At 40.8% G+C, this 70,379-nt stretch overlaps 4 protein-coding genes across 8 annotated transcripts in view; all 4 read left to right on the top strand.

Annotated features, from left to right (window-relative positions):
* Nucleotides 1-7,877, top strand: part of LOC143322173 (cytochrome P450 2D15-like) — an 8,764-nt gene extending 887 nt beyond the window's left edge. Inside the window, exons 2-11 of one of the 2 annotated variants that reach the window (XM_076733165.1) lie at nucleotides 1-111; nucleotides 642-806; nucleotides 910-1,070; nucleotides 1,456-1,524; nucleotides 2,135-2,239; nucleotides 2,345-2,483; nucleotides 2,919-3,001; nucleotides 3,165-3,266; nucleotides 7,435-7,576; nucleotides 7,685-7,877. The exon at nucleotides 1-111 is cut by the window's left edge and continues 52 nt beyond it. In XM_076733165.1, coding sequence (XP_076589280.1) covers nucleotides 1-111; nucleotides 642-806; nucleotides 910-1,070; nucleotides 1,456-1,524; nucleotides 2,135-2,239; nucleotides 2,345-2,483; nucleotides 2,919-3,001; nucleotides 3,165-3,266; nucleotides 7,435-7,576; nucleotides 7,685-7,863 — 1,256 coding nt within the window. In that variant the 3' untranslated portion in view covers nucleotides 7,864-7,877. Of the gene's footprint in view, nucleotides 112-641; nucleotides 807-909; nucleotides 1,071-1,455; nucleotides 1,541-2,134; nucleotides 2,240-2,344; nucleotides 2,484-2,918; nucleotides 3,002-3,164; nucleotides 3,267-7,434; nucleotides 7,577-7,684 lie in introns of both variants that reach the window. The other variant, XM_076733167.1, reaches the window with a different exon arrangement.
* Nucleotides 7,878-17,215: 9,338 nt separating this feature from the next.
* Nucleotides 17,216-24,314, top strand: LOC143322169 (cytochrome P450 2D15-like). Of its 4 annotated transcripts, XM_076733160.1 has the most exons (12): nucleotides 17,216-17,377; nucleotides 17,814-17,976; nucleotides 19,662-19,826; nucleotides 19,930-20,090; nucleotides 20,400-20,472; nucleotides 21,129-21,148; nucleotides 21,311-21,391; nucleotides 21,497-21,635; nucleotides 22,071-22,156; nucleotides 22,320-22,421; nucleotides 23,222-23,363; nucleotides 23,472-24,314. In XM_076733160.1, the coding sequence occupies exons 1-12, from the start codon at nucleotides 17,216-17,218 to the stop codon at nucleotides 23,648-23,650; spliced, it is 1,473 nt and encodes a 490-aa protein (XP_076589275.1). In that variant the 3' UTR covers nucleotides 23,651-24,314. The 4 variants fall into 4 exon arrangements, with proteins under 4 accessions (XP_076589275.1, XP_076589276.1, XP_076589273.1 ...); XM_076733161.1 differs by lacking the exon at nucleotides 21,129-21,148 and having other exon boundaries at nucleotides 20,400-20,468; XM_076733158.1 differs by lacking the exon at nucleotides 21,129-21,148 and having other exon boundaries at nucleotides 20,400-20,468; nucleotides 21,287-21,391.
* Nucleotides 24,315-32,135: 7,821 nt separating this feature from the next.
* LOC143322205 (cytochrome P450 2D15-like) lies at nucleotides 32,136-37,392 on the top strand. The gene is made up of 11 exons (XM_076733219.1): nucleotides 32,136-32,297; nucleotides 32,917-33,079; nucleotides 33,610-33,774; nucleotides 33,891-34,051; nucleotides 34,366-34,434; nucleotides 35,092-35,196; nucleotides 35,302-35,440; nucleotides 35,822-35,907; nucleotides 36,071-36,172; nucleotides 36,964-37,105; nucleotides 37,214-37,392. Exons 1-11 carry the CDS (start codon nucleotides 32,136-32,138, stop codon nucleotides 37,390-37,392), a joined length of 1,473 nt encoding a protein of 490 aa, XP_076589334.1.
* A 3,010-nt stretch (nucleotides 37,393-40,402) lies between these two features.
* hsf4 (heat shock transcription factor 4) lies at nucleotides 40,403-58,512 on the top strand. Its single transcript, XM_076733944.1, has 12 exons — nucleotides 40,403-40,528; nucleotides 42,217-42,325; nucleotides 42,443-42,570; nucleotides 44,033-44,157; nucleotides 48,668-48,743; nucleotides 49,952-50,019; nucleotides 51,271-51,370; nucleotides 52,167-52,285; nucleotides 52,695-52,925; nucleotides 53,067-53,184; nucleotides 53,419-53,484; nucleotides 58,453-58,512. Exons 1-12 carry the CDS (start codon nucleotides 40,403-40,405, stop codon nucleotides 58,510-58,512), a joined length of 1,326 nt encoding a protein of 441 aa, XP_076590059.1.
* Nucleotides 58,513-70,379: the final 11,867 nt, after the last annotated feature.

Genomic DNA, 70,379 nt, shown 5'->3' with positions numbered 1-70,379 from the left:
CAGTCATCATCAATGGGGTGCAGGCCTTGAAAGAAGCCCTGGTCAACAAAGGTGCTGACTTCTCTGGCAGACCACAAAACCTGATGGTCAATCATGCAATACAAGTGAAAGGTACAGAGGGACCATTTGACTTTCTGTGTGTTTGTCTCTGCAGAGGGATTTCTGATTCATGGTACACGCTGTTCCATTGTAATAAATATGGTGTCCTGCCACTCTGTGCCATTTTGGATTCATGTCAATGGTGTCGTAATCAAGAGAGTCAAATAGTAATTTATTATACTCAGTGGCATATCACCAAAATCTGTGCCCCATACACACATAGCCTCCCCCTTCCCCTTTTAATACATGCATTGTCTTACCTATACATATAACTGTATCAACAAGTAAACACATGCACCTGTAGTGTGTTACATTTACTGACTTTTATTACTAACGACAGAAACAGAATTCATTGGAGTCAACTTTTTATTTGCAGAATTAAGGGGTTTGCTCTTGATGTCATCACATTCCCAGCATCTACTGGAGGCTCAAGCAGTTGTTAATAATAATGTGGACATTAAAACTTTACTGAAACTTCATTCAGTGCATGAAAGTGAGCGTGCCTTTCCTTCTAAGCTCTAAATTCACCCTTTTGCATGCAGCTCATGCTCCTGGAGTGATTCTAGCAGATTATAACAATGTATGGAAAGAGCAACGACGCTTTGGTCTGATGACCCTGAGAAACTTTGGCCTTGGGAAACAGCTCATGGAGCAGAGCATCCTGGACGAGACAGAACGCATCATAAAGATACTGGAGCAGAGTGTCGGTACGTCTACTCTGTGAACACGGTACAAATTTGGCTAAACACTAATATTAAGCAGACATCTTCTAGGATCTAGGATCTATCACTGTTCATGTTGTTCTTCCAGGTAAGACGATGAATCCTAAACAGCTGTTCCACAGTGCAGCCTCCAACATCATCTGCGGAGTTCTGTTTGGAATGCAGTTCGACTATGACGATGACCTCTTGAAGGATTTTGTTAACTTTTTTTATGAAAGCTCCAAAATGATCAACGGGCCCTGGAATATGGTGAGTCTCATTTTTGACAACAAAACCACTGAATAAATATCATCACAACTATAAATCTTGAGTAAATATAATATGTAAACTTGCTCCATAAAACAGTGAGACATAGATGATCGATACTGAACTGTTATGTTTAAGTTGAATGGTCAGCATTAGCTCATTTATAATATGTGCAAGAACAAAAAGAAGTGGATTCAGATCTCAGTACTTCAGAACTTTGTACCTTTTATTAATGTTACATAATTAAGTCATTTCACCGATCAACCAATTTATCAATTGTTACTGAGCACTGCAGGCAAATGTCTTGTCTTTGAATCACATGTGAGATGATTGGGAAAAGTGCGTCTTCATACTTAAAGCTAATTTTTCATTTTTCTTTCCCATACAGATTTATGACACTATTCCCCTGGTACGCAACCTGCCACTGCCCTTCAACAAAGTCTTTCAATTGTTCAAGGTATGTTTTCTGAAACATTTCAAAGTCTGCTACAAGGCACATAATGACTGATGGGTTAAACTTATAGCAAGTGGCTCCATGAGGCTGCTCTGAGCTAAATGCTACTGTCAGCATGCTAACATGCCCACAGTGAAAAACTGTAGGTAGGAAGAAGGAAAAGTTAAGGGAAAAAGACATCAACTAATGAAATGAATAGGAGAGAAAGAATGAATGTACTGTAGTGAAGTTGGCAGCAGGGTGATACATGATTAGTACGTCATGACTGACTGACTGACTCAGGCTCTGCAGTAAAGTGAAGGGACTTTGCAGAATGACACAGTTCTAACTCAATGGAGTTGCAGAGAGATTTGAATAAGGATGACAACATGAGTTTAATTTCATCTTTAAGTGCTTAAAACAGCAAAACTTCACAAGGCTGCTGAATAACACTGATATCATGTTACTGAATATGGAATGCCAGGAAATTATAGACTCATATACTGTAAAATCCCTGTGTCAAGATTTTGACAAAAGTTGTGGCCCCGGAAACCAAAGCATCACGATGTGTCCTTGAGAAACCTTGAATTGTTTATTTAAAACATTTCTAAAATGCAAACTTTCTTCTTGCCAGTCTGCACGTGAAAAACGTTCGGAAATGATGGCTGACAACAGAAAGACCAGAGTTCCTGGTAAACCACGACATTTCATTGACTGCTACCTGGATGAAATTGATAAGGTGTGTGTGTCTAGCATGGTGTTGACCGTTCAGACATTTTAGCTGCAGTGGTGTTGACAGAATGAACAGTGTTCACCCACTCTTTCTCTCTGCCTGCCTTCAAAGAGAGGAAACGATGGCTCGTCATTTTCTGAAGACCAGCTTTGTACATATCTCTTGGATCTTCACTTTGCTGGGACAGACACGACCGCCAACACCGTACTCACTGCCTTCCTCTACCTAATGAATTATCCAGAGGCACAGGGTATGTCTGTCCATCATCTGTCACTCTCCACTTGACGCAGCCCTGCGAGAGGCATGGCTCCCCAGATGACAGAGTCCAGCAATCTGAAATATCAGTCTGAATAATATCAGTGTTTTGAACCTTTTTGTGGTTTGCAGCTTACAGCTAATGTATTCTAATGACTTTGATGATCCCCTTACTTTTTGTCTAATGCCACCGTTGGACAGACATTTGTAGTTTTGAGTGAAATATTTCTTTTTTAATTGTTATTATTTACTTATTTTAATTTGTCCAATACCTTTGGTTTATGACCAAATACCTGAAATACCAATGACATTCCCATTGGCCTCAACAGTTCAGGCTGATATGTAGCACATAAAGACAAATCTTGCAGAGTTCTCTCTTGCTGTCTCACTCTTTGTCTCCCGCGGTCCATGCTGTCTCTGTATTCCTCAGAGCGATGTCAGAAGGAAATCGACGAAGTTCTGGATGGGAGGGACGTCAGCTTTGAATGCAGGAACCAGATGCCATATGTGCAGGTATAAAGATTACTGGGTCATATTCAAATCAATATTTAAGCCTCTATTTTGTGTGTGATATTTTGAATTTTAAAAAGCTATGACGTGTGAAATCAGTTATTTTACATATGTGGGACTTACACTTCTACAGTGTGATGCTCTGACAGCTGTCTCTGTCATGCAGGCCGTCCTTCATGAAGTCCAGAGATTGGCTAACACTGTTCCTCTCAGTGTTTTCCACTGCACCACTAAAGACACAGAGCTAATGGGATACTCCATACCCAGGGTAAGCATAAAATATCAGTTGTCAATGTAATATCCCTCGTAGCGCTAAATGAAAAGAGTTGAAAATTCTCTGACCCAATCTTGAGTGACAACAACTGAAGCTAAATGTCCTTATATACCCAGTGGTGAGTACATCCTTACAGCCATATTTACATGTAATTCTGTGAAGCACAGTTCAAGCTACAGAACCACATATATTTCGGCATCTTGTCTTACCTTTTATCAAGCCGCCATGTGAGCCATGCAAGGGGGATTCAGGACGCAGGTTCAAACGAGGGTGCGTTGCCACCGACTTAAGACAATCATGATGTAAAAGTTGTGTTTGATGGTTCTGCTCACCTCTTCAGCATAGCTATGAGCATGGTCTTCTACAGTCTTGCGCAGATCAAAATTGGCAAATGTTGGAGAGGATATTGCTCCGAATAGATGGACCATCATCCTACTACTACCCCTCCAGGTTCTTAGATGTTTTGCCGGCTGGCCACCACTGGAGTCTCAACAGGTCTCTGTCATCCTCATAGACACGGACCTGGTGAAACATCCCTTCTATATCTGCCATCATAGCATCATCATGCAGTGGAAGTGACAAATAGTAATGTCCATTCTTGAGCATTAGTGAGCTTCTGGCACTATGCATGAACTTGTGATCTTCAGCAGACAACTCTTTCTTGTCGCTGACTTTCTGTTAAGGAAAATCATTATTGTACTGCTGTACGAGTAGATCTTTCAACTCTGTCACAGAGATGTGGTTAGCAGTTAAAGTTGGCAGTCTTGGGGAGTGCTCAGCAGTGAAAGAGTTGAGTGGTCCATTGATCATCCATCCAAACACCGTCTTGACTGCATAAGGGCAGCTGTCTTCGGCATTGATGATCTGCCATGGTTAAGGGGCTCTTGGGACATTTGCTCCTATAAGAAGATCAATGTCCACGTCAATCTCATTCAGCTTCACTTCTTTCAAGTATGGCCAGTTTGAGATGCCCTTCTGAGTTGCATCGTTCTCTTTGGTCACTGGGATGGCATCTTGCGTGTAGACCTTAAGGAGTTCCATGAAGGTGTTCCCTTCCAGGTTGCCTACTTCCAGTCCAGATAGCTCATAACTTGATACATTTTTTATCTGCCCCATCGTCTGTAGGAGAATCTCAGTCTTACGGCCTCTACCGTTCACCTGTCTTCTCAATCTCTCTATACAGAACATCCCTGAACTTCCTGGATCCAGAAAGGCATTGGTCAGCACGGACTTGCTTCCCTTTGTGGCTTTTACTTGCACCGGCACAATTGACAGAGCAGAGTCTTTGCTGGCTTTGGTTACTCCACCAGCTTTGAGGGTGACATGACAGCTGTTGATGGAGGTCTCCTTCTGTTTTACTGGTTCAGTTGGCTTCACTTTGTCTAAATGCAAGATGGTGGGGTGCTTACCTTGACATTTCTCACAGGTCATCTTCCTCTTGCAGTCTTTACTTATGTGTCCTCTCAAAAGGCATCCAAAATCAGAAGCCTTTGGTTTTAAGAAACTCTACTGTGGCCACATGTGGCTGTGTCTTCAACTTCTGGCATTCCTTCAGGTGATGTTTGCCTTCACAGAACGCACGGGCGGCACAGGAATCAGACATGTTTTCAAATGTGGGATCTTTTGAACATGTTCTAATGTTGCACTCATCCGTCAACACTGCTACTGTTGTAGCAAAGCCACTGCCCTTGCTCCTTAGTGTGTTTGGCTGTTTGGAAATGGCTGCGGTCTTAGTCTTGTTGAGGTCTTGAATGTCATCGAATAGAGGGTCCAGCAGAATCTTGGCCTGCTTTTCCATAAAGGCTACAAGGTCATTGAAAAGGGCTCTGCAACCTGTTCTCTCCAAGATATTACATGCAGTGGATCTCCACTTCTCTTTCCATAATCTTTAGGTCTCGCATTGTATTGCAGCAGCCTCAAAAATATAGTGCATAGCTCTGTAGTTCTTTGCCATCATCGAACTTGATATTCGTCCACTTCAGCGCTTTATCCATGTATGCCATTGTAACCTTCAAGTCATCTCCAAAGTTCTCCTGTAGGAGTCTTTTAGCTTCATGATATCCTCTTGATGGATCCATATGGAAGCAGCTTCGGACAAGTTCTCTGGGTTGACCTGTCATATACTGCTCAAGATAGTACAGTCTAAACTCAGTATAAATTGGCTTTTGACCACCATATTTTAGAGGGTTCTTCTCCTGCTTGAGTTTTAAAGGGATTGGTGTCTTTGCAGTTGTGACAGACTGCTTTGGAGTTGAGACTGGGAGCTTTGGGATTGCATGCTGTGGTTTAGTGACTGTAACCACTCTAGCAGGTCTAGGCTGTTGCAGAAATTTTTGCAGTGGTGTTTTAGGAACCATAGATATTCTAGCAAACCTACCCTAGGTTCATACCATTCAACTTTGTCTATTCTCTTTTCCTCTTCTGATAATACATTTTGCACAGCATCATGGGCATTCTTAAATTCTTCACAAAGTGACTGGAAAATGACAAAATGTTGTCTCACAGCATCAATATTGTTTTCTTGCATCGTCCTTTTGAGTTCGTTCATTTTGCATGTACATGTTGCTAATTTGCCTTTTCTGACCTTCTCTAGTTCCATAATATGATCATCCATTTCAGCAGATTGAGTACCATCCATAGCGGCCATTAATAGTCTTAGGCTTGAAGGACACTGTTTAATAGGCCTTTTAAATGCAGCGTGACTCATGCAATTCAAACAAATAAAGAAATCAACATTCCATTGATCAAACGTTCCAAAACTGCAGGCTACTAAATCAACTATTCCTCATTCAGTAACACTGCTATGTTACGCTCACACTCAGATGCGCAAGCTACAAAGGCTATATTTTAGTGCTACAGCCAAGCACTTCATATGTGGTGGACGAGGTGACTAGCACAATGCAATAACGTTGCACTCTCAGCATTCAAACCTTTCAATCCAAAGCACACTACACTGTATCAAACCTTCCTGATGTTTATCAAGCACGCAATCAAATAAAACAGTCAGAGTTCGGGTGGGTTATCTCGTTTCTCACGACCTGACAAATGTTTTCACCATCAGCAGCTTTCTCCAATGCAGCAGGTGTCCTGATAACAGCGTTGAATCCGCGTGGTTGTGTCAACAATCCAAAATAGAATGCTTTCCAAGTCCTTGACGGACTTTTTTGACTTTATTTTGTTAACTTGTCTTACTTTCTATCAAGCTGCCGCGCGAGCCAGGCGAGGGGGATTTTGGACGTGCATTCAAACAAACTTAAACTTAATTCCAACGAAATTAGGATCTGCTATCCTTCTAAATGGGTGTAGGCGTGTGTCAGTGTAAATGTAAACGAAAAGCTTCAATCTTATTTTGTAAGTGGTAAATTCGTGATTTCTCGGTTCCTGGTCAAAAACCTACATCCCTCCTGACTGTGGCTAGTGTTTCTTCTCAAATATGGTCACCTGCCAGGCCTCACTTCCTGTCTACCTATAAAGAGTTCTGGGTGGGGTCAAAAGGCAAAGTAAAATTGCCAGCAGGGGGAGGTAATTTTCAATAAAATAAAACCAAGAATAAATTGGCCCTAACAACATATTAACATTAAGTTCAGGTTCATTTCATCAGTTCATCTTGTTTTTGCTTCAGTGATGTGTTAGAAGAAGCAGATACTGAGTATACTGCACAAAATACCACGATGCATTACATTTGAGGGTGTAATCAAGAGTATAAGAAGTTAAATGAATTGTGTAAGAAATGCTCACCTCCCCGTGGTTTGTTCTGTGCTTGAGTCTCCACTTCTGTCACCACTTGCTGAGAAATAAACCACCTCTGAAAAATAAGTATCTGCAAGGACAATTTTTCTGCAAGAATATATATTTTGAACATTAAATCTAGCTTCTAGAATTTTGTACAAACACTGTGAAATCCAGTGCCGTTACAGTAGAACAGTTCATAGCACAGTCCAGTACTAACAACAGTTCAATTAATACTGTGTTGAAGAGTGTAAATAGGCAAACCCAACGCAATATTACATGCTGGAAGTGCCATCAGCTGCTTATGATAAAGAAGAAGAATGTGTGTGAATGAAAGGATGAAGGGAAAGTGTCTGATTTTCATATCCAGTGGAATCAGTTATGTGTTTACATTTTAATAGCCTTCGTCTCCTCTTTGTTTATTGCTCTTCAGGGAACCGTTGTCATCCCCAACCTGCACTCAGTGCTGAATGAGGAGGGACAGTGGAAATCCCCCCACGGATTCCACCCTGAAAACTTCCTCAATGAGAAGGGCGAGTTTGTGAAGCCAGAGGCTTTCACGCCTTTCTCTGTCGGTGAGTGAAAATGAGTCCATGAGATAGACTGAAAGATTAATTGGAGGTTTGACTGAGGAAATATCATTAGGTCATAGAAAATATATATGTGAGTATCTCTACCTGCAGGTCCTCGTATGTGTCTTGGAGAAGGTCTGGCTCGAATGGAACTCTTCCTCATCGTTGTGACTCTGCTGAGGAGGTTTAAGTTCATCTGGCCTGAGGATGCAGGAGAGCCAGACTACACTCCTATTTTTGGAGGGACCCAGACCCCCAAACCGTATTCCATGAAGCTCCAACTCAGATAGACTACTGAGAGAAACAATTCAGACAGAGATCAGCCTAATACGACAATTTACTGAATCACTGAACAAAATTCAACTTTTCAACATAAAACCAGTCTTGATTAAAGTTACATTCATCAATATTTTTCTGAGTAATGGATCAAACTGACTTCGAGAACATGAGGGGGCTCACTGGCAGAGACCAATCTACAGAGAATCTTCACCAACGTTGCAGTTTCCTTCAGCTTTGCCGAGCTTCATTTTGTCTTCCAGCTTGTTGCTTTGGTTTTACAGCACACGGCTTTGGTTCACAAACTAAGATTCAGCATTGGACTTACATTTACCAGGATACCAGAAACAGCACCAATTGACGCAACAGTTGTGTCAATAAGCAACTGCTCGAATGTAGCACATCAACTAAAAGTTATTGTCAACTTACTGTTCAGTGATTCAGTAAGATAATTACACTGATAATATGTCAAGATTGTGAGTAAACTCTTTTCTGCCATCCACAATAGAGGATTAATGTAGCTTTAAATATCACAGAGAGAAAAAAAAAAATGCTAACTGTTCTGTGTCTGTGACCTTTTCTTTCAGTGTGATAAAGCTGCTAATTGACTTAATAGTGCAGTTTACAGTTTGTCATTTATAGGCGAGATTTGATTTCATCAGATGAAACTCTAATCTGAGACAGACTTTAAGCCAGATGTTATGTTATGTATGTTATTATTAGTATAACCCTATTACTCAATGTTTCCTTGCTGCCAGTACAAAATTGAAATTGCAAAATGATGTCACTTTTTATCAAATAAATAAGTTGTGCAACTTCAAATCATGTGTAACCCTGTCATCTGTTCAGATAGATGTTATGATAATCAGAAAATAAATGACTCAATAGTCCCTCTATACCCATATACAATCTAAATGGTAACATTATGCAACATTTTGTCAAATGAATGAGTCATGTACGGAAGCTCTGAAAGGCAAGGTGGAAAAAAAAAAATAAAACGGCCAATGTTTAAGTTTATCTCGACATAAACTTAAACATTGGCCGTTTTATTTTTTTAGTCTTAGTTTTTCAGAGCTTCCGTAGTCATGCAACATCAACTAGATAACAAAAATCAAGTTTAACTGAATACAGGACACATGTGCCACACTTGAAGCAGAGAGGACAGAGACTGGGAAAAGGTTCAATGTCTTTTAATTTCCCTTATTGTCAAAAACAGACTGAAAGAGTCAAGACATTTCAGAGTTTGTGTTGATCTTGAAGAGGAGGAGGCTGATCCAGTTTCCTCACAGGACGCAGACTGACAGGGCAGGGATAAGGACACGTGAGAGCAAGGCACCTGAGCACATACAAAAAGCAGTCAGGAGGTCTGGCAAGCAAGCAAGGCAAACTGATCAAAAGGTACTTAACAGATTCTGCTGGGTCTCTGTTGTTACCACAGAGATGAACGGAAACTTAGACGAATATTGAGTGGAGAGCTTATGTACTGTGAAGGCTGGTGAGTTTGGATAGAATGATTGAATGCAGCTGCACTCCGGGAGGAGTCAGCCTTGTTCACTGTATTCTTCTCAAAAGCACTGCGTTCAGCAAAGTTTTCCAACTGACTTTATATCACCAGCGAAACTAAGAGCAAGCAGACACTAAAAAAAAAAAAAAACCCTGACAGTGGAGGAGGCAGTGACCGACACGACACAAGCCGTTTTCAGCTCTGTCTTGTCAAATGCACCGCGTATGTTATGAAACAAGTTTACCAAGTAACTTTTAATATCATACACCCGAAATAGAGTCGAGCTGAAGAAAACCTAAGGAGTACTGAAGAGAGCAACGTGAGCTAGAGACATGTTTGTGGGGCAGGCGCTCTGTGTGACTGGCCAATCACAGAGCGTGAAGACAGTCAGATACCCAATGAGGATTTTCCTTCAGCACGAGCACGGATATTGACGAGTTTTACTTGCATCATGCTCGTACTCGTCAAAACTGCTTTATCCGTAACGGATACTCGTCTGAAACGAGTATCCGGCTCAACCCTAGTCTAGATGATTGCAAATAGAGACCATATGTGGCCTTCTGTGTTTATCTCTGTTCAGGAATGACTTGTGCACAGGATCGGGGCTTGTGGACAGGCAAGCCAGGCAGTTGCTTGGAGCCCCAAGAGACCCTAGCAACGCCACTGACCATTCAATGAGTGCGCTCATTTGCTCAGATGTTCCTTAATTTAAGGAACTCTACAAGGTTCATTTCTCTCTTCAAAAATTGTCGGAGTTGATGAAATAACATATGAAAAAAAAGTCCATTATTTGCCACCTCGCTGCTTTCCACTCTTCACTCGAATGCTGAAATGAATGCTGGAATATTTGTTCCAGCCGACACAGCCTCACTGCAATGGGCATGTCGAGAACATTTCTAGGAATGGTAACTGTTCTTCTTAGATGCATCAATAATAATAATCCAATATATAATAGAAATGATTATGAAATGGTCCACTCTGCATAATGAGCACTTTTAATGTTGATATTGTGAATCAGGTTTTGAATGCAAGATTTTTACACTATGGTATTTGTACTTTTCAGGAAGTAAAAGATATCAGTACTTCACTGAATGCTTCATCATCAGAGATATGAAGTTCAGGAGAAGTTTTCTATTTTTGTTTCATTGTGTAAGAAGAAAAAACTCATAGAGGGGCTCATTTTGTGTTCACCCTCCATACCAGTTGGTGGCAGTAATGCACCATGTCTTCATTTTCCAAGCCCATAAAAAAACAGCCACAAAGAAGAGGAAGTAGCTGCCGTTGCTGTGGCTGTACCGACCGACGTAACTGTCCAGACGGTCTTGGAGGACTGCGGCTCCCCCACAGCTTTGAGCACATCAGAATGGGAAATGTGCTGCTCTCCACAGGGTAACACAGAGATTTGCTGCTGTGATATTGCTTGTGTGTGACCCTCTCTTGCCTGAAAATAAAACACTTGTGGTCTGATGCTGAGCTGCATCCGCTCAACTGCAACAACTACTCAACTGCATTTATTTGATAATGAGTCTGTTTGCACATGAATAAAAGATGAATACTAATGTTTTAGGCCTATTATAGGTCAAAACTGAGTCGATATCCAACAGAATTTCTCTGGAATACAGAGGCAAAGTGAGTAATGTGATGTAATGACAACATGGAGCACTGCGGGAGTGACAGTTGACTTCTCTGCTGCAGTTTTTTTGTATGTCCACAGGCTTCTTGAACCTTCAACTTTTTATCAAAGACATTCTCTAAAACTGTTGTTTGTCTCTTGTTCTGATGTTTCAGGGTACAAGGTTCATTTATTTATCATTGTACAACACAGGTACAACACAGTGAAAAGCTGTATTCCTTTCATGCTCCTCACATAACAAAAACGACAAAAATGGATGAATGAATAAAAGGTCCAAAAATGAAAACAGTTTTTATGGTGAGTTGCACAGGATGAGTTCAGGAATCTCATAGCCTGAGGGAATAAGTGGCTTTGATGTCACACCAATAAATTCAGCCACGAACAACAACAGAGTAGTATTGACTTATATTTACACAACAAGTGACATACGCATTCCACAGTAGAGACAATTACAGTCTGCTACCGCCAAACACGTTGTACCACAACAATTGTCTACTACAGATGACTACACTCTGCTGGAAAACTACTGTCTACTACAGACAACTACGGTCGACTAGACAGTCCGGTGGTGCAAAGAGGCAACCCCAGAAGCTACCCAAGGAAACCACCAAAGGAACAGGGGTCCATTGGTTGGGCCCGCTTGTCAGGACAATCCAATCCATCCTGCAGAATTCTTCCATCTGTAAAAATGCTTTTTAACACAGTCAGCACCAGATCAACCAACTGAAGATCCAGTTGAGTCAGGCATGGAATCAAAGGGATCAACTGCTGATTGAAAAGAAGAGACTCAGCTACTGTATCACCAAGGAGGAGAAGGAGAAATTTGCAGACTGAATGAGCTTGTGGAAGTCGGCTCTCAAGAGACAAACAGCAGTCAGACCTTGACATCAAGTGAAGCAGACAAGTCCCCAGTCCCAGGTGGAACAGGCCGAAACCATCCAGCACCGGGAGATGAGCAAGATGGCAGAGAACCAAGAGAGACTGCACATGACTGTGAACCATCTGGAGCAGCAGCTCCAACAGAGGGACACCGAAATCATGGATCTCAAAAAGGAGAAAGACCATCTCTCTGACATGCCACAGACGGCATGGAACTTCTCACAGAGAAGTTTGCAGAGCATCTGGCCAAGAAGGAACAGACCTGGGAGATGAGAATCAAGTGGCTCGAGGACAGAAACCATTGACTGTCCGACAATGGAAAGAAGTGGAAGATGATCATCGAGCAGATGGAGAACCTGGAAAAGCTCTGCGAAACAACAAAGAAGGCAGCGGCAAAGAAGAAGCATAGCTTCTGGTCTCACCTGAACTGTTTTAAGGCTGGACAAACAGAGGAAGACAAGGTAGAGATGAAGGAAAGGAAAGGGAAAGAAAAACAAGAGAGGGAGGACAAGAAAAACAACAAAACTGAGGGAAAGACAGAGGAGAAGAACAAGCCTTTCATAGGCTTCGTTAGTGAGAAGAAGAATGATGGTGAGGTGGAGGAAGCTGCAGGTTGCTCAACTTGTGTAACAGCAGGTCCCTCTTCCTCCTTCCTTCACGCCCTCAAGCCTCTCCTCTTCACCCCTCCATATCCTCACCTACCCTCCAATCTGCCCCCAACTCTGACTTAACCCCTTCCAACTCCCCTTCCATCCCTTCTTCCCCAGTCACCAGCCTCACCCTTCCCCTTTTGTTCTCTTCTTCCTCACTCTCCACCCTATCCTCACTCTCCAGCCTAACCCCTCCCCCCCTGCAGCTTAAATATACATATGGGTATATGGAATAACTGTGACCAATGAACCTGTTTACCTGTGGAATGTTTCAGACAGGTTTGGGCAGTTTCTCCTTTGCAGGCAGCTGTTGCTCCACCGTAGCTTTCACTAACCTCCTGACGCCATTCACAGAGCTGTTTGATTGAGTGGCAGCCGGCAACATGAGCGGAAGGAGGGGGCGGTTTGCAGCGTGTGTGAGTAGTGATTGACAGATGTCAGACACTCCCTCAGGCACTCTGCTGGCTCTGATTGGTTGTTTTGTGTCAGGCGCGGTGGATTCTTGCAAATCGCAGTAGGAGCAGTAGGTGGGACCAATAGAGCCATTTTTTTTTTCACAGATTACATGTTTCAAGTCCTGCTGTATGGGCATAGGGACAGTTTTAGCAAATATGACAAAAAAGTACTTTTATACAAGTTACCTACCTTTAATACATGAATGATCAAATAATATAGTCATAATTGATATTGTAACTACACCAAGCTTTCTGGATTTGTAGATTTTAGTGAGCACTGACATTTAATCTTTCTTAATATCTACCAGTGTACTGAGGTGAAGAGGGTCTCCTTAATGGCTCACCATTCACTGGCTTGTGGACAGGCAAGCCAGGCAGTTGCTTGGAGCCCCCGGCTACTTATTTGCAACAATGATTACTGATAGATCCTGGGCTGGCACCATCATCAGAAGCACTGATGTTTGGCTTCAAGATCATGATAATCCCTGTGAATGTTGTTGTTCTGTGTCTAAACACTGCAGCTCCCAACCATGAGAAGAGCCGTGAAGAGTAGCTAATTAAACCCAACAGGAGTGATTTCTGTCATCAAACTCCTTCATTTATTGCATTATAATCAGACCAAATGTGCCATCTAACAAAAAAAAGATGGAACACATAATCTATAAATGTGTAGTTTCAGACAAAATATAAGAATACCAAGCTAGCAAGAGAGATGCAGGGAAGCAGCTCACCATAGACCCCACATAGGCAGAAGACTTTGTCTATAATGGTCCCTGATCATTCCCTTATTGGCAAGCTGAATGGTACATGATTGAACCATGAGGATTTCATGATTTCAGAGGATTCAGAGGATTTTCACTCCACAAATGTCAGCCTCTTGGTGGCACTCAAGGTTGTTGGTTCAACAGTTTGGCCTATCTAGCCACCAGTTGTTGAGAGGTCTCAGCTCACAAACACAGCAGCTGTACCTGAGTAAATTACTGAATCAGTCTGTGGAGAGATCTGAAGACTAATTGGTCCATCTGAAGACTTATCCATGACAACAGATCACTAGGGTGGCCCCTGTGTTGCTCATCACAGTTCTTGACACGCAGTTCCTCAGTTTTACAAACTGTGGCCTGCTGGTCAGCAAACTAAAACTGTTTAAACTGTTCAAAACATCTTATGACTCTGTGGTGTCATCTGCAGTTTTAGATGCTGTGGTCTGCTGGGGCTGTGGAAGCTCAGAGAGGGACAGGAAAAGACTTAACAAGCTGATCAGGAGAGCTGGCTCTGCCCTGGACGGTTCCTCTTCTTAGAAACAATCTCTCCAGCTCACCCTTTCACATGGAACAGAAGATACAGGACAACATAAAAACACGAGAGCCAACTGGTAAAGGTGGGGATGTTGGTGTTTCTGTCTATTCCAGTAGATGAGGAGATCTTCTGTTCTTGCCAGGTTCACCTCTGCAATGATCCACTTCCACTGTGGCATCTGCTGTGGCACTTGAGGGTCTTCTGTTTTGATCCAGTGTTGTGTCCAGCAGATGCCAAAGGTCATCTAATAAATGTTAAAAGAAAAAAATCATTAACAATGGCTAACAATTAATGTTAATTTTGACAAAACAAAGAAACAGACTACTTACTGTTGTTCATGGATGTTGCTGAAGTTGATGCTGTTGCTGAAGAGGCTGCTACCTGAGCTGGGGTTGTGCCACTAGCAGGATTTCCTGCAAAGTTCCTGATAATATTTGCACATTCATACTTCAGCCTTGTAACAGCCTCTTGAAGTCTTCCCTGACTTAAGAAGCCCAGTTTTTTAAAACCTTGGGTCCAGTAAGGTGGGCAATATCATCACACTTTGTGATTCGCAAAGGAGACAGGACAGGGTGAGTGCTACAGGAGGAACAGGCACCATCTGCAATTCACACCCCTCAGTGAAAGCCCTGACCAGTTGACTCCTGATGTCAGTAACACTGAGGACACACGGACACAACACACTCCTACACCCACACAAGGGACTGTGACCATCACTCGATCTGGCAAAGTGAGCAAGCCTCCAAACAAACTGAACTGGTGAGGACTGTGGTGTTTTGGGGGAAATAACGAAAAAAGGAGGAGAAATGTTTGATTGATTACTGATCTGTATTTGCAGAAACTGCTGATTTATGATTTATTGCTGATTTGTATTTGAGGAAAATGCACTTTGTTCTGAAAAGACAAGGTGGGAAGAATGGTTATTTTCATTAGACGCCATTGAGGTCTGAAGTTTAGTATACAGTTGTGTTTACAACAAGGAATATTGTAAACATAAAGAAGTGTTAAATGTTTACAATAAGAGTTCAGGTTCACTGAGAAGGGCAACATCTTTGAGGGCGGAGATGTAATGACAGGTAGCAAACTGAACATTTCACTGTACGAGCCTAGGGCATCGTTCTGCCCAGTTGTGTAGAAGAAGCCAGAGAGATACAGGATGTTGTTGTCATTCACACTGGCAGTTAATAAACCAGGAACAGAGAGAACTCACGTGTGTTAGTCATGTCAATATTAATATATGCCTGTAAGAGATACCTACAGACATTACACTTATCATATCTTATATGGGTGGTGAGAGTTTTACTATATTGTGTGAGTTTTAAGGGGTTTCGATACATTATTCAAAGCTACAATACCAGAGGTCGTCTTGAAACTAGGCATGACTCTTCCTTTGGTTTACAGGATAAGATTAGAGGTCCAATGAGGCTATGTCATGTGGTCGTGTTGCATCTCTTTGAGGATGTTTTGTGTCCCTTTGTGGCCATTCCGTCTCTGTGGACATTTATGTCTCTTTTTTGGACATTTGTGTTGCTTTGTGGTTGTTCTATGTCTCATTTGAGTTGTTCTGAATCTAAAAAGCAGGACCAAACCAGTAAGTTCTCTTCAGCTCAAAATTCAAGGAATCCGTATTTTTGTATGAGTATGAGATTAAGTTTAAATGATCCATCAAAGTAAAAACTTAGTCAATACCTGAACCTTTCAGAAACTTGGGAAGTTCTTCACAACTGAAACTGAACAATATTTTTATGGCAATGCAAGTGTGCTGGGTATTGATGGTAAATTCAACATTAGGAGCCTGGAAAGTTGTTCATATTCAAGAGGACTGAGGATTGAGGCATGTCCAATCAGGAACAAAAATATCTCTAAAAGTTTTATTGCTTTATTTGTTGTGTCTCTGATAACTGTTGTGATCAGACTCTTATCTGCTTGCTGCTGCAGATATTTATATTTAAATTCTTTTTTTTTTTTTTCCTTCTTTTTTTGATAAAGCTTATAGTTAGTGCTGGCTGAGGCTTGTCCTCGACCAGCCCCTAGTTATGCTGCTATAGCATACAGACTGTCAGGGGACCTCCAAGATACACCGAGCTCTTCTGTCCTTCTCTCCCTCTTCATCTGCATGTTTTCATGTCCTACCACAGCGTGTTACTAACTTAGCTCCTTCCTCGAAGTCTCTGTGCTTTGTTGTCTCGCAGGTTCCTATGGATACTGGCTGAATCTGGATTGTGGATTACAGCTGCGTCTCCTACCATGGCCCTGCCTGACATCCACTGCAACAGCTACTACTGTTATTACATCCACTGTCATTGTTACTGTGATTGCATTTCTGTCTGTCTCTCTCTGTCTGTCTGTCTTTCACTCTCTCTCTCTCACCCAACTGGTCGAGGCAGATGGCCGCCCACCCAGAGCCTGGTTCTGCCTGTTAAAAGGAAGTTTTTCCTCGCCACTGTCGCCAAGTGCTTGCTCATGAGGGAATTGTTGGGTCTCTGTAGATAAAAGACCTCGGCCTGTACCAGCTCTATATGGAAAGTGTCCTGAGACAACTTTTGTTATGATTTGGCGCTATATAAATAAAATTGAATTGAATTGAATTGAACTGAATTGAATTGAATTGAATTGAATTGAATTGAATTGAATTGAATTGAATTGAATTGAATCAGACTCTTATCTGCTTGCTGCTGCAGATATTTATGGTGGCTCTGAGGGTCAAAACACATTCACATTTCACAAAATGCAATGTTACACAAAACAACATTTCACAAATCACAACACACAAAATTTCATTGAGTTTTGATCCTTGTGCCCAACGTAGGTATTCAGGTCAAATAAGGTTGTCCAGTAAACTTGATGCAATCCTCTCTGTAGGTCACATGACCGTGCAAAGGTTGTGTGTTTATAAAGTTAAAATACTGGCAGAGGAGAGAGTAGGATCATTAGAATCACAGCTTCATCATGTTTGCATCTGTGGCTCTGCTCTTGGCGGTTGTTCTGCTCTTGCTGCTCCTGGGTCAGAACCGCAGGCCCAAAAATTTCCCTCCAGGCCCCCGGCCCATCCCCATCATTGGAAACCTGCTGGACCTCAATCTGGAGAACCCCATTGCAGATCTGAACAGGGTAACGCTGAACGATTGTTACCATCACAATTATTTGAGATTTAATAACCTAAATTGCAAAAATCAACAGAGCATCATATTGAAAAAGTGGTGATTATTTCTGACTCTGTGCTTTTGCTATGTGTTCATACTGTATGTGTCCTAATTTACACGATCTCTGTTTTTATAGATTTAGCTAGAGATTGGGAAAATTGTTGATCTTACTCACTGCATAGTTTTAATGTAATAGCCTTTGTTTCACACCAGTGGTAGAAAATGCTATGCTGCTGTTGTTCTGAACCCAAAATGACCCAAGACACTCATCTTGGGTGACTTGGGTCATGGTGACTTGATAACATGTTAATAATTCACTCATTTATAGGGACTGATGATGGTGCTGAATAAAGGTCAATCACCTATGCCCCTGTAATTATAATCTCCTGTGCCTTTGTCCCCAGTTGGCCAAATGCTATGGTAATGTCTACAGCATGTTCATTGGTCCCAGGCCTGCAGTCATCATCAATGGAGTGCAGGCCTTGAAAGAAGCCCTGGTCAACAAAGGTGCTGACTTCTCTGGCAGACCACAAAACCTGATGGTCAATCATATATCACAAGTTAAAGGTACAGAGGGACCATTTGACTTTCTGTGTGTTTGTCTCTGCAGAGGGATTTCTGATTCATGGTACACGCCGTTCCATTGTAATAAATATGGTGTCCTGCCACTCAGTGCCAGTTTGGATTAATGTCAATGGTGTCGTAATCAAGAGAGTCAAATGGTAATTTATTATACTCAGTGACGTATCACCAAAATCTGTGCCCCATGCACACATAGCCTCCCCCTTCCCCTTTTAATACATGCATTGTCTTACCTATATATATAACTGTATCAACAAAGTAAACACATGCACCTGTAGTGTGTTACATTTACTGACTTTTACTTGTAACGACGGAAACAGAATTCATTGGAGTCAACTTTTTATGTGCAGAATTAAGGTGTATTAGTTTCAAAGAAGTGCTACAGTTTCTTAAGTGTTGCATGGTCCTAGATTTTATACTGAGTCCAGCAAGATCCACAAACCAAACGGGCATGTTTAATTCAACAGGGCAGATAGTTCAGGTTCACCTAAAGACAGCAAGGTCAGTGATCAAGTCCAATTCTGCTCTGATGCTTGATCAGTTTTGACAAACACCTTATTTTGACTCTCAGATTAAACACAGTCAAAAAGTGACTCATCATATTCTCCTGAGACCCAGCCTATTCATTTGTGTCCTCTGTAGTGGACATTTGGTTTTGGTCTATATCTTTTGACTCATTTCAGCTACCCTACTAAGTCCTGGTGTGCACAGTAGAGGACATCCTGGCCTTTCCAATGATATCTCATGTTTTTGGGTGGGATGAGGGGAACTTTGTTTTCATGCTGAGACAAAATGGAGACTGCAGCAAAATGCAAATGCCAGGAAAAGAGAAAAGATAAGTCAAATATTGTTAAGATAGTGTTTTTTTTAACTATGGTAATCATATATATTCTTGTTTATGAACATGTCAGTAATCATAAATTGGAGTCAGAGTTCAGTTAAACTTTTGTTAGGAACAATAATAGCAATGTTATGAATGTTTAATAATGTCAATTTTGTTCAGTAGTTCAGTAAAAGATACAGGCCAAATGTTCAGTTTCATTTAAAAAATGGATTGACATTCTTATTGTCTTTTCAGCCTATTATGATTTCATTGTGTTATGGTAAAATTGTTCTGGACATGCTGTAAAATCTAAACTAAAAATATTTTTACAAAATTCTAAATTGTGAGTTGTTGTTTTAGCTCCAAAGAGGCAAGAAATCACAAAACAAACATTAAATTGAAAGATACGTTTTTTTCCTTGGCTCTCAGGAGAATATCAACGAGTGGAGGAAAAGTTTTATGGTCCTATTATAGAGTTAAACTATAAATACTGCAATGTAAAAATGCTCTTTTACCTGCACTCCTGCATAGAAGAAGTATGAACAGAAAACTGTATTTGAGTAGCAAAATACTAGGGGGGTAAATGTACAAAATTTCTATCTGAAAGGTAGCAGAGCAGAAGTTTTTAAGTATTACGTGCAAATACTCATCACGTACACAAAAACCGTCTTAAGTACAGTAAGACAGGCCATTTGCTCTTGATGTCATCATATTCCCAGCATCTACTGGAGGCTCAAGCAGTTGTTAATAAAAATGTGGACATTAAAACTTCACTGAAACTTCATTCAGTGCATGAAAGTGAGCGTACCTTTCCTTCTAAGCTCTAAATTCACCCTTTTGCATGCAGCTCATGCTCCTGGAGTGGTTCTAGCAGATTATAACAATGTATGGAAAGAGCAACGACGCTTTGGTCTGATGACCCTGAGAAACTTTGGCCTTGGGAAACAGCTCATGGAGCAGAGCATCCTGGACGAGACAGAACGCATCATGAAGATACTGGAGCAGAGTGTCGGTACGTCTACTCTGTGAACACGGTACAAATTTGGCTAAACACTAATATTAAGCAGACGTCTTCTAGGATCTAGGATCTATCACTGTTCATGTTGTTCTTCCAGGTAAGACGATGAGTCCTAAACACCTGTTCCACAGTGCAGCCTCCAACATCATCTGCGGAGTTCTGTTTGGAATGCAGTTCGACTATGACGATGACCTCTTGAAGGATTTTGTTAACTTTTTTTATGACAGCTCCAAAATGATCAATGGGCCCTGGAGTATGGTGAGTCGCATTTTTGACAACAAAACCACTGAATAAAACTTAAACTGAACTGTTATGTTTAAATTGAATGGTCAGCATTAGCTCATTTATAATATGTGCAAGAACAAAAAGAAGTGGATTCAGATCTCAGTCCTTCAGAACTTTATACCTTTTATTAATGATACATAATTAAGTCATTTCACTAATCAACCAATTTATCAATTGTTACTGAGCACTGCAGGAAAATGTCTTTGAATCAGATGTGAGATGCTTGGGAAAAGTGCGTCTATAATACTTAAAGCTAATTTTTCATTTTTCTCTCCCATACAGATTTATGACGCTATTCCCCTGGTACGCAACCTGCCACTGCCCTTCAACAAAGTCTTTCAATTGTTCAGGGTATGTTTTCTGAAACACTTCAAAGTCTGCTACAAGGCACATAATGACTGATGGGTTAAACTTATAGCAAGTGGCTCTATGAGGCTGCTCTGAGCTAAATGCTACTGTCAGCATGCTAAAATGCTCACAGTGAAAAACTTAGTATGGGAAGGAAGGAAGGTAGGAAGAAGGAAAAGTTAAGGGAAAAAGACATCAACTAGTGAAACGAATAGGAGAGAAAGAATGAATGTACTGTAGTGAAGTTGGCAGCAGGGTGATACATGATTAGTACGTCATGACTGACTGACTGACTCAGGCTCTGCAGTAAAGTGAAGGGACTTTGCAGAATGACACAGTTATAACTCAATGGAGTTGCAGAGAGATTTGAATAAGGACGACAACATGAGTTTAATTACATCTTTAAGTGCTTAAAAACAGCAAAACTTCACAAGGCTGCTGTCTCATATACTGTAAAATCCCCATGTCAAGATTTTTTGGCTTCACATTAATCAGTACATTTGTGGCCCTGGGGCCCCCAACCCAACTGTGCACGCCACAAAAATTTGGTTTTTGCACAGATAAATGCACAATTTCCGGGACATTTGAGGTGAATACTGAAAAAATAGATTAGTTGTTCTCAAAGTGAGGACCAAGGACCAACAGAGGTCCCTGAGAGCCCAGGCCGATCAATAATCATTGTTGTAAATAAGTGGCTGAGGCCCCCTAGTGGCTGGGGGCTCCAAGCAACTGCCTGGCTTGCCTGTCCGCACGTCCTGCCCCTGGAAACCTTGTATTGTTTATTTAAAACATTTCTAAAATGCAAACTTTCTTCTTGCCAGTCTGCACGTGAACAACGTTCGGAGTTGATGGCTGAGAGCAAAAAGACCAGAGTTCCTGGTAAACCACGACATTTCATTGACTGCTACCTGGATGAAATTGATAAGGTGTGTGTGTCTAGCATGGTGTTGACCGTTCAGACATTTTAGCTGCAGTGGTGCTGACAGAATGAACAGTGTTCACCCACTCTTTCTCTCTGCCTGCCTTCAAAGAGAGGAAACGATGGCTCGTCATTTTCTGAAGACCAGCTTTGTTCATATCTCATGGATCTTCACTTTGCTGGGACAGACACGACCGCCAACACCGTGCTCACTGCCTTCCTCTACCTAATGAATTATCCAGAGGCACAGGGTATGTCTGTCCATCATCTGTCACTCTCCACTTGATGCAGCCCTGCGAGAGGCATGGCTCTCCAGATGACAGAGTCCAGCAATCTGAAATATCAGTCTGAATAATATCAGTGTTTTGAACATTTTTGTGGTTTGTAGCTTGCAGATAATGTATTCTAATGACTTTGATGATCCCCTTACTTTTTGTCTAATGCCACCGTTGGACTGACATTTGTAGTTCTGAGTGAAATATTTCTTTTTTAATTATTTTTATTTACTTATTTTAATTTGTTCAGTATTTTTGGTTTATGACCAAATACCTGCAATACCACTGACATTTCCATTGGCCTCAACAGTTCAGGCTGATATGTAGCACATAAAGACAAATCTTGCAGAGTTCTCTCTGGCTGTCTCACTCTTTGTCTCCCGCGGTCCATGCTGCCTCTGTATTCCTCAGAGCAATGTCAGAAGGAAATCGACAAAATTCTGGATGGGAAGGATTACGTCAGCTTTGAATGCAGGGACCAGATGCCATATGTGCAGGTATAAAGATTACTGGGTCATATTCAAATCAATATTTAAACCTCTATTTTGTGTGTGATATTTTGAATTTTAAAATGCTATGACGTGTGAAATCAGTTATTTTACATATGTGGGACTTACACTTCTACAGTGTGATGCTCTGACAGCTGTCTCTGTCATGCAGGCCGTCCTTCATGAGGTCCAGAGGTTGGCTAACACTGTTCCTCTCAGTGTTTTCCACTGCACCACTAAAGACACAGAGCTAATGGGATACTCCATACCCAGGGTAAGCATAAAATATCAATTGTCAATCTAATATCCCTCATAGCACTAAAGGAAAAGAGTTGAAAATTCTCTGTCCCCAATCTTGAGTGACAACCACTGACGCTAAATATTCCTGTATACCCAGTGGTGAGTACATCCTTACAACCATATTTACATGTAATTCTGTGAAGCTCTGTTCAAAGCTACAGAACCACATATTAACATTCAGTTCAGTTTAATTTCATCAGTTCATCTTGTTTTTGCTTCAGCAGATACTGAGTATGCTGCACAAAATACCATCAAGGCTTTTCAAAAGTTAAGAAATGTTGGCCACAACAATGCATTACATTTGAGGGTGTAATCAAGAGTATAAGAAGTTAAATGAATTGTGTAAGAAATGCTCACCTCCCCGTGGTTTGTTCTGTGCTTGAGCCTCCACCTCTGTCACCACTTCCTAAAACCTCTGAAAAATAAATATTTACAAGGACGATTTTTCTGCAAGAATATATATTTTGAACATTAAATCTAGCTTCTAGAATTTTGTACAAACACTGTGAAATCCAGTGCTGTTACAGTAGAACAGTTCATAGCACAGTCCAGTACTAACAACAGTTCAATTTATATCATGTTCAAGAGTGTAAATAGGCAAACCCAAGTCAATAGTACATGCTGGAGGTACCATCAGCTGCTTATGATTAAGAAGAAGAATGTGTGTGAATGAAAGGATGAAGGGAAAGTGTCTGATTTTCATATCCAGTGGAATCATAGTTATGTGTTTACATTTTAATAGCCTTCGTCTCCTCTTTGTTTATTGCTCTTCAGGGAACCGTTGTCATCCCCAACCTGCACTCAGTGCTGAATGAGGAGGGACAGTGGAAATCCCCCCACGGATTCCACCCTGAAAACTTCCTCAATGAGAAGGGCGAGTTTGTGAAGCCAGAGGCTTTCACGCCTTTCTCTGTCGGTGAGTGAAAATGAGTCCATGAGATAGACTGAAAGATTAATTGGAGGTTTGACTGAGGAAACATCATTAGGTCATAGAAAATATATATGTGAGTATCTCTACCTGCAGGTCCTCGTACGTGTCTTGGAGAAGGTCTGGCTCGAATGGAACTCTTCCTCATCGTTGTGACTCTGCTGAGGAGGTTTAAGTTCATCTGGCCTGAGGATGCAGGAGAGCCAGACTACACTCCTATTTTTGGAGCGACCCAGACCCCCAAACCGTATTCCATGAAGCTCCAACTCAGATAGACTACTGAGAGAAACAATTCAGACAGAGATCAGCCTAATATGACAATTTACTGAATCATTGAACAAAATTCAACTTTTCAACATAAAACCAGTCTTGATTAAAGTTACATTCATCAATATTTTTCTGAGTAATGGATCAAACTGACTTCGAGAACATGAGGGGGCTCACTGGCAGAGACCAATCTACAGAGAATCTTCACCAACGTTGCAGTTTCCTTCAGCTTTGTCGAGCTTTAGTGTGTCTTCCAGCTTGTTGTTTTGGTTTTACAGCACACGGCTTTGGTTGGTTTAGTCCCACGGTTCACATCAACCCTAGTTTACTGCATACAGCTGCTGCTTACAGCCATTTACTTGTCCAGCACCAGACAGCAAACAGCCAGAGTTAGTGACTGGTTGCTGAATGTTGTGGAGCACTTACAGTAGCAGCTGAAGAGTCAAATATTTCCCTCAGGAGTTGGGAGAGACCAAAAACAGAACTAAGATTCAGCATTGGACTTACATTCACCAGGATACCAGAAACACAACAGATTCACACAACAACAGTTGTGTCAATAAGCAACTGCTCGACAACAAATGAAGCACATCAACTAAAAGTTATTGTCAACTTACTGTTCAGTGATTCAGTAAGATAATTACACTGATAATATGTCAAGATTGTGAGTGAACTCTTTTCCGCCATTCTCAATTGAGGATTAATGTAGCTTTAAATATCACAGAGAGAAAAAAAAAAAATCTTAACTGTTCTGTCTCTGTGACCTTTTCTTTCAGTGTGATAAAGCTGCTAATTGACTTAATAGTGCAGTTTACAGTTTGTCAATTATAGACGAGATTTGATATTGTGAGATTAAACTCTAATCTGAGACAGACTTTAAGCCGGATGTTATGTTATGTATGTTATTATTAGTATAACCCTATTACTCTGTGTTTCCTTGCTGCCAGTACAAAATTGAAATTGTAAAATGATGTCACTTTTTATCAAATAAATAAGTTGTGCAACTTCAAATCATGTGTAACCCTGTCATCTGTTCAGATAGATGTTATGATAATCATAAAATAAATGACTCAATAGTTCCTCTTTACCCATATACAATCTAAATGGTAACATTATGCAACATTTTATCAAATAAATGAGTCATGTAACATCAACTAGATAATAAAAATCAAGTTTAACTGAATACAGGACACATGTGCCACACTCGAAGCAGAGAGGACAGAGACTGGGAAGAGGTTCAATGTCTTTTAATTTCCCTTATTTTCAAAAACAGACTGAAGGAGTCAAGAAGTTTCAGAGTTTGGGTTGATCTTGAAGAGGAGGAGGCTGATCCAGTTTCCTTACAGGACGCAGACTGACAGGGCAGGGACGAGGACGGGTGAGGGCAAGAGACCTGAGCACATACAAAAAGCAGTCAGGAAGTCTGGCAAGCAAGCAAGGAAAACTGATCAAAAGGTACTTAACAGATTCTGCTGGGTCTCTGTTGTTACCACAGAGATGAACGGACACTTAGACGAATATTGAGTGGAGAGCTTATGTACTGTGAAGGCTGGTGAGTTTGGATTGAATGATTGAATGCAGCTGCTCTCAGCAAAGATTGGTTGAAAGAGGACACTCCAGAGGAAAGGATTGAGCTTCCACAAAAGAAAATGTTTACTGTCTGGACAGCATTCATTTGTGGAATACATTTTATGGGAATCTGTCAGATTTTGATGTAATATGTGTACACGTGGAAAATTTGACCCTATGGTGGCACTAAAGAAATGTCATGGAGTCACTCACACTAATCTGACTCCTCATACCCTAATCACCAGAATTCAATCTCTGGGGATTCTAGATATCCACAGCAAATTTGGTGGAAATCAACCAGTTGTCAAGATGTCTTGATTGTTCTTCGCCAAAGTCAGTGGGGGAAAGTAACAAGTTCATACATTTACTCAAATGCTGTACTGGATCTGCATGCAGTACAATTTTGAGGTGTTGACCTTTAGTTGAATAATTTCATTTCATGCTATACTTCTACTCCACTGCATCTCTCAGGTAAATATTGAGCTTTTTTACATTACATGTTTGTTTAATAGCAAGCAAGCAAGCAAGCAAAGTTTATTTATATAGCACTTTTCACAGACACCGGTCACAAAGTGCTTTACAGTTACACAACATTAAAATCAAATATGTATGCGTACAACAGTCATATAAACATACAATCATATATAGCACCAGAAAATAAATAAATGAACAGAATAAAATAAAATACATATATACATAAAAAAACACAGAAAATATGCAGTCATACACGAAGCATTGAGAGGGATGTAAAATGTCAAAATATATCCAAACGCCTGTCTGTGGGATTTTAAGTGTTTTTTAAAGCTCTCCACAGAGTCAATACATCGCAACGTAGCTGGAAGGCTGCTCCAGAGTTTTGGAGCTGCACATTCAAAAGTACGATCACCACGAGTTTTGAAATTAGTCCGAGGAACACTTAGCAGACCCGTGTTAGATGATCGTAATGCTCGGCCCGTGGTGTAAGGGTGCAGGAAGTTACTGATATATTTTGGGGCCTGGCCGTGTAGGGCTCTGTAAGTAAGCACTATGATTTTAAATTGAATTCTAAATTTGACTGGTAGCCAATGCAGTTCAGTTAAAATAGGGGTGATGTGAGACCATTTACTAGACCGGTTAAAAGCCTAGCAGCAGCATTTTGTACCAATTGTAGACACTGAATTGAGGATCTGTTGAGGCAGGTGAAAAGGGAGTTACAGTAGTCTAAACGTGAGGAAATAAAGGCATGAATTAATTTCTCCAAATCTTCTATTGAGACAATGGACCTTAATTTAGCAATGTTTCTTAAATGAAAGAAACTAGATTTAGTCAGTGCCTTAATATGAGCATCAAAGCTCATTGACTGGTCAAAAATTACACCGAGGTTTCGCATGTTGGAACAAGTAGAACGGGATAGGGCACCAAGTTTCTCTTTAATAGGGACTTGAAATTTATCAGGGGCAAAGATCATGACCTCAGTCTTACCATCATTCAGCTGAAGAAAGTTATTTGCCATCCATTGCCTAATTTCCCATAAATAGTCATTTAACAGATAGTGTGGCGAGGAGGTGATAAAGAGGATAGATGCAACTCCTAGTATTACTAAAGAGCTCGACAACGCCACCCTGGGAATTTCACCCAGGGAATTACTCTGGTCAGACACCAGGCACACAGGTTTGTGGTTACTAAGAGCATGAGACGTGGTTCCAAGTGTAAAGTACAATTTATTAAATATTTGTAGTTTCTAAAAAAAAAGCAGTACTAAAACCCATTCACACAACGAAAAAGGACAAACCTAATCAGGGCTGAGGCCAAAGTGGATAAGTGAAGGCTAGGGCAGAGGAGGGATCCACCAAAAAAAAGAAAAAGCAGAAACTCAAATCACCAGGCACACGTGGCAGACACTCTCCGTGAAGAAAACCCACTCCCAGGGACACAGCAAGACAAAACGGGGGCATGCCACCACCAGGGCACCAGCACCGCCACCACCGGCCTACAGCAACTGAAAAGGGGAAAATAAAACAAATTACTAAGGTTGCACACACCAAAAACAAAACCACAATTAGTGGGCAGGTCACCGACTAAACAATATAGGAAATAATGACTGCCCAGTATAACCAAGGAAAAGAAAAATAAAGAAAACAAAACTAAACTCAATTACTTCAATTACAGAAAGCAACTCGGAATTGACAAACTAGAATTACATAAATAAAATCAAATGATAAACGCCGGCACAATACTCAAAGATAATAATAATAATAAAAAAAAAATGAGCCACACACACGTCCAACCACTCATTCAGCATAAAAGGGGGTGAGTCCCCAGTAAAGAATAAAAATAATCGCGCCCGGTCCTGGCGTGTGGCCAAGTAATCGTGCACAGAGGAAGTGGCGGCAATCCCCTGACGGCCACAGGACGCCGTAATGGCAAGCAGCAGAAGCGAATACGCGCCACAAACGCGGTGCAAACAAAGCAGCAGCGGTCCAGTGAGGTGGTTACAATAGCACCTAATTCAAAAAGACACTGTTAGCATCTACTAAGAATGCTAGAATTGGTACGGTAGCATGTTGCACATACATACCTTGTTAGCAGCAACAGACACTCACACACTCACAAGAGAGGGGGAGGGGGCGAAAGGACTCCAGGCAGCCGCCAGCATTTACCTGTGACCACATTAGAGTTGGCCACCTTGTAGCACCAACCACAACGCAGGGAGAGATGACACTTACCACCGCCAGATAATCACGGTGCACACAGGGAGCAAGGAGCAGCACACCAACAGTCGCCCTACAGCACAACAAAAATGCGTCAAGCACAATAACTGGACCAAATGACCAGTGTGGTGAGGCAGCGTACGGCCATACCAGTCGGGCACACAACCTCTGACCCAGAAGTGACACAGGTGACGATAGGAGCACAGAGGAAGACACGGTTGGCGGACTACCACTTTTATACTGCCGCACCATAATGTGTAACGGAAACTATGGTAAGCAAAATGCTCATCCTGCTACAATAGGTTGTCAATCTCAGCAGGTTTAAATGAGAAGTATAGCTGAATGTCATCAGCATACAGGTGGTAGGAGATGTTAGGGAAAGAACTAATACTTAGACTGAGTGGAAGCATATAAATAGAGAATAAAATTGGTCCCAAGACTGACCCTTGAGGAACACCACATGCCAGCACAGCAGCATATTCCATCTAATAGCTGTACTTACTAGGTAGTTCTCAGATTAAGATTTTATGTATAAGAAATCCAATGACCTCATGAAATATGATGCCTTGTTGTAGGCTCCACTGTCCAAAAGTACATAATGGTTCAAATCTGTTCACCCATGATATGCCACAAGATTACAATGACACTGACATGTTACTGCATAAATAATGATTGTGAAGTGTCATAATATGACTTGGACAGAAGCTGCACAATGAACACCTTTGCTTGTGATACTTTAAGTATATTTTACTTTAATGCAGGAGTTTTATTTGCAATGAAGTATTTTTCTCTGCTTGTAATATACACTTGAGTCCAGATACTGAACCACAATGTAGAAATGATCCTTTACAAGTGAAAGTTCTTCAGTGAAAATGCAGAAGTATTAGAAGAAGAAGAAGAAGAAGAAGAAGAAGAAGAAACATACTTTTTATTGTCACTACATCACATGCCACACATTGCATGCACACGCCATGCTTTGTGAAATTATTTCTCTGCATTTGACCCATCCTGGAATGTCCTTCCTCCGCGGCAGACCAGGAGCGGTGGGCTGCCAGCTGCCAGCGGCGCCCAGGGACCCAAGTGATAATGTAAATTTGTGATATTTAAGTGAGGTAAGTATATATATATATATATACTGATTTACAAAAAACTTGAAGAAATAGTAAAGCACATTACTATTTCTTGATTAATATGTCAAATTATAGTTATTTACTTGCATTCCTGAACAGAAAAATTAGTTTTAGTGGTTGAATGTTACGCTTGATTAATTTCTGACTTCTCAGAGAAGCCCAGTGAGCCGGCTCAAATTTGGGTATAAAAGGTTGAAATTCCTCATTCCTGTTCAAAATGGTAAAACGTCGAGAGCTCGCTGAAAATGAGAGAGTCCGCATTAAAGCACTTCATGATGCTGGATGGTCTCTGAGACAAATAGGGAAGGACATAAAGTGTTCTCACAGTGTGGTCAAGTATGCTTTGGAGTCAACTGCCGAGATTCATACTTACAAAATGTGCCAAGGAAGAGGAAACAAAAGTTATCTGAAGCAGATGTCAGACACCTCAAGATTTTAAGTACTAGAGACAGAAGGAAGACCACTGCTGATCTTCAGGCAGAGATGAATGCTTCTAGATCAGAGTCTGACAAAGTCTCCAGAACAAGGCTTAAAGGGAAGAATAGCTGCTAAGAAGCCATTATTGAGGCCTGCAAACATCCAGAAACTCCTCAGATTTGCCGGGGAGCACAAACACTGGACTGTTGATGACTGGAAGAAGGTACTCTGGACGACGAGTCCAAGTTTGAACTCTTCGGTCAGCATTGTCATGTTTATGTTCGCAGAAGAGAAGGAGAACGTTTTGATGCCAGATTCATTGCACCCACTGTGAAACACGGTGGAGATTCCATTATGGTATGGGGTTCCATTTGAAAATCCACTGAAAATTGACGATACCATGAACAAGACCGTCTACCACAACATCTTAGTGCATCATGGAATCCCTTCTGGACTGAATCTGATTGGGCGTGGGTTCATATACCAACAAGACAATGACCCCAAGCATACTTCAAAGCTGTGCAGAGACTGTTTGACCAAGAAAAAGGAATCTGGAGTACTGGAACTGATGGACTGATCAAAGTCCGGATTTGAATCCTATTGAACAAATTTGGGATTTAGTAGATTCAAAGATTGATCGCAGAAAAGTTTCATCTAAAGTCTGTGGTAACAGCTAGAAACTATTTGGAACTCAATAACAAAAGAGACTGCCGAAAAGTACATAAAAACAATGACAGCAAGAATGTGAGCTGTTATCAAGGCCAAAGGAGGCCATACAAAATATTTATAAGTTTTTTGGTTATTAAGTGTGAAAAAGAACTATTTGCCTGGCCCTAATCTGTGTTCTGTCTTGTCACTCCCTGTTTTATTTTGAAGGGTTTTTTCAGTTCCTGTTTTGTGTTTTCTTGTTGGGTGTCTTACTCTCTGTGTGTGATTGTTCATTGTGTCCACCTGTGTCCGCCCCTCGTGTGTGTATATATACCTGCTCTCCCCAGTGTGTCTTTGTCAGATTGTTTGCGTTCCTTGTGAGTAGCTTACCGGCATTTTCCTCATGTTTTGACTTCCTCGTGTTTCGACCTGTTTTTACTCTGTGTTGCTTTTTTGCCCAGCGTCTCTGTACCTTTGCCTTCCACAAGGATTTCTGGTTTTTGACTCTCGCTTGTTTTTTGACTCCCGATCTGCCTAGTGTTTTTGCACTGTTGCCTTTCCTGACTGCCTCCCATGTACCAACCTTGATCTGTTAATAAACCGCCTCTTCTCACCTGAGAGTCTCGGGTCTGCTCTGTGGGTCTGAACCTGACACTATTTAGTCGTTTCAGTTTGCTATTTGCCAAACAAATAACAATAACATTTTTAGTTTTAAACAAGTTTTTGAAAGAAGAAAGTTTTTATGACAATTTGTTAAGCACTGTATATATATAATGTTAATAATAATGATATAATGATATGGGTCTGAAGCTACTACAAAGTAAGGGGTCCTTGTCCTTTTTTTAGGACTAGAGTAATTGTATTGCATTAGTCAAGGTTGGGGGAAGTTGGCCTAGTGACAAAGCCTCATTATACACGTCGCATAGAACTGTGGAGAGAAGCGAGCCAAATTTCCTATAAAATTCTACTGTGAATCCATCTGGACCCTGTGATTTTCCACTCTGCAATGCAGTTATCGCCCTCATGACTTCAGTTATTGAGATTGGTTTGGCTAAATTTTCCACTAGCTCCTGATCCACTTCAGGAAACCAAATGGTGCTTAAGCAGCTCCTTCAGGAGCAGACTGCTGCATCCAGTGTGTAAGAAAGAACACTACTGCAGGTCCTTCATCCCAACAACTGTCAGACTGTTTAACTCCAGCATCATGTAATGTAGCTCTGTGTTGATGCTGTCTTTCTCAATTCTACATCATAAACCCACTTTGTTTTGCACGACTGCTATCAACGCTAATACATGCTCACATTATCCATTTCATCTGGTGCAATTTCTTAGTTGGATACTGGAAACAGTTCTTTCATAAAATGTATTGAGCATATGTAGTCCTAGTATTTCTTCAGTGCGGTAGTATTTCTGAAGGGCAATACAACATATGTTATTAGTAGTTTTCTCACAAGAATAACACTTTTTTATGGCAGTAGAGTTTTATGACATTTACAATTTTCATTTTTTATGATCTGCAAAAATGTACACATACATAATGGTTTTTCTATTCTGTATCCTGTATACTTTTTATTTTTACCCATTTATGCCACTGTGATTGCTCTTTGTACTACTTGCTGGGTGTAACAACTGCATTTCCCCAATGTGGAAAAGTCTTATCTTATCTTAAAAGAGTCATATGGGTGGTGAGAGTTATACTATATTGTGTCTCTTATCTGCTGGCTGTTGCAGATATTTACGGAGCCTGGAAAGTTGTTCATATTCAAGAGGACTGAGGATTGAGGCGTATCCATTGAGGAACAAAAATATCTCTAAAAATTTTATTGCTTTATTTGTTGCGTCTCTGATAACTGCTGTGATCAGACTCTTATCTGCTGACTGCTGCAGATATTTACGGTGGCTCTGAGGGTCAAAACACAACCACATTTCACAAAACACAATCATCTCTGTAGGTCACATGACCGTGCAAAGGTCGTGTGTTTATAAAGTTAAAATACTGGCAGAGGAGAGAGTAGGTTCATTAGAATCACAGCTTCATCATGTTTGCATCTGTGGCTCTGCTCTTGGCGGTTGTTCTGCTCTTGCTGCTCCTGGGTCAGAACCGCAGGCCCAAAAATTTCCCTCCAGGCCCCCGGCCCATCCCCATCATTGGAAACCTGCTGGAGCTCAATCTGAAGAACCCCATTGCAGATCTGAACAGGGTAACGCTGAATGATTGTTACCATCACAATCAATGGAGCATCATATTGAAAAAGTGGTGATTATTTTTACCTCTGTGCTTTTGCTATGTGTTCATACTGTATGTGTCCTAGTTTACATGATCTCTGTTTTTATAGATTTAGCTAGAGATTGGGAAAATTGTTGATTTTACTCACTGCATAGATTTAATGTATTAGCCTTTGTTTCACACCGGTGGAAGAAAATGCTATGCTGCTGTTGCTCTGAACCCAAAATGACCCAAGACACTCATCTTGGGTGACTTGGGTCACAGTGACTGTTATCACATACAAGCCTGATTCTAAAAAGGTAGGCTGCTGTGTTAAACATAAATAGAATAGAGTGTGATAACATACTGAATTGAAAACAACATGTTTAATATTTTACCTCATCAACTTCATTGATTTGTGTAAATATGCTTATTCTTAAAGCCTATTCTTAAGATTATTCTATATCAATAAGGTATGATTGAAAATGGCTACTTCTACATATAAACGAAAACATGTTAATAATTCACTCATTTATAGGGACTGATGATGGTGCTGAATAAAGGTCAATCACCTATGCCCCTGTAACAATAATCTCCTGTGCCTTTGTCCCCAGTTGGCCAAACGCTATGGTAATGTCTACAGCATGTTCATTGGTCCCAGGCCTGCAGTCATCATCAATGGGGTGCAGGCCTTGAAAGAAGCCCTGGTCAACAAAGCTGCTGACTTCTCTGGCAGACCACAAAACCTGATGGTCAATCATGCAGTACAAGTTAAAGGTACAGAGGGACCATTTGACCTTCTGTGTGTTTGTCTCTGCAGAGGGATTTCTGATTCATGATACACGCCGTTCCATTGTAATAAATATGGTGTCCTGCCACTCTGTGCCATTTTGGATTCATGTCAATGGTGTCGTAATCAAGAGAGTCAAATAGTAATTTATTATACTCAGTGATGTATCACCAAAATCTGTGCCTCATACACACATAGCCTCCCCCTTCCCCTTTTAATACATGCATTGTCTTACCTATACATATAACTGTATCAACAAGTAAACACATGCACCTGTAGTGTGTTACATTTACTGACTTTTATTACTAACGACGGAAACAGAATTCATTGGAGTCAACTTTTTATTTGCAGAATTAAGGTGTTTGCTCTTGATGTCATCATATTCCCTGCATCTACTGGAGGCTCAAGCGGTTGTTAATAATAATGTGGACATTAAAACTTTACTGAAACTTCATTCAGTGCATGAAAGCGAGCGTGCCTTTCCTTCTAAGCTCTAAAGTCACCCTTTTGCATGCAGCTCATGCTCCCGGAGTGGCTCTAGCAGATTATAACAATGTATGGAAAGAGCAACGACGCTTTGGTCTGATGACCCTGAGAAACTTTGGCCTTGGGAAACAGCTCATGGAGCAGAGCATCCTGGACGAGACAGAACGCATCATGAAGATACTGGAGCAGAGTGTCGGTAAGTCTACTCTGTGAACACAATACAATACAACAATACAAACTTGGCTAAACACTGATATTAAGCAGAAGTCTTCTAGGATCTAGGATCTATCACTGTTCATGTTGTTCTTCCAGGTAAGACGATGAATCCTAAACACCTGTTCCACAGTGCAGCCTCCAACATCATCTGCGGAGTTCTGTTTGGAATGCAGTTCGACTATGACGATGACCTCTTGAAGGATTTTGTTAACTTTTTTTATGACAGCTCCAAAATGGTGAATGGGCCCTGGAGTATGGTGAGTCTCATTTTTGACAACAAAACCACTGAATAAAACTTAAACTGAACTGTTATGTTTAAATTGAATGGTCAGCATAAGCTCATTTATAATATGTGCAAGAACAAAAAGAAGTGGATTCAGATCTCAGTACTTCAGAACTTTGTACCTTTTATTAATGTTACATAATTAAGTCATTTCACCAATCAACCAATTTATCAATTGTTACTGAGCACTGCAGGCAAATGTCTTGTCTTTGAATCACATGTGAGATGATTGGGAAAAGTGCGTCTTTAATACTTAAAGCTAATTTTTCATTTTTCTCTCCCATACAGATTTATGACGCTATTCCCCTGGTACGCAACCTGCCACTGCCCTTCAACAAAGTCTTTCAATTGTTCAGGGTATGTTTTCTGAAACACTTCAAAGTCTGCTACAAGGCACATAATGACTGATGGGTTAAACTTATAGCAACTGGCTCTATGAGGCTGCTCTGGGCTAAATGCTACTGTCAGCATGCTAAAATGCTCACAGTGAAAAACTTAGGTAGGAAGAAGGAAAAGTTAAGGGAAAAAGACATCAACTAATGAAACGAATAGGAGAGAAAGAATGAATGTACTGTAGTGAAGTTGGCAGCAGGGTGATACATGATTAGTACGTCATGACTGACTGACTGACTGACTGACTGACTGACTCAGGCTCTGCAGTAAAGTGAAGGGACTTTGCAGAATGAAACAGTTCTAACTTAATGGAGCTGCAGAGAGATTTGAATAAGGACGACAACATGAGTTTAATTACATCTTTAAGTGCTTAAAACAGCAAAACTTCACACGGCTGCTGAATAACACTGATATCATGTTACTGAATATGGAATGCCAGGAAATTACAGACTCATATACTGTAAAATCCCTGTGTCAAGATTTTTTGGCTTCGCATTGATAAGTACATTACAAAAATAAAAAAGTTGTGGCCCCGGAAAACAAAGCATCACTATGTGTCCTTGAGAAACCTTGAATTGTTTATTTAAAACATTTCTAAAACGGAAACTTTCTTCTTGCCAGTCTGCACGTGAACAACGTTCGGAGTTGATGGCTGAGAGCAAAAAGACCAGAGTTCCTGGTAAACCACGACATTTCATTGACTGCTACCTGGATGAAATTGATAAGGTGTGTGTGTCTAGCATGGCGTTGACTGTTCAGACATTTTAGCTGCAGTGGTGCTGACAGAATGAACAGTGTTCACCCACTCTTTCTCTCTGCCTGCCTTCAAAGAGAGGAAACGATGGCTCGTCATTTTCTGAAGACCAGCTTTGTTCATATCTCATGGATCTTCACTTTGCTGGGACAGACACGACCGCCAACACCGTACTCACTGCCTTCCTCTACCTAATGAATTATCCAGAGGCACAGGGTATGTCTGTCCATCGTCTGTCACTCTCCACCAGATGACAGAGTCCAGCAATCTGAAATATCAGTCTGAATAATATCAGTATTTTGAACATTTTTGTGGTTTGTAGCTTGCAGCTAATGTATTCTAATGACTTTGATGATCCCCTTACTTTTTGTCTAATGCCACCGTTGGACAGACATTTGTAGTTTCGAGTGAAATATTTCTTTTTTAATTGTCATTATTTACTTATTTTAATTTGTCCAATACCTTTGGTTTATGACATTTCCATTGGCCTCAACAGTTCAGGCTGATATGTAGCACATAAAGACAAATCTTGCAGAGTTTTCTCTTGCTGTCTCATTCTTTGTCTCCTGCGGTCCATGCTGTCTCTGTATTCCTCAGAGCGATGTCAGAAGGAAATCGACGAAGTTCTGGATGGGAAGGATTACGTCAGCTTTGAATGCAGGGACCAGATGCCATATGTGCAGGTATAAAGATTACTGGGTCATATTCAAATCAATATTTAAACCTCTATTTTGTGTGTCATATTTTGAATTTTTAAATGCTATGACGTGTGAAATCGGTTATTTTACATATGTGGGAGTTACACTTCTACAGTGTGATGCTCTGACAGCTGTCTCTGTCATGCAGGCCGTCCTTCATGAGGTCCAGAGGTTGGCTAACACTCTTCCTCTCAGTCTTTTCCACTGCACCACTAAAGACACAGAGCTAATGGGATACTCCATACCCAGGGTAAGAATAAAATATCAATTGTCAATCTAATATCCCTCATAGCACTAAAGGAAAAGAGTTGAAAATTCTCTGTCCCCAATCTTGAGTGACAACAACTGACGCTAAATATTCCTGTATACCCAGTGGTGAGTACATCCTTACAACCATATTTACATGTAATTCTGTGAAGCTCTGTTAAAAGCTACAGAACCACATATTAACATTCAGTTCAGGTTAATTTCATCAGTTCATCTTGTTTTTGCTTCAGCAGATACTGAGTATGCTGCACAAAATACCATCAAGGCTTTTCAAAAGTTAAAGAAATGTTGGCCACAACATTTGAGGGTGTAATCAAGAATATAAGAAGTTAAATGAATTGTGTAAGAAATGCTCACCTCCCCGTGGTTTGTTCTGTGCTTGAGCCTCCACTTCTGTCACCACTTCCTAAAACCTCTGAAAAATAAATATTTGCAAGGACGATTTTTCTGCAAGAATATATATTTTGAACATTAAATCTAGCTTCTAGAATTTTGTACAAACACTGTGAAATCCAGTGCCGTTACAGTAGAACAGTTCATAGCACAGTCCAGTACTAACAACAGTTCAATTAATGCCGCGTTGAAGAGTGTAAATAGGCAAACCCAACTCAATATTACATGCTGGAAGTGCCATCAGCTGCTTATGATTAAGAAGAAGAATGTGTGTGAATGAAAGGATGAAGGGAAAGTGTCTGATTTTCATATCCAGTGGAATCATAGTTATGTGTTTACATTTTAATAGCCTTCGTCTCCTCTTTGTTTATTGCTCTTCAGGGAACCGTTGTCATCCCCAACCTGCACTCAGTGCTGAATGAGGAGGGACAGTGGAAATCCCCCCACGGATTCCACCCTGAAAACTTCCTCAATGAGAAGGGCGAGTTTGTGAAGCCAGAGGCTTTCACGCCTTTCTCTGTCGGTGAGTGAAAATGAGTCCATGAGATAGACTGAAAGATTAATTGGAGGTTTGACTGAGGAAACATCATTAGGTCATAGAAAATATATATGTGAGTATCTCTACCTGCAGGTCCTCGTACGTGTCTTGGAGAAGGTCTGGCTCGAATGGAACTCTTCCTCATCGTTGTGACTCTGCTGAGGAGGTTTAAGTTCATCTGGCCTGAGGATGCAGGAGAGCCAGACTACATTCCTATTTTTGGAGGGACCCAGACCCCCAAACCGTATTCCATGAAGCTCCAACTCAGATAGACTACTGAGAGAAACAATTCAGACAGAGATCAGCCTAATATGACAATTTACTGAATCATTGAACAAAATTCAACTTTTCAACATAAAACCAGTCTTGATTAAAGTTACATTCATCAATATTTTTCTGAGTAATGGATCAAACTGACTTCGAGAACATGAGGGGGCTCACTGGCAGAGACCAATCTACAGAGAATCTTCACCAACGTTGCAGTTTCCTTCAGCTTTGTCGAGCTTTATTGTGTCTTCCAGCTTGTTGCTTTGGTTTTACAGCACACGGCTTTGGTTGGTTTAGTCCCACGGTTCACATCAACCCTAGTTTACTGCATACAGCTGCTGCTTACAGCCATTTACTTGTCCAGCACCAGACAGCAAACAGCCAGAGTTAGTGACTGGTTGCTGAATGTCGTGGAGCACTTACAGTAACAGCTGAAGAACAACAAAAAACAGAACTAAGACTCAGCATTGGACTTACATTCACCAGGATACCAGAAACACAACGGATTCACACAACAACAGTTGTGTCAATAAGCAACTGCTCGACAACAAATGAAGCACATCAACTAAAAGTTATTGTCAACTTACTGTTCAATGGTTCAGTAAGATAATTACACTGATAATATGTCAAGATTGTGAGTAAACTCTTTTCTGCCATCTGTTCTGTGTCTGTGACCTTTTCTTTCAGTGTGATAAAGCTGCTAATTGACGTAATAGTGCAGTTTACAGTTTGTCATTTATAGGCCAGATTTGATATTGTGAGATTAAACTCTAATCTGAGACAGACTTTAAGCTGGACGTTATGTTATGTATGTTATTATTAGTATAACCCTATTACTCCGTTTCCTTGCTGCCAGTACAAAATTGAAATTGTAAAATGATGTCACTTTTTATCAAATAAATAAGTTGTGCGACTTCAAATTATGTGTAACCCTGTCATCTGTTCAGATAGATGTTATGATAATCATAAAATAAATGACTCAATAGTCCCTCTATACCCATATACAATCTAAATGGTAACATTATGCAACATTTTATCAAATAAATGAGTCATGCAACATCAACTAGATAATAAAAATCAAGTTTAACTGAATACAGGACACATGTGCCACACTTGAAGCAGAGAGGACAGAGACTGGGAAAAGGTTCAATGTCTTTTAATTTCCCTTATTGTCAAAAACAGACTGAAGGAGTCAAGAAGTTTCAGAGTTTGGGTTGATCTTGAAGAGGAGGAGGCTGATCCAGTTTCCTCACAGGACGCAGACTGACAGGGCAGGGACGAGGACGGGTGAGGGCAAGAGACCTGAGCACATACAAAAAGCAGTCAGGAAGTCTGGCAAGCAAGCAAGGAAAACTGATCAAAAGGTACTTAACAGATTCTGCTGGGTCTCTGTTGTTACCACAGAGATGAACGGACACTTAGACGAATATTGAGTGGAGAGATTCTGTACTGTGAAGGCTGGTGAGTTTGGATTGAATGATTGAATGCAGCTGCACTAAAGGAGGACATCAAGCCTGACCTGTCAGCCACACCCTGCAGGGAGAGACATGAACACTAGATAGACATGGGAGAGACAGAAAAGAGGCAGAGGGAGAGGGGACACATAAGAAAAAGGAAGGAATCAGTGCATCCGAACAAATTTGTCACCTGCTCAGCAACGATTGGTTGAAAGAGGACACTCCAGAGGAAAGGATTGAGCTTCCACAAAAGAAAATGTTAACTGTCTGGACAGCATTCATTTGTGGAATACATTTTATGGGAATCTGTCAGATTTTGATGTAATATGTGTACACGTGGAAATTTTGACCCTATGGTGGCACTAAAGGAGATGTCATTCACACTAATCTGACTCCTCATGCCATAATCACCAGAATTCAATCTCTGGAGATTCTACATATCCACAGCAAATTTGGTGGACATCAACCAGTTGTCAAGATGTCTTGATTGTTCTCCGCCAAAGTCAGTGGGGGAAAGTAACAAGTTCGTACATTTACTCAAATGCTGTACTGGATCTGCATGCAGTACAATTTTGAGGTGTTGACCTTTAGTTGAATAATTTCATTTCATGCTATATTTCTACTCCACTGCATCTCTCAGGTAAATACTGAGCTTTTTATTACACTACATTGTTGTATAATATTCCACACACACACACACACACACACACACACACACACACATATATACACACACATACACACACACACACACATACACACACACGAGCATTACATATAAATATATTATATATTATATTATATATATTCATTATAACGTCTCTGTGATGGAATCAGTGGAATAAGGAGGTCAGCATGATATGATATGATAATTCTCTGAAATGGTTAGAGACCTGTCTTTTCTACCTGGCTACAGGTACAGGTACGCTGAACCATGCACTATTCAGTTTAACCAGTAGGCTTTTGATGGTTGAACAGTGGTGTATTATTCAAGCTTTTGTGTTGAAGCTGTATTGTTTTAATGGGCGGTCTCTTGATTGTCAGCTGGAGGCCAGAGATGGGGGGTGGGCTTGAATTGTGTGTGTGTGTGTGTGTGTGTGTGTGTGTGTGTGTGCTGACGTGGACCTTCTGTCATGGCATTCAGTTGGATGACTCGTGTGGCACGGAGGATTGAGAGAGGAGTGCAAAAGAGAAAAAGAAACTGACAGCTGGTCACACAGCTAGATTAACGGAGGATATATCAAACAGACACATCGGGAAAAGAGAAGCAGCAAAGAAAAAAACAACGTGAATATTGGAGAAAAGGTGATATTGTGTTGACAAGGACTGAGATGGAATCAAAGAGACTGAGACAAACTTGGGATTATCAGTAAAGGATCACAGAAGTGGAGTTTCTCAAACATGGACTAGTCTGAGAGTCTGCACATCCATACACACACACACACACACACACACACACACACACACACACACACACACACCTTGCAGACACACGCACACCACACAAACACATTTGGTTTCATATTGTGAGCTGTCTTGGCAGTAGACAGGTGCCAGTATGCAGGAGTCTCCAGGTGCCATGGGTGTAGATGGCAGCTACACCAGCAATGTTCCCGCCTTCCTCACAAAGCTGTGGACCCTGGTGGAGGATCCAGATACCAACCATCTCATCTGCTGGAGCGCTGTGAGTCAGTCCTCAGAACTTACTGTCCATAAGAGAGAAGAAAGTGATTTCAGTCAAGAACTATGTCCTCTTAAGCCATCATCGTCTTCCTCAGTGAACACACTCTACTGTTATTTAATGCTCATGTTAATCGTCAACCCGCTGTTCTCTATTTAGTAACAGGCCATTTTGGTAATTGGCAGCAAATGTTACAGCATCACTGGTCAAGAATAAGTTGTGACTGTGCACCAAACAACTTTCGATCTCACAATCTGTAAAGAAGAAGTGCCATGTTTGCTATGACAAGAAGAAGAAACCTTTGATGAAAATGAGACACATGATGCACAGGGCTGATCGCACAATAAGTTTTGCAGGTTTCAGTGAGCAAATCACAAACTTTATGAGGATAATGAATGTGAATCAGAGTACTTATTGAGCTACCAATTTAACTGTCTGACAGGAGGTCTGTTCCCTACTCAGGGGTCACTGTCAAGGGTTCCTGCTCTTGTTTAGCTTGCTAATTAGCTTTTGCCGCAGGGTTGTCTTGCTAATGAGAAAGCTGCTACCTCCACACCTGTTTAGCTTACCAACAATTTGTATGTTTAACATGTTAAAACTAAGTGTAAGAGAAAAAGAAAAGCTACCAGCAGGTCCTACTTCTCTTTCATAGTATAAATACAATAATGCATACAATACTGTAGAAATCAATGACACAAGACAGTTGATAAAGCTGATGTTTTAAAATAAAGAATTATCTGGCCTGTGCTTTCAGGGCAGGTTGTTTCATCGTCTCGCTGGCCTGATGGTGATCAGCTGTGGCTGTTAGCATGAAGCCCAGAACAGTGGTGGAAGATGTAAACCTACTCAGATCGTTTCAAAGATCCTATACCACAATGTAAAATGGTCCTTAACAAGTACAAGTCCTGCAGTCAAAGTTCTTCAGTGAAAATGCAGTAGTATTAAAAAAGTATTACCAGCTCAGTGTAAATGTGAATTTGTGATATTTAAGTTAAGCATTGTCTGAATGGTCGCAAACAGAGACCATATGTGGCCTTCTCTGTTTATCTCTGTTCAGGAATGACTTGTGCAGGAATTATCATCTTATCTTATCATCATCTTATCACTGCAAAGATCCTACTGGAAGCCAAGTGCTGTATATCCTAAAGTAAAGCATGTGTCTCTTATGTTATCTCTTAAAACACACACTTTGTCAACTAGCACTTCTTTCATGTTTTTCCAAAGCAGATTCAAATAAACAGCAGGTTTCCACACAGTTTTCTTTGTAGCAGCTGGAATCTCATTGCAGCTACTTCTGCTAGGTTGTGGCTTTTGACTTCAAAACAACATGAGAAGTTGGTCTTTTTCATTGAAAGGAATGATTCTTTTGATGTTTGAATGATTTTCTTGATGAGTATTTGTAATACAACACATCACTGACTGAGAGGTTTTTGCATCTTAATGTTTGTGTTTTCAGTCACACTAAACAGTTGCAATTAGAAGGAAGTAACATGTAACCACACCTGTCAAGCTGTTATCCTGATCATGAATGTGAAACCATTCAATCTATCATTAGAATGGACTGAACAGAAGAATAGGTTGATTGCATCCATCATTTACAGGCTGCAGGGCTCTGTCTTCTCCTGTTCCCTCTTCACACTGTATGAGATGCTGTTAGCTAACTCTTCATTCCTGACTATTCTCTATTTCAGACTGGGACTAGTTTCCATGTGTTTGACCAGGGACGCTTTGCCAAAGAAGTTCTGCCAAAATACTTTAAACACAATAATATGGCAAGCTTCGTTCGACAGCTCAACATGTGTGAGTACTCTCTTCTCTTCTCTTCTCTTCTCTTCTCTTCTCTTCTCTTCTCTTCTCTCATTTACAGCATATGTTAATACTTTACATGTGAGTTTGCTCTGACATGTATGTGTTTAGATGGTTTCCGTAAGGTGGTCAACATTGAGCAGAGCGGTCTGGTGAAGCCTGAGAGAGACGACACAGAGTTCCAACATCTGTACTTCCTCCAGGGACATGAGCACATGCTGGAACACATCAAGAGAAAGGTATGGACGCACACACACACACACACGCACGCACACACACACACACACACACACACACACACACACACACGCACACACACACACACAAATACACACATACACAATGTCTCAGAGACAAATTGTTGTGTGTTTACACAGTAAAGTGTATGTCTATACTCTGAGGATAACAAGGCTTCCACCTGAGCCATTCTTTTTTAAATGCATCTCCTAAAATCAGTCTGAACTGCATATGATGCCCTCTATCTTTTACCCTCAGAGCAACAATACTAACAGGCTAAAGCCATGCTAGTGGCTCTGTGAGGGTCTACTTAAAGATGCATCCAGCTGCTGATCTATAGGTTCACCATCAGAAGCACTGATGTTTATGTTCAAGATCATGATAGTCTGTGTGAATGCAGTTGTTCTGTGTCTGCAGCTCCCAACCTTGAGAAGAGCCGTGAAGAGTAGCTAATTAAACCCAACAGAAACGACTTGCTAGATCAAGATTTCAGTCATCAAACTCCTTCATTTATTGCATTATAATCAGACCAAATGTGTCATATAACAAAAAAAAAAAAAAAAAAAAAAAAAAAAGATGGAACACATAATCTGTAAAAGTGTGATTTCAGACAGAAAATGTTAGAGTACCAAGCTAGCAAGAGAAATGCAGGGTAGCAGCTCACCATTGACCCCACATAGAAGACTTTGTCTATAATGGTCCCTGATCATTCCCTTGTTGTGTAGATGAGTGGTATGTGATAGAAACATGAGGATTTTATGATGTCATAGAGCAGAGGCTTGTGGCTTTGACTTTCCCTTCTTTCTGAAGTCTCAGTTTGTTGGAGCAGCTAAACACACAAAAAAGATGGCCACTACTTTAGGTTACATTTTAGGTTTTGTAGATTCTAATTTTTAGTAATCATCTAGATCTCTTGTAGATTATAATTTTTCAGTTCTAATCTACAAAATGAATATTTTAGCAGCATTTGACTGGACAGATTTCTTAGTGAAGGTGCTTAAACAGTGAAATCCTTTACATACATGCTGTTCATAGGTTAGGAAAAAATAATTTTGCAAGGTTTTGGTTTTGAAAAGGTTTGACCTCTTAATTGGCACTAAAAGTGAAGGGATCACAAGAGTCATTACAGTTTACACTGAGCAGGACATGAAGGTACCAAATTTCCTGACAATTCAACCAATAGCTGTTGAGGAATTTCATTCCACAAATGTCAGCCTCATGGTGGCACTTGAGTGAAAATCAGTGGATAACCAAAGTCATTAGGGTTCATCACCTGTGGACCATGATTGTCCAAAAGTTTGGCCTATCTACCCACTAGTTGTTGGAACCAAAGTGGACATACTGACACTGCCATCCCTAAAAATTCCACTGAGGTCTCAGCTCACAAACACAGCAGAGCGAATGTGTGGTTGTACATGCTGTATCTGAGTAAATTACTGAATCAGGCTTACTTTGTGTGCTCAGGTATCCATAGTGAAGAGTGAAGAGACCAAAGTTCGTCAGGAGGACCTCAGTAAACTGCTGTATGAAGTTCAGCTTCTCAGAACACAACAGGACAACATGGAGTGTCAGATGCAGGACATGAAACAGTGAGTACAGGGGTTTTGTGTTTGTGCCATGGTCTCACCCTCAGCCTTCAGCCCTCCAACGAAGGCAATCCTCTTCACCTGCTATTCATGTGGGGCAGTGGTTTAATGTGCACCATGTTTGAACATCAGTGACATCTTCTATTTTCATTGTATTGTTAACATCTTCCATGTAGATTATGGAGGTTTTGCTAGTTTTTGCATTATTGGGAGAACAGTTATCATCAAAGTACCCTTGAGCAAAGTGCTCACAACTGTTCCCCTGAAGCAACCCCGCAACCATCTGAATAGTACTGCAATAACTATCGATAGTTGGTAATATGAAACAAGACTGGATTACCAACTAGGCAAAGTGGACAACTACCCTGGAGTTCCAAGGTCATCAGGGACCCAAAGAGTCCCTCGTTCAATTTCACTTAGTTGTATGTTATTTTGTTAATTGCAAATTTGTTTCGAGATTTGTAAGGCTAATATGTAAAATGGACTAACACAGGTCCTGCACAGCCTTTTGATAAACCTCTAACCTCAGAGATCTAGTAATCAAACAGGACTTCCTGGATCTTATTTCATTATCTCACCAGCACCTTAAACAACGCACCCTCATCAACACAGCCTCTTGTGTAGTTTTAACATGCACTTGATGGGAACTTGAATGAGACTGAGTATATGCCCAATGCAGAGAGTGCACAAGTGAGGGGTGGGGGTCAAAAGGGGACCTTTGCCTCTGAGCCCCCTTACACTTTAGTATGGCTATAGTGTGAAGGTAAAAATAAATTTAAAAAAAAAAAAGAAAAAAGAAATTCTCAGGCCACTTCAATTTGACATGTGACTTAATTACTGCATAGTAGGTACAAAACATTGAACAAAAATCTCAAAACCCCATTTGATTTGACAGTTAAATTTGTCCACTGAGTGAACTCAAAATTACAAGATAAGATAAGACAATGCTTTATTAATCCCCCGTAGGGAAAATTTGGGTGTTAAATCTGTATAAATACATTCTATACAAGGGAGTACAGTGTATTCCAGTATTGCACATTGGATTGGATAAAAAGTATGTAGTGGTATATAACATGTTATTGCTAAGGGAAAAGATAATGGAGAATTGTATATGGGTTCAGACTTGCTTTTGTTAAAAAAAAACAGTCGCAATGCTTTCGAATTTATGCCCCCTCAGCCCATCCTTGTTTTTCTTTTTTTCAACCATACTTCAGGGCTAAAATGTGAGAGGAGCAACCGGCCCGTCTATTATTCCTCTTGCTAAGTTGGAACAAATCACCCAGTGGATGAATTGACTTTTTCTCTCGAGGCTATTGTTGCTGAAAATAGCTGCTGTGTGTCTATTGTATGGTGGAGCTGCTTTGTGCGCTCTATTGTTTGCTAATGAGAGGAGAGAATGTTCACCTGCTCACCTGACTAACACACACACATACACACCAATAACGACATTCTTAGAAAGGGTGAGCAGATGTGTGCATGTGCACATGTCCGGACATGCATGCAGGCATAGACAATGCTCTTAAAAAATGTTCCACCAGAGACACATCTCGGCAAAGTACTTTTATTGTGTGTTTCTAAATTGCTTTACATGACTCACACATGTCAGAGTGAAGAGCAGAAATGCTGGTTACATGCTGAATAATGTAACCTTAGGTCTATGAACACAGGCTTCTCCCTCCAACAAAGCTCACTGGGCTTGCAGGTACTTTATATATAAATTCAAGAGAGACTGACGGATTACAGAGAGCAATTCTGACCATGTGGCACTTTGATTTTTCTAACCTTATCAATTCTAACAGAAGCAAACCATCAATCACCTCATTAACCCTGTTACAGCTCATAGCTAGACAGTGTTAGCCTGGTTGATGCTGACATTCCCAGGGAAGTGGTAACAACACTGAAGACACTTCACCCAGTCCCAACTTTATTTTGTAAAAATGTTTTTAATTCAGTACCTGAGGAGGTCCTCTCATGTTTTAATCACTCACTGGCTCACTCACAGAATTTTACTTAATCAATCAATTTCAATAATAACTTCTCTTAAACCTCCAAAATAACCCGTGGGGTTCACCAAGGGTCAATCTTAGGGCCATCTCTTTTTTATATACACAGAGTATGTTACCCCTTGGTGATGTCATCAGGAGTAATGGTATCTCTTTCCATAGTTAAGCCAATATCGCATGTCTCTATGTGGCCATGTCTCCTGATGACAGAGGACCAATTGGTTCCCTTTTTAAATGTTTAGATATTCGCGTCTGGATGTCACAAACTGTTTACAGCTCGACCAGAATAAAATTGAATAAAATTGAAATTTCAGTCATAGGTTCTTATGCTCAGAGAGACAAATTGGTCATAACATTAAATTCCCTTGGACTTACCCCAAACCAACAAGCAAGAAACTGTGGCATGGTCTCATGTGGGGTTTCCCATTAAATCTGCTTTAACAGAGAAACTGATGCAGACTGCTGTATTGAGCAGGTTGGACTAGCGGACTACTGTGACGCAATAATATGTTGTTGTTGTTTTTATCCCTCATCGATTTTTTTTCTTTATTTAGTTTTTATTTTTATTTGTTTTTTAGTCTAGTGTCTAGCTTTCATCAAACTTAAGGCAGGACCCTGCTTGACCTTGTGGCTGCTATGAAACTGTTATCAGTTTCTCTAACTTGAAATGTTGCTGTTTAACTGAGGCTCAGTAAAATAATTTTGTCCAACGGGGGATTAACGATTAAATACACCGTCAAATTCACCTAAAACTTTTTCTCCCAGCATATTTGAAAACAGAGTGAAGGATCAATGACTGATGTTCTTAGGGGTACATAGTGTGTGACACGGGGGAAACTGACTGACTACCACTCAGATACAGCTGGTGGTCAGAGCTAATCAGGCCTTAGGAGCTACTCCTAGACTAATCTATGTGATTATGCGTACAGTGAAAAGATCGTAATTTAGTGTAAAGATCCTCTTTAACTACTTCAGCTTTGTTTGACCTTGTGGTAGCAGCAAAGTGGAGGCAGGGATGGTTTATGGACCATGATGTTTCTGTTGGAGAGGAGTTGTTAACAAGTTGTTAAATATGCAGATATGCTGTTACACAATATTTACTATATACGATATCAGTGTGCACATGAGGCACACCTGATTAAAGATCTCATTTCTAAAGAGACAGAATGTACTGAATTGTTGCAAACACTGTGACCAGGAGGGGGTCCTCTTGGACGCCCCTAAGTTATATAACACATGATAAGGTGAGTCATACAATAATAATAAAAAAAAAAAAATTAATCTTAACCAGGATTTGGAACCTTTTCACCATGAATGCATCACCACTATCTGCATGCTGGTGCCCCACCGCATGCAGCTGGTGCCCTTTTTCCAGCCCTGCCCCTCAGACAGCCTGAGTAGCATACTGGTGAATTAGCCAGGTGGTGCAGTTACTGTAGCAGCTGAGTCATTTGCACGTACCATGGTGCCATCACACAGTGGAAAAACCCAAATAACTCTTTGCCTATTCTTTACAGCTTCACAAAAGGCACTCATGTGCATCGCCTTTGGGATGTACTGTGCTGAAGTAGAGGGCTAAAACAGGGACGGTTATAAATACACTGTCTTTTCCTCAAACATTTCTGCTCTGTGCATAGTGGTGTCTGACAGATGAAGTCTGACTGTGTCGACCTGGGCTTTACACATCAAAGGTCTTGGGGAGTACTACTGCTTATGTCAGAAAGTTGCATAAAGCTTTTTGTGACTCCACAAGGAGCTGTGTGCAGTATGATAAATGTCCTCGAGTGATGTCACTTGAGTCAGTGCCGGCTGGATCTGAACACAAGTGTGAAAATAAATAAATTTTGGGGGTGTGTTGTTAGAAAGAAGGGAACTTAGGGAACTTATCTGACCTCTGTAGACCACGTCTCATCTCTTCTAGAGGCTAAAAACTTGAGGCAATGTTAGCCACTGCAAGCAGAGCACAAATCTCCAACTTAACAGACAGCTGTCAAGTTGCATTGTGCGTAACATAGGCTCCAGGTTTAGACAAGGAAGAAGAATCCATGGAGTAAAAAAGATGATATCTCTGGTTCTGCTGGATCAGTTTTCATACTAGAAACTGTCCATCATGAGCCCAACAATGTTAGAGGAGTGCGATGTTAAAGCTGGAGTATTCTGTCAGAGTTAGGGCTAATGGGCACACTCATCAGTGGCTAGTTAGCCGATGACACCTGTATTAATGTCCCAGAGACTGACTGTACTGAAATTCAAGGCCAGAACTGTGAAGAGAAAGGATTTGGATTATATTAAACAGTTTGTGTTTGTGTGCAGTAGGTTTTCTCACGAGGAAATAGAAAAAAAAGGACCTGACCATGTTCTTGTTTTAATGCTTGTAAACTTAATTTTTTTAAGTGAAAACAAGTTTTACTAGAAATGACAATTTCTATGAAACATGACTTTGCTTTCTCTCTGTTTTTCCTTTTGCTCTTCACCAACTCCCTCCATCATCTTCCTCCTCCTGTTTGCAGGCAAAACGAAGTACTGTGGCGAGAGGTGGTCTCACTTAGACAGAACCACACACAGCAACAGAAAGTCATGAACAAGGTCAGTCTGTGTGTGTGTGTGTGTGTGTGTGTGTGTGTGTGTGTGTGTGTGTGTGTGCCATCATCAATAATTCAAATCTGAGTCAAAACACACAAATAATCAATATTGTTCTCATAAACTATTCAGCCTTGTTTAGTGGTGTGTTCCATCATATGACCCACTGCTCTTAGTTCTTAATAAAAACACTTACAGTACATTATGCCTTGCACAGCAGGAAATATTGATTTCAAATTGATTGAAAATATGCAATCTGATAAATCTATAAAATATCGCGAATTATTTTATATATCAACGGTCCTGCATACCCACACAGGGGTTTTGGGATATGTGGCTGATCAGGTCTACTCAGGTTGGAGTTGTGCCAAGTTTCCTATGCTGGGATTTGCACTAGGTTACCATGTATTAATGAGAATGATGAAGTTTTATTTTGCTCTGCAACAAAATTAGGAAGAAGTCAACAAAATATACTATTTTCTTTAAACTTAAACTCTTGATAAAAAAGATATAAACTTTTAGGAGCTCCGGTGCTCATATTCCAAAAGGGGCCAGTTTGTCTGGGTAATTTAACTTTAACTACATTTTGCATGTAATTCTTTTGTACTGTTACTCTAGTACAGGACAGTATTTTTACAGTGTGGTAGTCATACCTTTACTTAAGTAAAAGATCTGAATATGTTTTTTTTTTTCATGACTTTTATTGCCCACTCTTTTACCAGTGTTGGATATCTGACTGGATTGGCACTTCAAACATGAGCTCCTGTCTTTGAGTGTTCAGATTGTAGTCAGGAAACTTTCATGTGGACGTTTAAAACTTCCATACTTTCCACAGCATATTTGATCCACAAACAGGAGAGGGAGTACATAAAAGCATAAACTGTGTTATATTATTGACTCAAAACTGGAACTGGCAGGTATGACACTGCTTAGCCCCATAAATTCTGCTACAATCCTTCATTGTCTACAAACTGAAAGTGTGAAAATGTTCAAAAAGTCATTTCCACTCTTTGTTACAGGTGTGTTTGGATAGGTCGGATAGAATCCAAAAAGTTCAATGTGTATCACGTGTTGATAAGATGACACACTTATGGGTCATGCAACTTTTGCTGTTATGTTTCAAGAAGGAAATAATGGGTCAGTGAGAGTGTGTTTTCTGTGTGTGTGTTTGAGGAGGATGCTGATTCATGCTGTGCCTTTTCTCTCTTTGCCAGCTGATTCAGTTTCTGTTCAGCCAGATGCAGTCTAACACACCCAGCACTGTGGGCCTAAAGAGAAAGCTGTGAGTACATGCACGCACGCACACACACACACACACACACACACACACACACACACACACACACACACACACACACAGTGGAGCAATCAACAAAAGTGAGACAAACAGGGCCGCAGTGGGGCAGAGGGAAGGGCTGGCTCAGCTGACAAACTGAACAATCTAACTCAACAAGCGCTGTGAATGGAGACAAGTGCTGAATCAGTCAGTCAGACACACATACACACAAACACACACACATTCACACACAGTGAAGGCAAAGCAGAGTGCATGACCCTGCTACAGCCTGTGTGTGTAAAATGCTGGTTCAGCTTTGCTGCTGAGTGTGAACAAGGCCGACACGAGAAAAGAAAGGCACGCTGGAACACAAAAGTGCCATAGAAAGGTGTATTTCAGGGTCAGTGTGCTACCTGGCAAAGGTGCAATTTTGCCCCATGTTTTAATGGCAGTCATGCATGGCCTTCTTGTTTTCATACTCTCTCTGAATGTCTATCATCCTGGTCTCATGGCTCAGACCCATCATTCCCTGTCATATATATCATCAGCTTCTAAAAAGGCAAAAACTGCTTGGAAAAAAAAGGCTGTGTAAGGCTGTACTTTGGCATTAATGTGTACCAACATACTTTACAATTACAATTAGTCATTTGCAGACGCTTTTATCCAAAGAGACGTACATATGAATTCACACAGCAATGGCGCAGCGTCAGGGGCAGTTTTGGGGTTCAGTATCTTGCTCAAGGATACTTTGACATGCGCACTGCCGAGGCCAGGGATCGAACCACTGACGTCCTGATTGGCAGATGACCGCTCTACCTCCTGAGCCACAGCTGCCCCACATACTTACCTTAGACAGATAATTTGAAAGTAACAACCCTTAATTTGCAGCGTGTAATTGCCACAAAAAGAAAAAAAGGAATCAGATGGAGTCGATGACCTTTCAAAAGTGCTGTCATGCATTTGAAATGAGTGAAACTGAGTGTAAGAGGTGGTACACAGCAGTGTAGTGTAGGAGTGAGATACACTCGAGTAGATGTAGTAGAGTCCTTACAGAGTAATCAGAAAACCCACATTTGTGCCATTCAGCACCTTCAAAAACAGGACAAATGCTGAAGGTAAACTGAACAGATGAAGCTTCCATCTGCAGCTAACAGATTCTGTTAATTGATTAATTAATTAATGCTCTGATGATGCCCTGCTGTCTTTGACAGTGCACAGCTGTCATGACTGAATTCTGAAAACGAATGTTTCTTCCAGGCCTCTGATGTTGGACGATGGCTCTCCCAGCCCCCCTGCCTCAAAGTTCAGCCATAGTCACCCAATGGAGCCCATGCATGAGCCCTTCTACATCCAGTCGGTGAGAAATATGAACCTAATGTGACACCTAATGTGTTAACCACTCTTCATAACTGCTTTATATCCCCTGAAGTCCAGCATGCATTGCATTGCATTAAGGTAAAAGTTACTGAAATTATCTTCATTTTGGTGACACATGACATATTTTGATGGGAGCTATGATAAGTGAACTACTGTGCTGCTGACCTTCCACATTCAGCACAAACGATGCTGACAGCCACAGGCAGTAAACATCAGCTTTGAAGGCGCTGGCTGTCCTCTCTAAGTGCTCGGCCATGTTGTGGTTTTAAATTAGATTTAGCTGATTTATCACACACCATTCCTGATACAGAAGTAATCACTCACTTCAGCAGTTCAAGACATTTATTTGAATCTAATTCAAAAGTGTACTTGAAACATGACATATTCACTACATCATGGTGAATATATTATCTGGACATAAATCTCCCTCAGCCTGCTGCCTTTGGTCGAGCTGTTATGTTGTATTACCACTAGAGGGAGGCAGTGTGCAGTGATTTGGAGTGTGCGCTATTACAGGCTGTACAAACCCAAGCTTCTGTAGTTATATCACTGTGTCTCATCATTTTTTAAATGGTTAAAACAAATGTCCAAAAGTCAGATTCTGGCTTTTGCACAGCTTTGACGAAGTATGTCTTCCATGCAGTCTTGTAGAGCAAATCTGTGATGTTACATTACCATCAGCTTTTGAGAGTGAAATGTTTGCAAAAGCATTTTTACATGAGGAGAAGAAAGCCGAGAGCAAACACACATCACACTCCGCTCCTTTTCTTTCTCAGCCATCCAGTGATACTGCTTCTTGCTCCACTAGTGGGCTGACAGGAGGACCAATCATATCAGATGTTACTGACATGTCTCAGGCCAGCATGGCCCTCCAGATGCAGCCTGATGAGACCGGGTGAGTGATGTAAAGTGATGTAATATAACACATGTACTATCTCCCTTTATAGAAGCCTACTCTGCAATCAGCTCTACATCTACTGCAGCATCTAACAGCCATTTTTTCAAGAATATTGAGAAAGAGATCTGGATGGATATTGGATCATAAATCTTTTATTGTAGGCGATGTGTAGCATGAAATAACTGCCTTGAAATGTGTGATCTGTCCTTAGGAAGTGTATTCAGGGTGGTGTACAGTCAGTATAATGAGGCAGTTGGTGTTGACTCATCAAACTGATTCCAGGCTGAGCGTGATAGAGTATGGCAAAGTGAACAAAACTGGCCTTGTTTTCATGTTTTCCCAGTCCACCTTATACTACAGGTGGTTTGCACCACTTGTAAGTGTCAATATTTGACTCTACCAACAGGGAGAAGTGCATGATGCTTATCAAAGAAGAGCCTGTGAGTCCAGGAGTGAGAGGAGCAGGGACAGGAGGCAGTGTAGGCGGAGGAGAGGCCGTAGCGTTGACCTCCTCCTGTGAGGTGTGCTCCTCAGAACCTCCGGTCCTCCCCGTGGCAATGGTCCAGTCCGTTCTGGAGGGGAGGGGCTCTGTGGCCTCTATGGTAGAGAGGAGAAGTAAGAGACCTGCCCTGGACAGGTAGGCTAGACCCAAGATCACAGGTGGACACACACAGAGACAGCAATGTAGACACACAAAACTGCACACTAATGCAAGTTGTGATTCTATGTGTCTGTGTGTATGTTACATATTCCTCTGTTTGTGTGCCTGTGTGTGCAGAGTGGAGGTTTCAGATGCTGTGGAGAATGTGGATATGAGTCTGGAGGAGCTTCAGCAGCTGCTGCTCAGGAGCCATCAGCAGAGCACAGTGGAAGCTGGGGCCAGCGCTGTTATGGACGTCAGTACATCCATACCACACATAGACGCTCATACCTACGCAGACTGACAGACAGCTTGTTTAACTGCACATAGATTCAGATATGGCTGATATTTGACATTTCCAAGTGGTAGTTGTATCTGTCACTGCAGACAGTGGCCAATGAGTTCCTTCATGCTGACCCTCTCTCTCTCTCTCTCTCTCTCTCTCTCTCTCTCTCTCTCTCTCTCTCTCTCTCTCTCTCTCTCTCTGTAGCCCTTCAGTTTAAACCTGCCTCTGACTGAGTGGAACTTCACAGAGATGGAGTCCAACCTCAAATCAGTAAGTCATAAAATGTGACACCTCTACAAGCTCAGAGGAAGATGATTCCCCTCTCAGAAAATAACCACCTGCTCCTTCAATCATGATGGATCAGCAGCTCCTCTGCTTAACTGTATTATTTAACATCCTGAGACGTTAAATAATGCACCCTTACTTTGTGTATTGCTTATTGATAACAAGCTGTAAACACAACAGTGGCATCCCTTTATGTAGATGATATGGAGAACAAGTTGCAAACAGTTGTCTGTGTACACATCCAGCAGACACTGAGCAACATCAGCATTCATTTGTACTTTTGTTTGTGTCCTGCTGCTAAATAGAAGTCAGTTTGGTATGCACAGACTCCTTGTTAGCTGCTAAATGCTTCACCAGCTAGCCACTAACCATGCCTGACTGCTGGTTGGTGCTGAGCAGTTAGTGTATTATCTGTTTGGGGTTTTTTTAAGTGTTTTTGCAGAAGACAGCTCTCTACTGCTGGAAATGCAGCTGAGACTGAATTAAAACAGAGAATTTAGGGCCATAAAATCAAAACATTGGGGTGAAGATGCTGAAACTGCAAAGATGGATAATAATTTGACAGTTTTCACATTACTCAAAGTCATCAGAATCAGAATCAGAATCAGAAAAAGCTTTATTGCCATGTACGCTTTTACACATACTAGGAATTTTTTCTGGTGAAATTGGTGCATGACACATCTATCAAAGTAAGAGCATAAGAATATAACAATTTAAATATATATACACAAGTCTGTTTTTGTTGTTGCTAATTACCGGAAACACAGTTCTGTTTTTCAGAAAGAAGTCCAAGTTGAGCGTTAATGTAACGCATAGAGTTATATTTATATCAGTCAATGTGACAGAATGAGTCCGAGGTGGAATGTGAAGAGTGTCAGGGGGGGTTCCGGGCCTTGTTGGTAAGGCTGACATTTGACTCATTGTTTAAATAAAGATATTGATTGTAGCTGCTTTAACTTTCAACCCTGCCCATCTTTTTGTAAAGGCAATGTCGTATTATCTGCTATTCCCTGAGAAGCAATTTATTCACGTCCCATACCAAATGAAAAACTGTGGACATCTCCCCTACATGGACCATAGCTGCTGGATCTTTACCTTTTCTGGTCATCCAGAGAAAAACAAGCACTGTGTTAAGATTCTGAATAGCTGAGTCATGACTTTCAAGGACTATTAAACACTGCACAGCATTTACAGTACCATTAGATATAATAAAAAAAAGTAATGGTGGCAATCATTTTATTTTCAGTTTCGACAGCCATGAAGTAAACAGAATTACAACATTAACCTTCAAAGTAATCTGCCACATACTTGACAGGCGAAGGCACGGCTGTTGTGCCAAAGCAGTGTCCTTACTGTGATTCAGGGGGCACTGTGTATTTTGATGCCGTGTTAACGTCTGTCTGAAGACAGTCGTCAACAAGGAGGCCTGTCTGATCCAGTGATTACATAGATACATAGATGCGGCTAACTATGGGAAGTGAAGTGTGGAAAAGCTGGCGAACTAGAAGAGAGATTTTATACACAGCTCACAGAAGAGCCCATCTGAAACTAAGGTGAGGATGAAGGTCAACCTGTTTAATGGGACTCTTACATTCAGGATCCAGTATAATACAACATGGGCATGGCTAAAATTAAAAAGCACCCTTCTTTTCACAGTTTGCATCTCCAGTGTCACAGAGCCCACTGATAAACCTCCATGCTAGCAAAGTAATCAATAATGTCATTGAAGTCCAATTTTCTGGCTCCCTCACACTGAAAAGACAAGATGGTGAAGCTCTTCAATCTGTCTTGACACACTGTGGAGCTTAGGTAGTCTTGAATGTGACTCACCTTGTGAAAAGCGTTCTCACCTCCAGCAGCTGTCGCAGGCAGACTACAAACAGCCTTATAGTAAACAGTGTCTCTCCAAAAAAGGCTTTGCATCTGCATTTTAAAGCTTGCAATTAAGAGCTGAAGTGGAGAAATGTAAGGTGGGAATTCACTGAATACTTCTTTGCCTGATAAACCATATCTGGTTCTATTTGTAACCACTGAGTGTGAGCAGCAGCAGCTAGTTCCTAGAGCGATTCCCTCTGTCTTATAATGTACAAACTACTGACATCTTGGCAGGGTTAGGATCCTCTTCTCCATCATTGTGCACATATCTGATGAGTATCAAATCAAATCAAACTTTATTTATATAGCACTTTTCATACATGATAGAATGCAATACAAAGTGCTTTACAACAGTCAAAAACATAATACAGGAAAACATACAAACAGAGGAAACCCATCCCTCCCACCCTCTGTATGTACATATGCACACCCACAACTACACACACACCCACAGTAGTGAGACATGGTAAGGCACTGAGGATTGAGGAAAACGCCACCTTTGGGGCCGTCCACACTGACAGGAGTCGTTGCAGACTATGACCACGGGGGGCGCCGGCACCCGGGCCCCACCAACTCCGACAGACAGGTGGACCCCCACACCAAGGTGGGGAGCCCCCCGCCCAGCCGGGCCAAAGGGAGCAGCGCCCCCAGCAGCAGACCAGACACAACTGTCAGTGTGGAGGACCCCCCTGAGGAAATACTGGAGTTAAAAGTAAAAGGCATGATATAAGATAACTAAAATAAATTAAACAGTTAAGGAAGAAAAATACATAAGATGGTAACTAAAGATGATTAAATAGGAAAAAATACTACAAAATATAAAACAGCAAAATAAAAGGCATCAATACAAGATAAAACCTGATAAGAAAGTAAGAAGAATTTAAAGGTCAGTTAAAAGCTTGATTAAAAAGGTGTGTCTTTAACCTTCTTTTAAAAATATCAACAGTCTCTGAGGTCCTGAGGTTCTCCTGCAGGCTGTTCCACACGTGTGGAGCATAGTGGCTAAATTCATGGGTTTTAGTTCTGGCCTTTGGTGTGGATAAAAGGCCGGCACTGGAGGACCTCAGGGCCCGCGAGGACCGATACAGTAAAAGCAGGTTGGATAAGTAAAAGAATTTAAAAACTAGCAAAGGAACCTTAAAATCTATCCTGAAGCAGACAGGGAGCCAATGCAGCGACTCTAAAATTGCTGTAATGTGGGCCCGCCCTCTGGTCTTCGTCAGCACACGTGCAGCTGAGTTTTGCAGTAATTAGAGGTTTGAAATACTCTTTTTGGGAAGACCAGAGAGCATTTAATAAAATGTGATGGTCTACTGTATCAAAGGCAGCGCTTAGATCCAGTAGAACCAAGACTGTGAGTTTCTTGTTATCTAAGTTCCACCTGATGTCTTTTAAAATCTTTAAAAGTGCCGTCTCGGTACTGTGGTTCGTCCTAAAACCAGACAGATCTCTCTAAAATGTCGTTTCTGTTTAAAAAGTCATTGACTTGGTTAAGAACCAGTTTTTCTAGAATTTTACTTAAAAGGGTAAGTTGCATACAGGTCAGTAGTTATTAAAAACGTTGGGGTCTAAAGTGCTTTTCTTCAGAAGGGGCTTCAGCACAGCTGTTTTAAAGGCGGTGGGGAAGACACCCGTCTGAAGAGGAATTCATAATGTTTAAAGGCTGTTCCTCAAAGAATCCATAAAATGATTTTAAAAGTGATGTGGGAATTGGATCTAAAAGGCAGATGTTGGGTTTACTTGGGAGAAAACTCAACCAAGTGTCCTCGCATCAACCAGGGCAAAACTCTCCAGTGTTTCCTCAAGCAAGGAGAACAATTCAGGTGTGTTAACAGATAAAACTTGCTGGGATAAAAGGCTGCATCTGATGTCCTTGATTTTGGTTCTGAAGTGGTCTGCAAAGTTCTCACAAAGAGCGTCTGCGGCATGTTAAAAACTTTTCTAAAATTTGTGCTTGTTAAAATATCAAAGGTGGAGAAGAGGAACCGGGGGTTGTTTTTGTGGTCTATGATGATGATGAGTTGTGAGAAATAAGAAATTCTTGCCTGTTTAACTGCGTTATTGTAGGTTTTGAGCTGTTGCCATTAAGTCTCGAGGTGGACTGTTAGTTTTGATTTCCTGCATCTCCTCTCGGCACTCCTGCAATGTCTTGTCAGTTCATGTATTTTATCGTTGTTTCTCCACGGGGGTGTAGGTTTTCTTTTTATTGTTTTGTAGAACATTTTGCTGTATGGGGAAAGCTGTCTTCCTTTTAGTGCCTTTGTGAGTGCTCTGGAAACGTGGATCATAACATATCAACAGCTCTTACATACATAGAAAGAGTCATTACCATCCGTCATCCAGAGCTGTAGTTATGCTTCTATCTTGTTGCTTAGTGTAATGTCTCATCTAAAGAAGAGCTCATTTCTCCTACGTCTCTGTTTGGTTTTGTTTGTGCAGCTGACTGTCAATACCACTCCCAGTAATTAGAGAGTGCTGCAGATTTTTCCACTTCCAGTCAGAGTCTTTGTGTGCCATGTTTGCCTCATGTTCTGTAATTCATCATACATTCTGAGCCATTTACCCGAAGACATTCAGTCACCATCTTTGGAGGCTTTGGCACAACTTGAAGACCTTTTTGCTCATGAGGGAAAACCGATATGAGAAACAAAGCATTGGTTCTTTCACTGAACATATACCAGCCCCCTTATGTCGTCCTTTGACTGACTTTATACACTGAATATTATTTAAGAAGTGACTTGCCCTCACCATGCTCAGGCTTGACTGTAATGCTGGCATCAAATTCAGAATAAGCATATATTAGCAAAACTCAATGAAGTTGATGACGTAAAACATTAAATTTATTGTCGTTGTACTGTTTTCAATTGAGGAATCAGAATCAGGGTTGTATGAACAAAGTGGAGCCACAAGCACTGTACCAGGGTCAGGTGTTGATATTGCTGGTACATGTGTTGGCAGGCCAGCTTGGCTAACAGATATCAAACATATCATTAGGATAGACACAAATATTCCATCATTTGTCATAAGATTACGGGTTAGAAGTTAAACATCTACATGTGTGTGTTTTTTCCTCCACAGTACATGTTCCAGAACCAGGAAACGGAGGCTTTTCCAGCTACAGGCTGTGAGGAACAGTGATCGATCTGTGCTGTGGACTGTCCTTTCTGAAGTGGAAGGTAACAATGAGTGACTTAAAGTGTTAGTGAAGTGGTCTGTAACAGTATTAGTTATAACACTGTGAGATTGGTATACTAATCTTACATTACGATTGCTAAGACGTTAAAGGATATGGTTTGCGATATCATATATTTTTGTTGATGTCAACAAATCCCATGAAAACACCATAAATACTATCCAACTTCCCCAGCCTGTCCGTGGCACTCAGCCCCCAGGCCATTAGTTCCTATTTACAATTACAATTAGTAATTTGGCAGACGCTTTTATCCAAAGCGATGTACATATGAATTCACACACTTAAGGCACAGCATTGGGGGCAGTTTTGGGGTTCAGTATCTTGCCCAAGAATACTTCAGCATGTGGACTACTGAGTTTTTTCTTCGGCCTAATCCAACTGTTTTACAAGCGTAGCTTACAGGTAGGAACACTGGTCATTGCTGCCCTCTAGTGGTCGGGATTATTAATAACTCCCACAGCAACACTAAAATAATATAACTCTGAGTGCATTACAGTTTTTCTCAGTCGCTTTGGTACATTTCTCAAATCATCCTCGACATTTGCAAAACAGTAAGTGCATTTCTCAAAACAATTCTTACAAATAACAAAACACCATGGCTTACCTGCAAAAGGCAGTTCCTTAGTTCATCTCTCAAAAGTAAATATCTGTGTCAATGAACATGTCAGTGCCATCAGAATGATGAGTCCTTGTGTCAATGAGTACGGATAAGACAGTCAAATTGCTTAGTCATGTTGTCAATATAAAAGTGTACTCTGGAGGGATGTTCTGATGTAAACTATTGCTAAAGTTTTGATGACTATTATTGTAAATTGTGAGTTACACCTTAGCGTAGGAGATTGATTGCAAGAGACTGGACAAGATTCACATTTACGCTTCTACTGTTGAAAAAAACAAAAAAACAGAAGTAGAAATGTGAACATTTTGACAATCTCCTGAGGGAAAACTGTACATGCAGTGCTGTAGGAATTACAATGCAGTCTTCCTATACCTCCTGACGTTCCTGTCTGTTGGGCAAGAATCTTTTAGAGTGTCTTATCCAGCCTCTGCAGGCATCTGCTGTGATGTCATCACACGCTGCATCCATGGCAGCCAGAAGGGTCATCTGTGTATGTGGCTGGTGATCATACACTTTCCATCTCCATGCTGAGAAAATTCCTCAATGAGGTTAAGGAATGGGGAGTAGGGTGGGAGGAACTCCATCAGCATCCTGTTGTGGGTCGCAAACCATTGCCTGATGACGTTGGAGCGATGGAATCTGACATTGTCCCAAACTATCACATACTTTGGCAAGTCATCTCCAGTCTGACCCCTCTCTTGTTCAGGGATGAGATCCCTGTAGAGAGTGTCTAAAAAGGTGACAAGACGCTCTGTGTTGTATGGCCCAATAATGGGAATATGCGTTAGCACTCCACTCTCAGAGATAGCAGCAGCCATGGTGATGTTCCCGCCCCGTTGGCCTTGGCCATCAACTGTAGCTCTGTGGCCGATAATATTTCAACCACGCCTTCTGCATTTTGTTAAATTGAAGCCAGCCTCATCTGTGTAGATGAACTTGTGGGGTGGTTTGCTTGCTTCCAGTTCCATTATATGCTATATCCAGGAGACACAAAATGAGTTTTATGAATAACATGCATTTTCATTTTGGACAAGATACAGTTACATCAAATCTATACAGCACATATAGCATCTTCTTTTCTACAGCCATGGCAAATGTGTAAAGGTCACACTGACTGTACTGTAAATCACTATACGATGTTGTACTGTTTATTGTGAGGTACAGTTACTGCATGCTCATACATGTTTTACCTGTACAGACTGGTAATGCAGCTGCTTCACTCTTTCACCGCTTCTTTCAAATGGGACAATGTACAGCTGCTTCATATTCATTTGGTGTCTTGTCAGCACCCTGTCAGTGGTTGAGATGCTGACTTTTTGGATGTTTTCAAAGATGTTGTTGTCCTCTATAATGGCACTCTTTATCTCCCTTAGTCTTATGGTGCAAATAGCCTCCTCCTGTTCAGGTGTGAAAAGGGGCCCTCTGCCACCCCTGTGAAGTTGTCTTGCAGTCCAATGTGGAAAAAATCTAGTAATGCAAAACACAAAACTGAGTAAGATAAAATGTCACTGTATAAAATATACTTACTGTAAATAGTAAAATGCAAGTGGAATACTGTAATATTGTATGAAGCATTACAGAAAGTGTACAGTATTACAGTACAGTGCCTATTGTTAGATTACATACCTGTTCTGTCGACGAAAAGTCTGAATGATTGAGGGCACAGTTGTTCTCCCACCATTGGCTGCACCCTTCGACCAGCCTCGGCCATTGTAAGCCCATGATTGAGAACGTGGTCTACAAGTACGGCTCTGATTTCATCAGGAACGCGCGTATGTCCTCGGCCTCTTCTGCCTCTTCCTCTGTTTTGCCTCCCAACTCCTCTGCCATGCAGCCTCACTCCTCTTCCTCTCCTTTTCTCTGGCTGTTGACCCCGTCCAATTCCTTGTCCTACCATTGTCAGACATTGTAACATTGTGTTGTGCTCCGGCTATATATATACTTGCCAGCTGATGGTTCATAAGATGCACCTTTGAGCTATTTCAGAAAACTGGTTGATCATTGGTTGACCTATGTAATGCTACACATTTCCCTTCATTAGAGAAAGTCAAGATTCACCTGGGAGCAATTTACCAATTCAGGACAGATTTAGAAAAAAAAAAGGTCTAGTGGAAATGTATAGAAATATGCTTGACATAATGACAACTTGTTCAACCACTTTGCATGTAAAGACTTATAAGATAAGATAAGATTAGATAGACTTTTTTTAACCCACAATGGGGGAAATTCACATGTTACAGCAGCAATGAACTGCGATGAACTAATGCCTGAATGTTGTGGGGGTGAGACTATTCAACAGAGACGCATTATAATACATTTTGATCAACATGACATAAGCAATTGATAATGTAGGGAACAGCAGAGAATTGTACATAATCATTTGCATGGATGCACCAAAGCATTTAGAACTTGTTCAAAGAAATGAGAAACTGCTTTTTGCACAAGTGACACAATGATGTGAAGATAAACAAGTAATAGATGAACAAGTAGCTTTGAGAATTTCAATTCTGATCTGAGAAATGTACCAAAGGGACTGAGAAAAAATGTCATAAGAGAAGTGAAGAAGACATCTGAGAGTAACACATTTACTTCCCTTTGTAATTCATTACTTTTATATGCAGTCGTTGACAAAGTAATTCAGTTACTTTGCTTTGAGAAAAGTAACTAGTAACTACCTTATTTAATAACTGATAACATGCACAACACTGGGAATGAGTGTGCTTTTATATTTGCGTATTGAGACATTTAAACTGTACTCACTGATCTTTGTGTCAGTGTTCTTCAGGTATTTCCATCCCAGAGTCACAGATTATTCAGTTAACTGTTGTATTCTCAGCTCCATTCCTCTATGTGTAAATATGGAGGGGCTGTGTGTGCCTCCCTGCTGACACTCATCTCTTCTTGTTTTTCTCCTCAGGCCACAGAAGCTGCTCTTCCTCTCATTCTTCCACTCTGCATGAGTTTGATCCCACGGCCCTGCCAGGCTGTTTCTTACACGTGGCTTTATTTTCTTTCTTTACATTCACGTACCTACAAAATGCAGCAATGAAAAAGCCTGTATCCTTCTATTTCCTGGTCAGCTGACTGCCAGTGGACCTATGAGCTACCAGCTCTGTGGGCATGACCGCCACCTGCACGAGGAAAGACGCTGGTCTAAGTTTTTCACAGTTACCCAAACAAACAAGTGTGTTAAGACAGGATTATATCTAGACTCCAGTATTAAGCCAGCTGGATGCAGACTTGCATTCTTGGCTCCAGCACTTTAGTCTTTGTGTGAGAGGGAGTTCCTGCTTGTGGAAGTGACTTTTTCTTCCTACTGTATAAAGAATCTATTACGGATGTACAAATGAATATTTTTATTATTTTATCCTTATTACAAAATACCGTATTTGTATACAAGAGAAAACTTTGGCAAAAAAAAAAAAAGAAAACAAAAAGAAAAAGAAAAAGCATCTTGGGGGGCCATGTAGCATAATGTATATTACAAGTTATGTGAATTTTTTTCAGTCTGTGAGAGAGTGTCAGAAAATTAAAGGGCTCCTTTATATACTTCATACATTTCAAATCATGATAAATGTGTTGAGACAGATCTGAGGTGAGTTGGCCTTCTGTGATATGAAATTCTCTTCCAGCAGACATACGGATTCAAGCCACTCTTAAGATCCATTAAGAACCCTTCGGTTTTTGGAAGCATATCACGAGAGGAGGTTTTACACACTTAAGCACCCATCTAATGTATCTTTGCACAGGCCTGACATGTAGCCAGAGACTTAGAGTTACTTCTCTTCTGTCCATTTAAATGTGAAGTTTGAAGGAAATATTAAAAGATAGACTTCTCATTTGACAAACCATGAACACCACTGCATTTTTGCACAATCTGTATCATTAGTTATATATAGTTATGACAACAGGTCATTTATTTTCTGTTTGTAGATGACCAGCACTTTGTTGCTCTACACATGCATGTTTAAAACAGATGCTGGCCTCAAGAACAGGGTTTTCCAAAACTTGAAAGCGAAATTTAGTGTTGGAGACATCACGTCTCTGAAAGTTACTACTGTTTTCATTTGGAAACAAAGGCCACGCGTTCATTCAAGACTTGAGTGTGAGTAGAACGTAGAAACTCTGACAAACAGTCAAGACAGTGGTATGCTGCTTTTAATACTTTAAAAAATAGATAAAAAATACTCAACTGTCCAGGAGCCAGTCTTTAAAAAAGATTTCACTATGGTTGAATGCGTTTCATAAAATGTATGGTGGGGTGGTTGCTTGAGAATTTATTCTGTTATAGAACCATGAATACCTGCTTATAAAAATGCAAATTCATTCTCTGGATTTCTGAAAATCATTGATATTTCACTGATTCATTCGATGTAAAAAAAAAAAAAAATGAGTCCTCATCACTGGTTGCAGGCAACAGTTTAAAAGTTAACTTTAGCGCTAAATATTCTTCTGGGAAACTTCCTGGAGATGAGTTTAATCGTGCAATACTGTACAGAACTGTGAGAACTCACAAGATTGCAATACATGGATGACCATGGGAATGTAGGAAACAGCAACTGTGAACGGTGGACTGGAAGACACCATAGTCAGATGCACTGCAGAAGGACAATGTTAGCCTGTAGTTTTAAAAGCCCTGCTAGCTCTTTATGCTGAGTCAGACAAAAGCCTCAGCTTGTAGTTGCAGTTTTTGGGAGACACCTGCTCGGACACTTAGTCCACGGCTTAGCTGCTGGGGCTGTGTGAGTAGCTACAGCCCAATTCTTCGACACAAAACTTTAAATTCAGCTTTAACAATGCCCCGTGTGAATTTAAATGCCCTGCTAGTTCTTTACACCAAGTTAGACTAAAAGGATTTGAACCAGCGGAGCAGCAACCTCATCAACTCAGCTACATACTGCTGCTAGCAGGGCGGAAAAGCAGGGCAGTCATTTGCATTAGCTTTTTGAAAAGGGCTACACACTGCATTTTTCTCGATAATGTACTTTTGAAGCTTTTGTGTACAACCACTACTATTCATTATGACTCCAACTAGTATAACTCTCTCATCATCAATATTAGAACTACTGAATTCATAATGCTGTAACTGAGTATCCACATTGGGTATAGTGTGCCTCTGAAAAAGTTGGAAAATCAATTTCTCTGATGTAGACATGGTTGCTATTGAGGTTTTCATGTCATGAAATATGCTAAGAAAGCCTATCTTGTATAACTGAAAGAAGTGCTCATATTGTGTAGATTGACCGAAAAATGTTATTGAATTTGCCAAATTAAAAAGCTAATGCAAACTGCCCCCTACAGATTAACATTTTGTGACAGACCTTCCTTTCTCAGTGCATACTTTAGGGAGAAGGGAGAAAAAGCAAGCTGTGGTGTATAATAAGTGAAATTGCACTAAAAATCACAGTTGTATGATATTTGAGAGTATACAGTACATTTTAGACATAGCATTTATTATTGTTCCTCATGACAATGAGTGTTCATGATTGTTTTTCAAGGAGTGATGAATACATACATTCAGTTGCTGTTGTGTTCTTAATTTATTCTGTTTTCCATTTTAATCATTTGCACTGGAAATGAACGGATGTGTGTTCAAATGACATTTATGCTTGTCAGGATTGCAGATAGATAAGGAAGTATTTTTGTTAACTGAGTGAAAAGAACTCCGCTGTAACAAAGCCTGGCATCCCAAAAGCACTTCTGCACTACGAACAGACAACAATACATCAGCATATGAATCCATATAACGTATGTATAGAAACAAAAAATAGACAGCAAACCCTTTCCTTGTTACATCAAAGCACAGCTGCTGTCAGTAAGGACACACAGACGGTCCTAGTGCTTAAATGCTTTTGAAAGTGGGCCACAACCTGCTAAAAATGTGAATTGTTTTTAATGGTTTTTTGCAAAGACTAAAGTGTATCGTTACAGAGAGTCAAAGAAACTGAGCATGTATTCCACCTGTGTATGAAATATTCAAGTTGTTAAAACAAATAAAAGTTAAAGTAAACAGACTAAGAGACATTTTGATTACTGTCTTTGAATGAGTGATTGAATTGTTGTGTCTTTACGATCTGCAAATGCATGTCCTCGTGCACGCTATTGAACTTTAGCTAAACCCCCCTCCCCGAGTCCGGGAGCGGTTACCTACAGTACGCTACAGATCAGTCATGTGTCACTGTCTCATTCTGAATTGTGTCATTAATGAAATAGATAGTTGATATAGAAAATAACTGCCATTTCCTTAATCATCTAAAGTAAAAAAAAACAAAAAAAAAAAAAAAACTCCCCTGTTGAGATTATGTCATTCTCCCACGTGTGGTCATATCAGAGGTGTGGTCATGCAGATTGTGGATTTGGCTAACACACATCTATGGTTAGGTTTCCACTTAAATAAAGAGCAAACTTTAGCCTGATTTCGAGAAAATCTGCAAAAGAAAATGCAGATTTGTGTGTGTTTCCATCCCCTACCATGATGTTAATATTACAGCTTGATTCATTGAGATAAACCCCTGATGGCACTAATTTTCCAGTCGGGTGCCATTAAACCATAGCGGAAGAGGGAGCATAAAGATGATGTAAGTGAATTAGCTCCAGTCCACAGACATAGACTGACTCTACACTCCATTCTTTGCCAGAATTGAACCATTGCAAGAGTCCTTTTTTAGGCCCTAATCTTAGTTCCACTTAACCGTTACTTAGCCTTGATATGCTGCCTAAGCCCAAAGACTAGGATTCTTCATTTTCCTGACAACAGATGTACTCTGAAGCAACCAGACATCAGCCAATCACGTTGGGCGAACTGGAAGAAAAGTACAAGCAGCACAGATCAGCAGACAGACAAACAGATCATATGTTGGTTGATCACTTTCTGGTGTAATAAACAATATCTACAGGATCTCTTTACAGCCAGTGTGAACAGTTTTCAATGCTCGTATGATCATTGGAGTGTTGAACACGTGTGAACCTGTCCTTTAAAGTTTATTTAAAAGTAATACATACTAATTTAAAAAGCATTTGTTATTTCTTTAAACTTAAAACACTTAAGAGTTTGAGATGAAATATGGTATATTTTGGCGGAAAATTACTTTGGACTGTGAGCACAAAGTTTAGGACTTGGACTCGACTTGGGACATCATGGCGAAGACTTGAGACTTGCTTGTGACTTGCAAAACAATGACTTTGGCAAACCTCTGATCGACAGTAAAGGTAATTTGCACATCTTTGTTGTGCCACAGCTCCATCTGGTAGCTGTCATGTTGATTTCTTACCACATATCGACAGTAATTTTCTGTATCCATGACTAATATTCATGACTTTAAAACACTAAATTTATACAGGCAACTTCTGGTGTATTTTTAGAACAAATATTCCTTTGCACAAAAAATGAAATGGAAGTGGCAACATGGCTTGGATATAACAACCGCCCAAAGCGACAAAGATAGCATCTTGAAGTGTTTTGAAAGTGACATTCATTTCAAAATCTAAAGAATCAGGCATAACTACTTACACAAAGAATTGTTCTGTGTGATCCAGCACATTTTCAGGACTTTATGTGTGCACACAAAGGCACACACACATACACACAGAAAGGAAGTATAGCTGCTATAAATATCATTATCTCTCCTCTTAACTCGTGCTTCTCTCAGGTTCTCTTGATTTTGTCTTCTCCTTGTTTCATGGTGGTTGCACTGCACTCCTCTCCAGTTACACCTCTGATGTAGCTTATATTCCATTTGTGAATCCTCCAAATTAGATTTCAGCCCTTTTAACAAGCCATCAACCTGAGAGTGTTAGTGGGGAAATCACGGTCCTAAAATTGTCTTGATGATGTCAGAGAAAATGTTGCTTTCTCAGATTACTGGCATGTCAGGAATGAAGCGAAACACATGCAGGTTATACCGATTAACACTGTGTAAACTACAGTTTTTTATGTTATGTAACCTGCATGTTCTGCAATCATGTCCTTACAAGTATGATATTAAGTATCTAATCTTGGTCAAGAACCTGTGACATCAGAGCTGTGGTGGATGTTAAACTGCTGAGCTAAAGGACGACCTCCTTTTGTCAGATTTTGGGTTCTTTTTCTTTTTTCTTTTTTAAAGATCAGATTTAGTTTGAGGGATCAAGCTCTATGTAGTTAATTTATGTATGATTAGACATCAGACACTACATTAATTAATCTGTTTATGTATCTATTTATTTTTGGCCACTTGGGGGACAGTGCAGCAATCTGATATGTTCTCAAACATTTGCCTCGTTACACGTCCAGGAGACACCAGGAAACACCGAGGTCCATTTTGTTATGTTCAGTAAATTTTGGACTCAAAGGCAGAAATGGAACAAAGGATGGCAACAGTTCAACACAATTTATTTAGGAGTTGGGAATAGTGAGCTGGAGATCATGGTGGAGTGTGGCAGACACAGAGAGCTGAGCTGTTGGCTGCAGAGTGGACCGGCAAGACGCTGACCAGGGCAGGCAGTCAGCGATCACAGGGAGGTGCTGATCCTGACACACATGTTAACGCAGGATCAATCAGAAATTCAAACAACACACAGGATCATAAAAACAGAGCATAATTTGGTCAGGGAAGCAGGGTTGATTGACTGCAGGACTGATGAGTTGACGGGCTGCAGGTGAGCGGTTTGGTGCAGGTGTGTAGACTGAGGCTACGTTTACACTTGGGGAAAACGCATATGTTTCATGCGTTCTGGCCTCTCGTTTACACGCAGAGTTTTGGGTTTTTTTCACAGAAAACAATCATTTTTAAAAACTCCAGCCAAAGTGGAGATTTCTGAAAACGGCAATTATGTGTTGGCGTGTAAACAGGGTTAAATGGCATTTTAGGTTCCGAAACATCACAACATGCGACTGAAAATACTTGACGTCATGTGAGCAACCTATGTTTACACTCATACCCATAGGTTTGGTATAGTTATGATGCCGCTCGACAGTGTATTTATCCCGGTTCATGTAAACGACAGCATTTTTGAAAAAGATGTTGTGTGCACGATGTTATTTTTAAAACGGAGGGGCTAAAATTTCCAAAATACCTGCTACATGTAAACGTAGCCTGAACAGCAATCAGGAAAGCAGGAGCAACACCCACAACACAGACATAGACAGAGAGAGACAGAGAGACACAGAGAGGCACCAAACACAAGGAGCAACATTTAGAGTCCTGTTTCCGGTGAACTGCTGGATGTAATTCCAGTAATTAAGTTCAGTTTGCAGGCTAGATAGCTAATTAGCTGCTTAGCTGCAGCACAGCATAGATGTCCCTGCAAATGACACTTGAGTCCATTCAGATGTTGGTGTGTTCCTCATTCTTCAATACCACTAACTACACGCTGTCTGTCCATCACTTTAAACTACATCTTGTGTTGCTAATTATTTATACTGTATCATAGGAACTTAATAACTGCAGTTTCTTGCAACGGGCACAGGGTTATATTTAGTTATCAATAGTTTCAGCTCCACCTTTAATCAACACCATAACTCAGGAACAGAAGGGGAGACTGGGGCCATATTTCACATTTGGTCAGATACTGAATTGGTGACACTAATCTTGATGGTAAAGATCTTCTGTACTGCTGGATTGAAGATGTGTGTCCATGTTTTCAGATAGTAGCTGCAACAACATCTATATGTGAAGCATTGTAGACCAGAAGCTCATTGGTTCTGCTCATGTTGAGCTTCAGGTGATTGTCGTTGCTCCATGTGATGAAGCTCTCTATCAGTCCTCTGTGCTCCTCTGCAGAAATAGTCTCTAAGTGAAGACAGCATGTTTCTACCTGGAAACGATTCACTGCAGTCAGACATGTCAGTATAGTGATGACTTACATTTCACCAAAAAATACTCTCGACACCTTTTATTAAAACCCCTTTAAGTCTTCACTACATATACGATGTAAGTCTGGACAGACATGGATGTGAACTGCTCCGTGACTGATTGGTGGAGGTGTTCAGTGGTGAGGCAGTAGTTCTAGTCTGGAACTAAAGGCAAGAGGGAAATGATTCTTACATCTGAAATCTTTTTCATATCACGGCCAACTCCCTCTCCTTGCCTTCTTTGTCTCTCTTCTCTGCTGTTCATCACTCCCTCCTCGCCTCCTCTCTCTTCTGCTCTACTCTACACTCCATTTCTTTCTTCTTCTCCACCTCCTCTGCGTCACTGTAAATCAGCATTTCTTCACCCTTCATCCTCCTCTCTTATCATCTCCATCTTTCACTGTGCTCACTTCATTCTGCAATTCTTTTGCTCCCCACTCTCTCCACAATCTCTCTTTCCCCCTGTCCACTAATTCTTCGTCTTCTTCTTCTCATCACCTCCTCCTCCTCTTCCTCATTCCTCCCTCCCTCCTGCATACTGCTGCATTATTCAGACTGAGTGCTATTTGGAATGGCTTGTGTGGTCCCTGAGTACCTCTCCTCTCAACATGCACCGTGAAGCATCACTCCGGAGTTTAACCCCTCGCCGCGAAAACCCTCAACTGCACCAGACACACACAAAAGCACACGCACAAACATGGATGAGATCAGACCATGACACACACGTACATTCTGTCAAACTCATGAATTCACACGCGAGTTAAGATTCCTTGCATTCTGGTGTTTCTCTGCACATACCGAGATGAATGTAAAGAAGTACTCACAAAAGTCATGTCATACAAGCTCCTTCTTTTTCCTTTCTTCCCCAAATACCTGCCAGGGGCCCTCAGAGATCACTTAAGCAGCAGTTGCAGGCAGATGCAGGGCCAAACTACAACAGAACAAGGCGTCTTTTATTCATAACTACCAGCATCACCGAGCTGAAGCACTTCATCTGCAGGCACCACAGCCTTATAGCACACAGCGTAGACAAGGCTCTGCATCGGCGATAAAGAAGGGCAGAAGAAGAAAAAACATCCCTGCATATTTAATCGCTTAAAAAGCAGGGAGGACTGAATGGAAACACAAAGAGATACAAAGCGTCGCTGAAGAGTCGCATCACTGGAAGATCAGTGATGTGTAAAATTAAAGGAGGAGGAAGAGCAGATGCAGTATGAGAGGGAGGTGAGAAGAGACGGAGAAAGATGAACAATATTGCTGAAAGGAGCGATTGTGCGTGTTTAACATTGTTTGTTTTATAAGCTGTATAATATTGAGTGCAGAAACTGGTTTTCAATGGAAAAATACACAGTGATGGAAGC

Source organism: Chaetodon auriga, chromosome 6 (assembly GCF_051107435.1).
Source record: "Chaetodon auriga isolate fChaAug3 chromosome 6, fChaAug3.hap1, whole genome shotgun sequence".
In the NCBI taxonomy this organism is placed as follows: Eukaryota; Metazoa; Chordata; class Actinopteri; order Chaetodontiformes; family Chaetodontidae; genus Chaetodon; species Chaetodon auriga.
The sequence above is the reverse complement of the archived record's forward strand: the minus strand, read 5'-3'. Positions and strand labels throughout refer to the sequence as shown.

Excerpts from the sequence above, each read along its gene's own strand:
- LOC143322169 (XM_076733158.1), top strand. The coding sequence starts at position 17,216 with ATGTTTGCATCTGTGGCTCTGCTCTTGGCGGTTGTTCTGCTCTTGCTG. Across the intron at positions 21,636-22,070 it reads GAATTATCCAGAGGCACAGG|AGCAATGTCAGAAGGAAATC; the intron begins GTATGTCTGTCC and ends TGTATTCCTCAG. Across the intron at positions 22,422-23,221 it reads TGGGATACTCCATACCCAGG|GGAACCGTTGTCATCCCCAA; the intron begins GTAAGCATAAAA and ends ATTGCTCTTCAG.
- LOC143322205 (XM_076733219.1), top strand. The coding sequence starts at position 32,136 with ATGTTTGCATCTGTGGCTCTGCTCTTGGCGGTTGTTCTGCTCTTGCTG. Across the intron at positions 34,052-34,365 it reads TGAATGGGCCCTGGAGTATG|ATTTATGACGCTATTCCCCT; the intron begins GTGAGTCTCATT and ends TCTCCCATACAG. Across the intron at positions 36,173-36,963 it reads TGGGATACTCCATACCCAGG|GGAACCGTTGTCATCCCCAA; the intron begins GTAAGAATAAAA and ends ATTGCTCTTCAG.
- hsf4 (XM_076733944.1), top strand. The coding sequence starts at position 40,403 with ATGCAGGAGTCTCCAGGTGCCATGGGTGTAGATGGCAGCTACACCAGC. Across the intron at positions 51,371-52,166 it reads AGCCCTTCTACATCCAGTCG|CCATCCAGTGATACTGCTTC; the intron begins GTGAGAAATATG and ends TTTCTTTCTCAG. Across the intron at positions 53,185-53,418 it reads GGGCCAGCGCTGTTATGGAC|CCCTTCAGTTTAAACCTGCC; the intron begins GTCAGTACATCC and ends CTCTCTCTGTAG.